Here is a 72,089-nt window from a genome sequence, read left to right on the forward strand (position 1 = left end):
CCATAGTCTGAGTGAGACCAGACAGAAGCCTAAGCCAGCAGGCGGTTCTTGCACACCCTGGTCATCTCCACTGAGGTCCCCTGGCCTGAGCAACAATGGGCAGAGGCCTAGCAAACTACTACGTTCTAGAAGGTGATTTCCTCACTTTCTGGTGGACTGAACTGAGGCCTCAGGGCCCCAGTGTCTGAAGGCAGTGTCCCCAAAGCCCTGCCAAAGGCAGATAGTACCTACGTTATCCGGACGGAACCTTGGGTGAAGATCACGGGCAACAGCCTCTGCTTGCCCAGTGGGGAGCACAGGGTGTGGAGCAAATTGCCCCAGAGCTGAAACCAGGTCACCTGCCTGACTGAGGGAAGGGTTCTCTGATCCCAATATGTGAGGGGTCTCGAAGTATAGACACTTTCCAACGAACTATTCTCAATAACCTGTGAATGACACCAGATACTACCTCCCAATGTCAGAAACAGCAAAATGACTAAAGGCCAGTGAAAAAAACACAAACAACAAATGCCAAAATAATATGGCATCTCCAGAACTCAGTTATCCCAAAGAATTAAACCCTGGGAATTCAAACACAACTGAAGCACAAGAAAATGACCTCAAATCCATAGTAATGAAGATGATAATGGAGCAAATGAATAAACTCTGTAAACAAATAGAGAAATATGCAGCCAAACAGCTTGAGGACCTTAGAGAGACCATGACAGAAGCATATAGAGAGGAAATGAAAAAATCACTGGAAGAAATTCAGGAAAATACTAACAATCAGGTGACAGAAACCAATAAAATGGTTCAAGATCTGAAGATGAAAATGGAAACAAGGATAAAAGCACAGACAGAAGAAAGCTGGAACAGGAGAACTTAGATTAAAAAACAGAAAATGCATAGGTATGATTTGCTGACAGACTTCAAGAGATGGAGGAAAGAATCCCAGGTATAGAAGATACAATAGAAGAGTTTGCTGCAACCATCAAAGAAAATGTAAATCTGAAATATTCCCGACACAAAACATCTAAGAAATCAAGGACACCATGAAAATACAAAGGCTAAGGATAATAGGAATCGAGGAAAGAGGAGATGCCTAGCTCCAAGGCCCAGAAAATATTTTCAACAAAATCATAGGAGAAAATTCCCCCAATTTAAAGAAAAAGATGTACATAAACATAAAAGAGGCCTACAGAACACCAAATAGGACAGACCAGAAAAGAAAATCCTCCTACCACAAAATAATCAAAATATGAAATTTACAGAAGAAAAATATTAAGATCAGCAAGGGAAAAAGGACAAGTAACATATAATGGCAAACCTATCAGAATTACATCCAACTTCTCAGCGGAGAACATAAAAGGCAGAAGGGCCTGGGCAGAGTCCTGCAAACACTAAGAGACCAAAGATGCCAGTCCAAGTTACTATACCCAGTGAAATTTTCAATTACCGTAGGTGGAGAAAACAAAATATTCCATGACAAAAACAAATTCAAACAGTACCTATCCACAAATATAGCCATACAGAAGTTATTAGAAGGAAAATTCCAGCCCAAAGTCACAAACTACAACCAGGGTAACACAGGAAATAGATAACTTCCCTGTATCAAAACATAACCAGACAAACATCAAAAATCAAGGGAATTGGCAGTCACCAGACATTAATATCTCTCAATATTAATGGTCTCAATTCTCAATAAAAACATACAGACTAATAGGGTGGATACATAAACAAGACCCAATATTCTTCTGCATTCAAGAAACACATCTTAGCCACAATGATAGACATTGTGAGTAAAAGGCTGGGAGAAGGTATTCCAAGCAAACAGAATATCTAATAAAATAGACTTTAAGCCAAAATTAATAAAAGGAGATGAAGAAGAGCACTTCATACTCATCAAATAAAATTTCAACCAAGATGACATCATACATCTGAACATCTATGCTCCCAATACCAGGGTACCCACATTTGTAAATGAAATATTAATAAAGCTTAAACCACACATTGACCATGAAATATTAATAATAGGAGACTTCTACACCCACTTTCAACCAAAGGATAGGTCAGCAAAACAGAAGCTAAACTTAGAAATAGTAATACTATCCAATGTAATGAATCAAATGGATCTAACAGATATCTACAGAACTTTTCACTCAAACACAAAAGACTATCCCTTCTTCTCAGCACCTCATGGAACCTTCTTCAAAATTGAGCATATAATAGGTCACATAGAAAGTATCAAAAGATACAAAAAAGATTGATATAATAACTTGTATACTATCAGACCCACTGTGGAATAATGCTGGACTTCAACAACAACAGAAATAACAAAAAGCCTAAACACACATGGAAACTGAACAACTCTCTACTCAATCACAACTGGGTCAAGGAGAAATAGATAAGCAAATTAAGGACTTCCTACAATTCAATGAAAATGAAGGTACAACATACCCAGATTTACAGCACACACTGAAGTAGTGTTAAGGGAAGAGTTCATAACACTAAGTACTTTCATAAAGAGTTTGGAAACATGTCATCTAGACAACTTATTGACACATCTGGAAGCCCTGGAAAAAAGAAGCAGAAATCCCAAAGAAAAGTAGATGGCTAGAAATAGTCAAACTCAGGCCTGAAATCAATAAATTAGAAACAATGAGAATGATTCAAAGAATTAACAAAAGCAAAAGCTGTTTCTTTGAGAAAACCAACAAGGTAGACAAACTGTTAGCCTAACTAACTAGAAGGCAGAGAGATACTATACAAATCAACACAATCAGAAATGGAAAGGGAGACATAACAAGAAACACTGAAAAATATAAAGAATCACTAGGTCCTACGTCAAAAGCTTATAAACCACAAAATTTGAGAATCTAAAGGAAATAGACAATTTTCTTAATGAATTCCACTTGCCAAAGTTGAATCAATATCAGATAAAGAAGTTAAATAGTCCTATTTCTCCTACAGATATAGAAGCAGTCATTAAAAGTCTCCCACCTACAGAAAGCACAGAGTGAATTGGTTTCAGTGCAGAATTCTACCAAATCATCAAAGAAGAGCTAATACCAATACTCTTGAAACTACTCCACAAAATAGAAATGGATGGAACATTACCCAGTTCCTTCTATGATGCCACAATCACATTGATACCTAAACCTCACAAAGACCCAACAAAAAAAGAGAATATCAGACCAATTTCTCTTATGAACATTGATGCAAATATAATCAATAAAATCTTCACAAACCTAATACAAGAACACATTAAAAATATTGTTCACCATAGTGAAGTAGGCTTCATCCCAGACATGCAGGATTGGTTCAATATATAGAAATCCATCAATGTAATCCACCATATAAACAAACTAAAAGAAAAAAACCCACATGATCATCTCCTTAGAGGCCAAAATAAAAAAGTATTTGACAAAACCAAACACCCCATTCATGTTTAAAGTCTTGGAAAGACCACGGATTCAAGGCACGTACCTAAACATAATAAAGGCTATATGGAGCAAGCCAATAGCCAACATCAAATTAAATGGAGAGAAACTCAAGGGAATTCCACTAAAATCAGGAACTAGACAAGGCTGCCTACTCTCTCTATATCTCTTCAACATACTACTTGCTGTTCTAGCCAAATCAATAAGATAAGAAAAGGAGATCAAGGGGATCCACTTTGGAAAGGAGGAAGTCAAGTTATCCCTATCCACAGATAGTATGATAGTGTATATAACTGACATTCAAAATTGCACCAGAGAACTCCTATAGTTGATAAACACCTTCAGCAATATGGCTGGATACAAAATCAACTAAAAAGTCATTAGCCCTGCTATATAAAAATTACAATCATGCTGAGAATGAAATGAGTGAGCCTATGCCCATCACAATAGCAACAAGTAATAGAAAGTATCTAAGTGTAAGTCTAACCAACCCAGTGAAAGTCTTCTATGAAAACAACTTCTAGTCTCTGAATAAGGAAGTTGAAGGTGATATCAGAAGGTGGAAAGATCTCCCATGTTCATGGATTGGGAGAATTAACATAGTAAAAATGGTCATCTTACCAAGCGATTTACAGATTCAATACAATCTCTACCAAAATACATACACAATTTTTAAAGACCTTGAAAGATTAATTCTCAATTTCATATGGGAAAACAAGAATGCAAAGTAGCTAAAACAATACTGTACAATAAAAGATCCTCCAGAGGATTTTTCATACCTGATCTCAAGCTGTATAGAGCAACAGTATAGATCAACTAGTATAGAGCAACAGTAATTGAAACAGCATGGTACAGAAATAGCAATAGGCTGGTTGATCAATGGAATCATATCGAAGACCCAGAAGTAAATCCACACACTTATGGATATTTGATTTTTGACAAAGAAGCCAAATCTATGCAATGGAAAAAGGATATCATCTTCAACAAATGCTTCTGGTCCAACTGGATGTCTACATGTAGAAAAATTCAAGTAGATCCATATTTATCAACATGTACCAAACTCAAGTCCAATTGGATTAAAGACCTCAACATAAAACCAGAGACACTGAATCTGTTAGAAGAAAAAGTGGGAAAGAACCTGAAATTCATAAAAGGTCAACAACTAATAAATGGGACCTCATGAGGCTGAGAATATTCCGTAAGGCAAAAGATGCTGTCAAGAGAACAAAGCTGCAGCCTACAGACTATGAAAAGATCTTCACAAACCCTACTCCTGACAAAGAGTGAATTTCCAAAATATATAAACAGCTCAAGAAATTAAGCACCACCAAACCAAAAAACCCAATTAAGAAATGAGGTTCAAAGCTAAGCAGAATTCTCAACAGAGGAATATTGAATTGCTGAGAAACACTAAAAGAAATGCTCATCGTCCTTAGTCATCAGAGAAATGCAAATCAAAATGACTCTGAGATTCCATCTTACACCCATCAGAATGGCTAAGATGAAAAACTCAAGTGACAGCACATGTTAGCAAGAATGTGGCGCAAGAGGAACAGTCATTCATGGCTGGTGGGAGTGCAAACTTGTACAACCACTTTGGAAATCAATATGGAACTTTCTCAGACAACTGGGAATAGGGCTACCTCAAGACTCAGCTATTCCACTCCTTGGAGTATACCCAAAAGGTGCTCCACCATACCACAAGTACATATGCTCAACCATCTTCACAGCAGCATTATTTGTAACAGCCAGAATCTAGAAACAACCTAGATGTCCCTCAGTCGAAGACTAGATAAAGAAACTGGTACGTTTACACTATGCGATACTACTCAGCTATTAAAAACAAGAAAATCTTGAAATTTGCAGAAAACTGGATTAAAGTAGAAATGATCATCCTGAGTGAGTTAGCCAAGACCCAGAAAGATACAGTTAGTATATACTCACTTAGAATTGGACCTTAGCCAAACATGGATGTTCTCTGAGAGGGTTCACAAAAGAAGGGATTGAGACAAATGCTTGGACTTCCTATTGGATATCTAGGTGAGAGTAATATGGGATGATGGAGAAATAGAAGGACCCAGAGGGACCTGGAACCTTACAAGAAGACAATCAAATCTGAACCTAGGGGGACCCACAGAAACTACTCTACCAACCAAGGATAATGCATGCAGTAAACCTAGATCCTCCTATTCAGATCTAGCCAGTGATCAGCTCATTCTCCATGGCTATGTTGGGAGTGGGGACTGCCTCTGACATGAACTCTGGTGCCCCTATTTGACCACTATCCCTTTGTCATGAGGCCTGGTAGTGCTCAAAGCAAGAGTAAGCATGCTACCAGCATGAGACCTGATTGGCTGTGACCATATATTCAGTCAGGAGGTCCCCTTCTGTCTCAGGCCTACAGAAGGGGAACAGGGTGAAAAAGGGAGGAGGAATCTGGAAGATATAATTGATAGGATAACAATGGAGATGTAATCTGAATAAATTATGTAAATAAGAATAATATAATAGTGTTTTCTAAATCCCTACATTATTAATCGCAAAACATTTCAGAATGCTATTATTCTAAAAATTAGTAATTTTCTTTTGAATAAAAAAAAATAAGCAGTTAAATAAAATGGTTCTGTTTCTGTTCAAATATGACAACTAGGCTGCATTCCTATACACACTTATTATCATATATTGCTACCAAATTTTCTTTAAGAATTAGAATTTTAGAACTATGAGTTCAGTTACTTATTCATTAGACTAAAACATTAAGTAATAAAAAAAATCAATGAATTAATTTATCATTGATTTAGTGCACATTTGCCATTCTTTGTTTAGATTTTTCTAATAGAAGGGTCCATTATCTATCCATGAATTACACAATGCATAATTTTTAAGGTAGTAAGCACAATGCATTTTGATTAATTTATGTCTGCATGAATTACAACTTGGACAACGTCCAAATTAAACCATATAATATGAGAAATTACTTAGCAAGAGTCAAGTTGACAAAATATAGTTAATTATAACCTATCATAATATTACATTATATTTTCTTTCAGAACCAATGAGCTAATTGGAAGTACAGGACCCTATACATTAGCCCTAATCACAAAAGTCAGAGCTTTAAAACAGATATCATATATACAGTGGAATTTTTATCCTGTTTTATAAAATTTCATACCTATATATATATGCCCTGACTAACTGATGATAAGTCTAATGCTTACATGAAAGAGATTAAAATATCATCTTGAGAAATATCATTTCACTTCTTAACATTTGGTGAAAGTAACATTTTCCTGAAAACTTTGTAGATATTTTCATAGATTCTGTAAGTATAACTAAAACTTATAAGAGAAAAGAAAACCAAGTGTGTCCCACAGGCTAGACTTTTAGAGGCTTCAAAAGCACAAGAATTGTTTCTTGAAACATGAGGTTGAAATCAAAGGTGACAGGAAAGAGATACTCAATAATGTCCTCTTTCTTATTTTTTTCTCATTCAATGGAGTGGAAAGAGCACAATTCCTAGCAAGAAATATTTGGCTTCTGAAATACTTTTCTTTTAAATTAATATCCTAATTCTGGATTGTTCTTAATCTTAATACTATATATCTGAACACACACACACACACACATACACACACACACACACACACACACACACACACACACATATATATATGTGTGTGTGTAAGGTATATATGTGTATATACACATATATTTTATCATATGTGTGTGTGTTGTGTGAAATTTCCTTAAAACTATAAAGTGATTTTATCTATGTTTTCATTTTTTCACTTTTATTTTACTAGAATCAACCATGATCACATATATACAAAAATAAACATTTTAATTTTTTTGGAAGAAAAAAAAGAGAACAAACCAAGTGTCTTACCCAACTTTGATGCCTATAAACCACAACAATGACCAGACTGGCATGGTGCCAGGGAAGTAGGGAAGCTCATTTTTTTTTTACAGTACCTAGCCCTCTTTAATTAGACTTAAGACTTGCTATAAAAGAAGGGAAGCAGGAATGTTAGTGGAATCCTACCTAAATCCTCCGTGAAGTCACAGTTGTTGTAGAGAAATTTAAGTCCTAATTCACTAAAAGAGCAGAAGCTCTAATAACAACTTATAACCATTTGTCCCTAGATCCACAGGTAAGTGTGGTCTTCTCTCCTCATCAAGGGAACTTCCCTTTGCCATAAATTGATACCACTACAGAAGACCACACTAACCAAATTGCAGAGTTGTGGAGCCCAGTCCCCATAGACACATCTACAGTACAACTCCTGCACATAAGGGTCACAGAACATTGCAGAATGGAGTAGGAGGGAGCAGGAAGAGTTTAAAAGACAGAAGATCAGGGAGTTTGCTGTGAGATTGGGTCTCTTAGAGATATCAGAAGGTATACCTGAAAAATCACAACAACATGTTTGCCCAAATGTGGGCTGAACAAAGAGAACATGTCAAAGTAGATGAAGAAAAGCCTAGGAGGCATTATCTCTACACAAAGAAGTTAGGCAACTGAAACAAGCTGGAGAAGTGGGCTTCCTCAGAGAAAAGCACATCAATTGGGTATCCAGTGACAAACGGTCAGCACTGAAAACATACATACAAGTAACATTATGCAAGCAGAACAGATTATATTCAGGAATATATACATATAATAGACTATATGATGCATAATGTGTAATATGCATTATGTAATATACATTTCAACATATACCATCTGACATAATGTATTATGTATGTAACATAATACACAACACATATAACATATAATGTAATATATATGCATGTAATAACAAAAAAAGATCATTGATTTAAAGAGAGGGAGGAGTAGGGAGAGGTATGTGAAAAGGATTTAAGAACAGACACTAATGGAGATTGATTTACATTCAGAATTGTAGACACACCAAGATAGGAAAGATGCTTTTTTCAAGGCTGTCAAATACAATAGCCAAAACACTAAGAATGTAACATTTATATAATTCCTGATTGTGTATGGTTCTTCTTGCTATAGGTAGTATATATGTGTAATAATATAAATGTATATATAAAAAATAAAAATGTTTAATTAATTTACAGAAATGGACATGAAAGAAAAATGTAACTATGTTATAATCTCAAATTTCATATATTTTATATTAAAATTTATATTTTTATTATTATTTTTTAATTTTGTATAATGTGTTTTGATCATATTTACATATGCTTTCCAATTCTTCCCAGACAACCTCCTCTTCCTATCTACCTAATTTTGAGTCTTTTGTTTTCCCATATAAAACAACTTTTTAAATTATTGATTAATATTCATTGAGAAAATATATAAATACTTGAAAACATAAAGGAGAAAATAAAACAATGTGAAATACCTCCATATGGAAACCAGCACTGTTGGAAAGTCTGCATTACCAGGCTTTTCAAAAGTCTGTGGACCAGTGGACCAATGCACCTATAAACTCATAGACTGTGGTTTGGGCCAGATGGAGTCTTAGCACGAAGAAAGGAAGTGGTCTCAAGACTCCCATCTCTAACAAAAAAGCTAAATCAAACTAATAAACCACTTGTAAATGAAAATTTAATTTTCTCCACTCAAGTCTCTGAAACTGTGAGTCAAAAACACCTTTTCATATTATAGTAATATAGAAATATACCAAGTATTTTGTCTTGGTCTCAGAAAGTTAATTATCAAAAGTCCCTTTAAATATCTTCTTAAAATTCTTAGTAAAGTAACTAAGTTATATTTATATTAATTTTTATATTATAGTGTTATAGTAACCTCATAAATTAATATGTGTGAATATCTAAAGGTTCTACAATCTTTATATTTACAGTTTATTATTTATGGAGCTACAAGGCTACTGTGATTTATACCTGTCTCTGAACAGTGTCAGTTACAACACTGGAATAGGAGTTGCTGAATCATACTGTAGGAGGACACTCTTCATAAAACCCAAATGATTCTATGAGGGAACCTCGGCTTAGAAAATTGTGTGCTCTGATTCCCATTTCGATATATTATGGATATCAAACTGTATTTTGTTAACTGTATGCAGTAGGATACAAGTTCTATTTTGTAATTCCATATGGATATTTGATTGTCATAGCACTATTAATTGTAAAGAACCTCCTTTGCTAACTTCTCTGGAATATTAATTTGACTTAAACAAGTATCTAAATAGGCATGACGCTTGACTGTTTTTCATATTATAATAGTGTGAGCCTTGTAGTTCCTCAATCACTGGGGCTTCTTAGACGAGTGCCAGCATATGCTCCCTCTCTCTTGGGAATAATGGCTTAATTTGGCCACTTGTATTTCCATACAAATTTTGCAATCACATGTACTTAGTTTTACTTTTTATTAATATACTTTCCCATATATCTATGTTTAAATTTTTTATGCTTTTTCTTTTATTGATTTTTTTTCCACCTATGTGGAAGATAAATTGCTTTTCTAGGTATAATCTGTGTTAAGTTCTGTGTTTAATACATTGACTGCCTATCCTTAAGCCAGCACACAATACTTGTAAGATTTACATGTGCTCTAAGTACTCTAGAATCATTATTATTCAGCTGATTTTGACTGTGTCTAATACTGCACATTTTCAGACATGTTTGATTATGCTCAAACTAAATTTATTTTTAGATAATTTGGTATTTCAACAATGTTGGTTTTTCTCAACATGTACATGTATCTGTAGTTATCTGTACTTTAAATTAGACTAAAATGTTTTCAGCAATAGCTTTCAGTTGTTACTGTAGCTTCACAAATTTGAGTTCACTTTCTTTTAAGACATGTTATGTTACACATGGAAAACTATAAATTTAATCATAGCTCATAGTATAGAAATGATATATTTGATTTGTATTGCCTTTGTACACTCAGACCTTACTAAATTCATTAATTGATGTAAGTTGAGGGTTCATTAATACCTTAGAATTCTCTATAGATATCATCATGCCATTTGTGAATGCTTCCTTTGTACATGGTAACTCTTTGCTCTTTTCACTGTTCATACTTCCATTTATAGTGTCTCCAATACATTGTTACTTAGAATGAGTGAAAACCAGGATCACCACTCTATTTGTGATGTTAGTTTTTTTTTTTTTTTTAAAAAAGAACATTCAGCATGCATATTCAGTGTAATGTATAGATAAGATTTCAGGACTTTCTATGAAATATTTGCATACTGTGTTGGTGAGTTTTATCATAAATGAGTGTTGTATTTTTATGTGTGTCGATACTATATTCATAAAATGAGTGGTGCATGAGAGTTGTCTTTTTATTCTGTTTTCTGTAATTGTTTTATAAAATATTATTATGATTATTTAAATCGGTGATAGAATTTTCAAATAAAAATACCTTAGTCTGGTTTTGAAGGTTTGGGGATGACATATTGATAATGTGGAGCAAGGTGACTCACTGTTACTTTTAGGTGGCGGAAAGATATTAGGGTTCCTAATTGGAATATTCTTGGATTAGGAGAGCCTCATTTCTGCCACTCACATACCTTCTAATGATGCCATGGAAGTTTGGGGTGGTTTTGTTATTTCTAGACAGTGATGAGAACCTGTCTACTCATCCATGTTGATACTCCACAGTCAGGTGAAAGTTGAACACACCTTTATTGTTCTTGCTGATGGAGGTTGTGAGTCCTTCCTATGCTCTCTGATGACTCTGAGATGGGTCATGTCACTGGAAACAATAAAGGTCTGAGACCCTTGTCACTTGCCATAATACAGCTTCAGTGGGAAAGCAGGCTCTTAGCTGTCTGTTGCTTCAGACAGAAGTATAATCTTTCTGGAGTATTTTGCCTAAGTGACAAGTCTACTGTTCTGTTTTACTTTATCTTATACTAAGTTGTTACTGTCTTCTTTTATTAGTTAGAGAAACTAGATTTAGCTGGAATTTTTCTGTATTTATCTATTGGCTTTTCTAAGCATTCAGTTTTATCTAAGCATAATGATTAGAGAATTACAAATCTATGGAACTCATCACCATATTCATCAAAAAAATTGTTTGGAGAAACACTGAATTTTAGATAAAAATAAAATTAATTTTAAACATGTTTTCCATTCAAGTAAAAGTTTTATTAGTTATACTATGAAAGACATTCAACATTTTATTTTTCTTCTTAGTTCTGGGGATGGAAAGTCCTGGGCCTAGTATACACAATGCAATTACTTTTTCCAGTGAGCTAAGTTCCCAACCCAGTGTTTTGCTTGAAGCTATAAACCTCCCTTTCTTGATAGTATGCTAGATAAGACATTGATAGTTAAATCTGAACAGTGCATCATTTTTCCCCTGGAAGAGAGGGTAGACAATCTACTAAAATAATATCATCTTTGTATTTCTTGTTAATATGAATGGCTTTATAGGTTCTCAAAGCTACAAAATCTTACATTCATTATAGTGAGCTATTAAGCCAATTTAAATTGTGGTATAACCAAGGAGGAAATATAAGAAGGAAATATCTTCCCAGTGAGACTCTTCTGCAAGAACCCTTAAATGACTGTTCCAAGAATCATTTGGCAGTATGATAACACACTGTTCAAAGGAAGGGAAAGCAGAATGAATAATAACCACTGTTACTACTGCAAATATGGTAGCATAGCCTATACACTGTCCAGGAGACCATGTGTTAGGGACTGGCCTGAATATTTCACAGCTTAAATGAGATTTTGCTAGCTTGATAATTTTAGTCCAGACTTCTGCATCAGACAGCTGCTGCATTTCAGATGATGCCAAGCCGCATGAACGTGCCAATGTTTGGATTCGTTCGGACCTAGTAAATTCAACTGACTGTCCCTCTAATTGCGAAGATTTCTCATCTGGAACATATCTGTGAGAGGTCCAAAGAAGGAAGAGATGCTGATAAATCAGCTTTTCTACAAAGTTTTTATATTAAGTCAATATTCTATACTCAAGACTCTTTGTCATATTTATGTTTCAGATCTATTTATTTTCCCAACTGATAATCAAAAGCAAATCTCGATAGAGCTACAAGAAGATCAATATAGATCAAACTCACTCAAAAAGAAAAGAAAGTTGTTGCTTATGAAATGGTTCTGTTCCTCTAGGTGGTGCACAGCTCTCTGATAAACTATGTAAAATGTACACTTCTAATTGTATTATTTTCACTTATATTATTTTAATACTCTGAGCTGTATTAGGACATTTTAATGTTTATATAAAAATTTAACTTGAGCATATCCCTCCGTCTATCCTGCCACTTCCTTTCTCTCTGTTCCCTTAGTCTCTTCTGTTCCTCTAGAAAAATTCACTTCTACTTTCATTCCATCTGTACACAGATTAATTATGAATGTACACACTATCTAGAATCTACAAATCAGAAAAATATAACATTTTCCAGAGATCTGTTTAATTCATATTTAATATGAATATCTTTAATTGTATCCATCGTTAGCCAAATGACATATCTTCACTTGTTTTTAAATGACAACCGTTCTTGTCTACCATGCCACTGTGTGTATAAACCAGGTTTTCCTCATCTACTCTTCCATTACCAAATACCTCAGCTGGTTCTGTAATTTAACTCATAAACATAAACATTTATGTACAAGTACCTCTATGACATGATGATTTTGAGTCTTCAGGGTCATATGGTAGGCTCACTTGATGTCTTTGTATTGGAAGATACTTTGCATGCTACCAAAAGCACCAACCCAGGCACAGCTTGCTTGATATGCCTGAGCTATGGTGGCACAGAACTTGTGGGAATAGCTAACCAGTATCAGATTTGATTTGAGGCCCACTTCACAAGACACAACCCATTCCCAACACTGGGTAAGTAGGAACTGGAGACTGGAAAGCTCTAAAAAATAAGTATTAATTAAATGACTCCTAATAGTATTCAGCTCATAGATCAGTGCCTTACTGAGTCATCATCAACAAAGCTTCCACCTGAATCAGACAAAAACAGGTGCAAAGACACATAGCCAGACAATATGTGGGGAGGGAGAGAGAGACAAAAAGAAAAAGAGAGGAGAGAGAGAGAGAGAGAGAGAGAGAGAGAGAGAGAGAGAGAGAGAGAGAGTCCTTGGAGCACACAGCTATAGATGGAATGTCTCTATCAAATTCTTCCCCCTCATAGTTCAGGGAACCTCACAGAGTAGGGGCAGAGAAAGCGTAAGAGCCAGAAGGGATGGAGGACAACCAGAGAACAAGGTCTTCTGAATCAACTGAGCAAGGCTCATATTAATTCATAGAGACTAAAGTAGTAAGAACATGGGCTACAGGAGTCTGTACCAGTTCATTCATATACATTAGCTTATAACTCAGTATTTTGGGGACTCCTGAGTTTCTGAATGAATGGGTCTCTAATTCCTGTGCCTGCCTTTGGTGCACTTTTCCTTCTGTTGGCCTGCCTTGTCCAAACTCAATGCTATGGTTTTTGTTTTATCTTGCTATATTTTATTTTGTCATGTTTTGTTGTTATCTCTTAAAAGCCAGTTTATTTCTAGTGAGAGACAAAAAAGGAGTGGATCTGGAACAGCGGAAAAGTGGGGGCAATAAGGAGGAGTCCAAGGAGGGAAAACTATAATCAAGACATATTGTATGAGAAAAGGATCTATTTTTCAGTAATTGGAAAATTTAAATTTTCAATGATTTACTTTTATTAAAAACTAATAGGGAAGGGTAGGATGTAATTTCATCAACAGTATGTTGATACAAAGTAGCATTCTCATCTAGGTCATTTATAGATCTGTAGATCTGTTTCTGTGTAAAATTATCATTTTCTGCCATGTTTTTCTCACATAAAATGTTTGCTGATAACCTGATTTTATTTTGAAGTATAGACACTGTTATAATAAAAACTGTTTTGTGGTTAACTACTGTCAAAAAGAATAATTTAAAATCCAAATAGCTCACTTTTGCCAGCTTTTTGTCCAATTACTTATAGATCAGACAGAGGTAGTAAAGCAGTTAAGATACTTAGAGATGCTTTCTTAGAAACTATTTTTATGGTTTGTTTTGTTATTTTAAAATTTTTAACTGTTGGTACAATGTTAACATTTTTAATACAATATTTTGATTATCATTTAATGTACTTTTTCATATATTATGGCTAATATGCTTGTATGATACTGCATAGTCCTAAATATTGAGAGTTAATAACTACTTCATGCAATGTATAACCAGCTTAAACGTGAATTTTGAGAAAGGCTGCTCCTGTTGGTAGACACACACTTGTCTCACTTGGAACACTAAGATGAATTCTCTAGTAAGGTTATGTAACTTGATTACAGAACCTTATTTTCATCAGCGTTCAGTGTGAATTTTGAACCATCCATTTGCCAAGGAAAACACATGAGGCCTCTATTGTTAGCTTAGATGTTCTGTAATTATGTGCCCCAGATAATTGCCTACAGAAAAAGCAATCTATTAGTTCCAAGCATTTAAATTTTTACCACTAACTTAAATTATGTTGTTAACAAGCTACAGTATTGACCTACACAGTTTAGGTGTTCTGTATAATTATTAATAAAACATTTACTTGTTGTTTATTAAAATACAATGAAAATATATGCTAAATACAGTACAATGTTATCATTCTCCACTGCCCCCTGATTACAGAGTATAAACTGACATACATTTAAAGTTTCCACAACCTTAAAGCATAGCAGCAGACTGCTCAGCCTCCTGCAAGCATCATATCTTCAGTCTACACCTTTCAACTCAGATCCCTGATGAAATATCCCAACAAAGTCTGACATAATAACTGTAGTTAGGCTATTACACCAGGACCTATCAGCTGCCAGCCTTGACCTTTAGTATGTCTTTCTTTATTTGCCTCATCAAGCATAGCTTCTTAGCAGGATCAGGTTTTCCATATGATCCATCCTCCTCTGTGGGTGTTCTGGGCCTTTTAATGCTGGGTCTAATAAGACATCTATAATAGCTCAAGAGAAAACTAAGCCTCTTTTTATCACTTACATTTGGAGGGATTTTTAAATAGCACTTCTTGAATTGTTATGTGTTCTCTAAACAAATATTTCACCTTTATACTTATGCTTTTCCACTCTTAATATCTAAACATATATTGGAGTAGAGAGAAACACAGTTGACCATACATTTTTTTGAGTTAGCCACCTTGACAACATTAGTCCTGCCTGGCTACTATCTGAGTCATTTCTAGCTTCCACAGCAATTTCGTAGACAGCGGAAACAAGGCTCTTGCTTCGACACTAAAAACTATATTTATATCTCTGAATTTTCCCTGTAGTCTGATGAACCGTGAGTGCAAGAAGGGGAGAGCTGAATGGCTATTTCCTCATGTACTTAAAGCTCTATGGAACCTGGATATGCTAACACTTGTCTCAGAACTGAATGAAGTCATTATGAGCTTAGATCATTTTTGCAGTATTAATGCATCTCCTAATCAAGTCAGGGATTAGATAAACCTTCATTGCCTTTGTTGGCCTTATGGGCTGGTGTTTTCCCCAGGAAAACAAATTTTTTAACTAGGAGAACAATAGCAGCCAGGCAGAGCATCAGATGCAAGGTTACAAGCTTCAGAGTTGGGAATTCATTCTAGCCTCAGTTAGAAGGGCACTACTGAAGAAGGCCGTCCACCTTGTATGTGAAGGGGACTGCAGAACACAGATTCTGCAGTACTATGTTTCCAGTTTCTCCCCAGCTGCTGCACTTGCCTCACTGACCTCCAGTTTGTTATAATCTCCTAATTATTTGTGAGACCAACTGATTTACTTTCCCCTCTTTTGCTTAACATTCAGCCTAAAGCTTTGAATTATGTGGAGGAGCTTTGATCCTGAACTCCCTCTTAACGGTTACAGGATGGCATTTCTGTGTGTGTGTCTGGCCTTGTGACCAAATTTGTAGTGGCAGACACCACAGCAGCATGTAGTAGTATCTTGATGAATGTTTACTGATGATTCTGGATTCAGTACCAGTAATAAGTTACATTTTTTATTACAGAATTTCACTGTTCTACATCTGTTTCTCATCCATTTCTGTCACACTAAATCACTGAGCCACATTCCTCTAGGCTTTGGTTAAACCACATCCTGATTATAAATTAGACATCTTTGGAAAATTGTGTTAAACTTTTTCATGATAATAGTCATCTGGGGATGGAGAGGAGGAAGAATTGTGTTGCTGATGTTATGTGACGGTGATTACAGCTTTGTCAATACAAATCCAAGTTAGGTAGCTGGAAATGTCATACTCAGTTGGTAGAAAATACTGAGCCAGCACTGCACATAGCTAAAGGCTTTCCTAGACCTAGTTAAGTACCAAAAAAAATGTTGGATTGGAAGAATTGTAGAAATATGAATTAAATATTTTCTATTTCCAATTGAATATATGGAAAGTTATCCTATTCATGTTTTCAAATAGAAATGGCACATTTCTTCTTATAATAACTGATAATCAGTTAAAATGATCAAAAGTTAAATTTCAAAGAATACTATAGTTTGGAAAACACCAGAAGAGCTAATGAGAGTATCTGTAGTTACAAGCACACCTTAGCAACTGCCTCTGTTTATGCTATGATATTAAAACTATACCATTTACAGGACAGTGAAAGTCAGTCACCTCTATTCTCCCGACTCATGCTTTACACATGCTTTGAACATCTGTCCTTCTTACTCCAAGCCTAAACTCATATCAGTTAATAATATTATCCAGTATCAGGGTGGTATGCATTACTAATTCATCGCAAACTCTTTAGGGGTGAAGGTTTGATTCCTCCCTTGGCTCCATTGACTGGGATATCTATCCACAGTGGGACTGTTCAGTCAGATGCTCCCAAATAAACAGCATTGACTTCACCCATGAAATAAACCTCTTCCTATTTATGTGTCAAACCTTATAAATCATGAGGTCTAAGAATTCAAGGAAATATATGCTGAGTTGGGAGTCACAAACATTTTTCATTTCCATAAAGCTCTATTGAGATTTATCATTTCATTCTAGTGTTAATGTAGGCACAGTACAAAGCTGTGTCAATGGCATCTATGATTTTGCAGCTGTAGAAGAAATACTGACATTTCATTCACAATATAGTTATACTTGCTCTTTAGTTACTCTTACATCAATAGTGGCTTGAAATATCTTGGGGATTGTTACAGACACAAGACAACACAGTTTCTATACATACCCTTTTACTAATGTTATTAAACATTGGATGACTACTCATAGGCAGCTCTACCCACAGACACATTAAGTAGCTCACATTAAAGCTTCATGTGTTTGTAGAAGTGATTTAAATGTCTATGTTGTTTACCAGCATTTGCAGACTACAAATGCTTGATTAATTTGTAAAATGAGGGAAGAAAAAAATCAACCCATAGTCAATGCTATTTCATTAGCTAAGCCAAAAATGCACTATATGGATGGATGTGTTTGTCATAAAACTTTTGAACATTTTGTCAACTTTTTGATATGATAGAAAATTTCAATGGATAGAAATTTTCTGATGCTAGAAAGGAATAAATATGAAAAAATCAAGTTCAAATTACTCATCTGAAAACACTCAGGATCATTGTTAAACATATTTTTATTTATATTCTCTAATCTGCTAGTTTCTTGAGCTATGTTTTAGTAAGGGGTCAAATAAGTCTGTGATGACTGCATTATGTCATGACTTAAGAGATTGCCCACCTTGAAAACAGAGAATTGCCCTTTGCAGCCTTCAAAAACAAGAGGGTTTGGGAAATGATGAGAATAGATCATTGTACTCAAGGCCAGTTTGGCTTATAGACAAAAGAAATGTTCTTTGCCTAAATGAGACAAGTAAATTCAATTTTGAGGTGGAGTAGGAGTTTTTATGATCATTTATATTGATTACACATTTAGGAGTACTTATACTTGGAGATTCATTTTCAAGGAGTCTGTGCTATAATTATATCATGAATATTCCCAGTAAAAATTACTTATTCAAGCTGAGTCCTTTGAATGAACATAATGTTCTAAGAGACTATGCTATACTTTGTTTATGAGGCCATTGATTGTTTTCTATCTTGACTGGACAGCAAAGAATACAGAATACTTCCTAAGTAGATTTTGTCATACAATCTAGACATGATAGTCCTATATAGTTGTTATCTTGATAAGAAACTTTGCCATAAATAAACATAAGGCTAATCAATCTGAGACACTAAAATTTATCCTAGAAGAACATTCCAACTGTGCAGTATTTCTGTGACATAATTGCTTTCATAAGCTCAGAAATCTATTATGGACTGTTTTTTTTATAACACTGAACTATCATAAGTTTACATAAAAGATAAGCTGTTACCTATAAGTTTCTTATAAAACCCTGAAGACGAAGTTTAGGTTACCAAGAATTTCATTAAGACTTTTATTATATGTCATAGACAATAAATTAAACTTATTGAAAAATTTTAATTCTAGACTTAGTTTCTGCTGTACTAACTGGTCATGTTCACAAATTCTATAGCTTCACAAGAGAGTGCCAGGAACTGGGGACCAAGTGTTCAACACAGAGCCTAAAAGATATATTTTTCATGTGAATGATTAAGTGTAGGTTAAGTGACAATAATTTGCTCAATTAGTTCAATTTCACAATTAAGAGAATGCATGCTTATAAATCATAAATGCACTTGTCACCAGCCTGGAGTTTACATTTTAAGCCATATTTTTGCTTGTATTGCCCCCACAGACCTTAGAAACTAACAGGCTGTGGATATAGTCTGAATTTTAAAGACTGAATTTACAGTAATCCTTAATAGGTTGTACAAAAGATCTAACCAAATTTTTAGAATTTAAGGTGACTTTGAATTTTGGTTGGAGAAAATTGAATGTCTAATGAGCAAGATTCAGGAAGGAAATTAAAGAAACGATTATAATTTTAGATAGTTGAGATTTAGGTATCCATTAGACATGTAAGAAAAGATATAAAAGATACATGTGGTCATAATAGTTAGAGTGATTGGTACTGAAAGTCTGTCCTAAATGTCAGCATAACAGTTAAACTTAAGGCCAAATCAAAAGATAGAATGTGTTATCTTGAGTAGTCAGATTGAAAAACATGAACTCCAACCCTAAAACAAACTGTTCTAAAATTGAAGAGCAGATGTGGTAAAGTAGTGTTAGGAAAATAAAATGATAATAAATAATTATTAACTTAGTGAAAAAAATCCATAACGGTTCTTCTACTGAGGGACACTTAGGCTGTTTCCATGTTCTGGCTATTATGAATAAGGCTGCTATGAACATGGTTGAGCAAATTTTCATGTTGTGTGCTGAAGCATCTTCTGTGTATATTCCAAGGAGTGGAATAGCTGGGTCTTGAGGAAGCCCTATTCCCAGTTTTCTGAGATAGCAGCAGACAGATTTCCAAAGTGGCTGGACTAGTTTGCATTCCCACCAGCAATGAAGGAGTGTTCCTCTATCTCCACATCCTCGCCAATATGTGGTGTCACTTGAGTTTTTGATCTTAGCCATTCTGATGGCTTCTCAGACCCTACACATGTATGCTGGGCATGGATATAAATTCAGGCAGACATGCATATACATAAGAATAAAATAAACAAGCAAAATATAGGATGCATTAGAATATATTGTTGAGGAAAATGGAGGGGAAGGCCATTACATATATGATCAGGAATATCACAAGTCAGTATTAAATTGCTAGGGTATGTGAAATTGAAATTGTAAAGGTTCACAATGGAGAATTGATAAAGAGAAAGATTTAAAAATATTTGTATTTCATCATTAATTAAGATAAGTGGATGTTAGAAGACTGGAATAAAGGAAGAGGGGATAAAAGGACAGATTCTGGAGAAAGCAGTGAGAAAAGAGACACCTACAATACCTCTAGGGATCTCATAAGGATCATAAAGAGAAATCTAAAAGATGGCCACCAATTCTAATTCTATCTAGTCCCATTTAGAAGAAAATTAAAGTCTATTTATAGATCTTACATTTCTATACAAAAAATATGGGGAGTGAATTGCTTATGAGTCCCGGGCTTCTTTTGGTAGCAAACATAAACAGATATGGATGAGATGGTGGCACTATAACACTCTCTGAATACAAAATTATGGATGCCCAAGGAGAATGCTCTGTGGGAAAACTTGTGCTTTGTAAACCTGAGGACCTGAATCCGAATACTCAGGCCCCACTCTTAAAAACAGGTATAGAAGCTTGTATTTGTAGTCTTGGCGCTCCTATGATGATATTGGAGACAGAGAAAGGAGAATCCCCAATGATAGAGGGATGCCAGGCTACGCAGTCATAAACAGTACAACTCTATTTCAAGTGACGTGTTCGGCGAGAGCTGATACCTGAAGTCACCTCTGATCTCACAAGCTCTGTGAGATATACCTGCCCACATTCACAAATACGCATTCACAGGCATGTACATGTATGCATAATACACATAAATCATATACACAGAAAAATGAAAGTGTTTTTCTACTTGATTCCTTCTTGAGAAAGTTCTCAAATTGGAGAATGTAGGTGGCAATGGTCACTAAGGGTGATGTCATTAAAACATAGAAAAGTATATATTTCTCTTCAGTTTTGTAGAGAAGGATAGTTAATACTTCAGGAACGTCCTTGTTACAAGCATTAAAAGTCAAAGGTTAAATAATATAGCATATGTATCTTATAACTCACCAGGGTTTTGCAGTGGAGTTTAATGCATTAGCAGAATGTGATGAGGGTCTGTTATTGAGATTTCAAAGAAAACTCTGCATTTTAGATAAAAGTATTTTGTTCTATAGAAAAAAATAATAGATTTCTCAGGAAGGCGAAATCTGTTTCTCAGAAAGCAGGCTTAAAATCAGTTAGTAAAATTCCTGCTTTTCATTAATGTACTTTGCGGTGCAACTGAATATGTGGTGGTGATGGCAAGAGATAACAGGGGACCCATGAGGGTGGAGAAAAGGCAAAGCGAATTTATTATCTGAGGAATCATGAATTTCAGTTATATAGATTCGTTTCTGAAATTTTTCACACTAACATTAAAATAAGTACAGTAAATAGTATGTGATACTAAAATAATCTTTGCAAGAATAATTCCAGACAGTTTTCTCTGCAGTCTATGTCCTTGTGAACTACCTGACAAACTATGTTTCTCAAATATGCTCAGTGCTGTACCTATCTGCAGAAATGTTGTATAACTTGAATAGATCATGAGAGATGAGCTGTAGATGATCAGTCAACTGGATCTGTTTTTTTCCTTTATGAAACTAAGCCTATTATTCCAGAAGTAGGATTTCCATTTCCATTTTTGTTTTTCTGCCTGCAGGTCTGCAGTGCCCAGAATACAAGATGCTCAGCAGAGGAAAACGGCCTGTTTAGAGAAATTACATCATCCGTTCTAACTTTTATCAAGAGGTCATAACTCTGTTACACATAGAGTCCCAGCTTCTAAGGGAGACGTCTATGCTTGTCTTCTATCATCTTTACTAGAAAGTGTAAAAATTCTTTCCTAGGCAATTTTGTGACTTTATATTTATCCATATTTTATTAGTATTCATTTCTTCACAGATTTTCTGGAACCTAGGAATATTCAGTGAATATCCTTGTCACGCTTTTCTTCTACTTTGTTTTATTCATAGGGAATATATAAGTGATTTGAAATCACAATTAACATGGAGACAACTAGCAAATCTGCTTGGAGAAAGTAATTTCTTAATGATCTATGCTTCATTGTAAAACCAACAAAGCCAAATTTAATCTCTGGCCTACTAGAAGAAACTAACATTGATCAAGTGCTTCAGAAACAACTGAAATTTCTCACAGTTCTAAAAGCTGAGAAGTGCAAAATCAAAGCATACTGGCATCTTGTAAAGCCTCACTTCCTGTTACATAGTCCACAGTTTTCCAGGCATGTTTTTGTGTAGTAAAAGTGGCATAGAAGAAAAGGACAATAAGCCCATATAAGAAAGCTTTCACTTTATAACCCAAGATCTTTCAAAAGTTCTCCTTTCAATGCCATTATATTAAATGTAAGCATGTCACGGCATATACAATATGTACTGTATTACATAAAGCTATTTGTTACTCAAAAATCATTTAGGTTCATTTGGTAAACATCATAAAATCTGATGAGTATCTCCATTCTAGTTAATTAACTTTACCAAATATGAGACAATATGATCTGCCAAAAATGCACATCTCTTATGGAAAAATGTAAATACCACTACCAGGAAATCATTGTAAGAATATGGGAAAATAATAAATTTTCTAGATCATTTGTAATGTGTTACTGTCTTAAATTAGAAATTAACTTGAAGGACTATGTCAAAGACAACTGAAAAAAATATGTGATGTAAGCATCCAAACTGGAACATGATGAATAAATTCAATTGCTATGAAGAACATGTATTCAAGTAAGAAATTGTGATTGTAGAATATATTCAGTGATATAATTTTATTAATATGATTGCCCCTTAATTTTATGACTATACTGCACTTACGTAGATTGTCCATGTCTTTCGAAGGGATGTGCCTACTTATTCAGGAATAAAGTATCATAGTACCTATAGTCGATCCTGAAATAGTTATACAGAAATAGATGAAGATGCATAGATAGTTGATTGATAGATAGATGATAGAGTGGCAGAGAATGGCTCTAGGTAGTGACATATTTGCAAGTCATAAATCTAACTGGAGATTGAATCTGTACTTAGTCATCCTTCTTACAGATTTCCTGTTTATATTTTTTTGTATATTGGGTTAAAAATATGTATGTCATATACAGAAGAATGGATATTAGCAACAGGCAGATTGCTTCAGGCACATTGAGAACACTGTTGCCAGGTACAATAAATAGTGCATACCTACTTCCTAGAAATTAGAAGGCTGTTGCTGGAGGAATGTATTAGGCCAGCCTCTGTTACAGAGTGAGACCCTGTCTCATATAATGCAAGGCAAAGCAAGGCAAAACCTACTGAACCAAACAGCCAAAGAGGAGAAAGGGCTGAGAACCCAGTCTAAGACACACCAAAGAAGACAAAATGTTGATGAAATCTCCATAAACTTTTAAAAAATATTAGCAAAATATATTTTATTGAAAAATAATACTATATTCTTAGTAGTGGTATCAGGTAAACATATTTATATAAATGGTGAGAGGGTCATGAATGAATAATTTTAACTCCATTGAATTCCTTACATTTCTCAGCATAACTCTTAAGGCCTCATGCCTCCCTCAGTTCAAAGAGACTTTTGCTCACTCTAAACAAGCAAGTGAGTATGAATTCCACAGAGACAAGAATGTATTCTGATAAGAGTAAGAATAGATGAGTATTTTGATCTCAGCGTAGACACTAGTCCAAGCTGACAGCTTGTCTGTAGCTCCCTGTGTCCAGAGCACAAATCTTCCAGAGCCATGCCTAAACTTCTGACCCACAGAAAGTAAAAGATAAAGTGATGACAGCAACAGAAAGCTAGCGCAGCACACTAATATAACATGAAAGATACTTGTCTAAAAATTAGGTAAATGGAAGGTTTTAGAATGTTCTCATTACTTTTCTCTTTGCTATAATAAATTACTTCACAAAAGCAATGTAAAGAAGGGAAGTGAGTATAGTCTATCATGTTGGGGAAAGCATGCTTACAGGAGCAAGAAGTGGTGGCTCACATTACCCCAGAGGAAGTGGAGCACAGCTACAAAACCTCAGTCCTGTCACAGAGACCCACTTGCTCCACCATGACTCCATGCCACCACTACCCCCACAAGTTCTCAACCTTCCCAAAAGTGTCACCAGCTGAGGACCAAGTGTTCAAACACATGAGCCTATAGGTGACATTCAAACCACAGCAGAGGACTCTCCCTATCTGACTCTAATAGTTTCCATGAAGGTCCAGTAACCAGGAGAGTATAAGAGAGAGAGAAACAGAAGAAAGAGTTCCAAAATCATCTTCCAGAAATGAACTAACTTGGGTAGTTCCCTAGGTATTTCAGTAAGCACAAATAGGAGCTGAAAGACAACACAATGGCTATGACAAAGTAGACAGGGAAAAGCATACAGGGCCTCAACTCTACAAGAAGAAGTATAGACAACTGAGAAAAGCAGAGGGCAGGAGTGATGGGCTTTTCAATGGAAGAGTACACTATTGGTTGTTCAGTGCCGAACAGTTAGGCCTGAAAAATATTTACATATATAAATGTTATACAGACTGTGTAGATTATACTAAAGAATGCATATATTCTTAAATATATATTTAGATATTATATAATTAATAAATGTATAGCTTAAGTATAAATATTGATAAATATATGGAAATGAGATACAGATATATATGATATAAATATAGAGATTCACAAGTGCATAAGTTCATGAAATAAACATGACCAATTGGTGAATAAAGAAGCTATGAATTTGAAGTAAAGCAGGGAGTGGTATATGGAAGATTTTTGAGGGAGAAAAGAGGGAAATTAATTATAATCTAAAAAAAACTCAAGTAACAAAAGAATAACCAGCTTACAAACTTAGCAAACTGACAGACATTTCCCAAATAACCATTGTGTTTTATAAAAGGATTCTCTACATCATAACCCATAAAGTAAATGAATGGTGACTTCTTCATATAATTATAATTGTTAAAATTATTTTTTAAAAAATATCACTGGGTGATAAGATGTGGAATTTAAAATATTTTGATTTCACTAAACTTCCCTGGTAGAATTTCTTTCATTTTTGAGTTAACTTTAAATATTTAGAAACATTTCATTCTTTAAAAAATAGTATACCTAATATACCAAATAAGGTTTCTACAAACTTACATTCACACAGGGTTATATAGAATTGATTCAAGAATGTCAGTGAGTATTCTATCAATATCCAGGTAGTGTGGAACAAAAATAAGACTATATGGAAGATTTAGAAAGTGTATATAAAGCACAAGGTTTTACACTGAGACATTTTAGCTGTGCCACAGCAGTTCACACTGAAGTCATTGGTTTGCTGCCTCCACTTGATAGGTTCAGGCCAAGATATCTTCTAGATTCTCTCATCCCACAGACTGAAGTTTGAGCAAGTATGGCATTAGCTTTTTATTTTCTGTTTCCTATTTTCATTGTGTAGTGTGCAGGTGTATGCATATGTGCATGTGTGTATGTGAGTGCACATGCATGTGTGTGCACAGATGTGAAGCCTTGAGACAGATATTCTACACCTCATCCACTGACACATTTTCCACTTAAGCACAGAGACTGCTGCTATGACCATTCTTGATAGTCCCCTTTGATCTGGGCATTCCTCACTCTGGCTCCAGAGGCAAGAATTACAGGTAGGTAGTAGCATCCACTAAGCATTTATGTGTGGAACAAAAATAAGACTATATGGAAGATTTAGAAAGTATATATAAAGCACAAAGTTTTACACTGAGACATTTTAGCTGTGCCACAGCAGTTCACACTGAAGTCATTGGTTTGCTGCCTCCACTTGATAGGTTCAGGCCAAGATGTCTTCTAGATTCTCTCATCCCACAGACTGAAGTTTGAGCAAGTATGGCATTAGCTTTTTATTTTCTGTTTCCTATTTTCATTGTGTAGTGTGCAGGTGTATGCATATGTGCATGTGTGTATGTGAGTGCACATGCATGTGTGTGCACAGATGTGAAGCCTTGAGACTGATATTCTACACCTCATCCACTGACACATTTTCCACTTAAGCACAGAGACTGCTGCTATGACCATTCTTGATAGTCCCCTTTGATCTGGGCATTCCTCACTCTGGCTCCAGAGGCAAGAATTACAGGTAGGTAGTCGCATCCACCAAGCATTTATGTGGTCTCTAGAGAACCGTAATTTGAATCCTCAAACTTACATGGATCACCGTAGACTACCAACTCAACTGGATTTAGTTCTATTGTTTGTTTGTTCCATATGAAAGACATCATGTTTCCTTTTGGATTTCTATCTCTATGTACAAACATAAGAATTTGTATTGTTGATTCTTTCCTCAAATTCCCTTCCATGTTTTCTTGTCCTTCAGGCCTTAGAGATAAGAAATAGACACACAAATGACAACAGAATGGAGCTCATCCAGCGTTCATAGTTTAAAGACCAGTTCTCACATTAAATCACAAATTATGTGTTATTACACAAACAAATTTTTAGAACCTTGACTTAATCTAGGCTCCACAATTTTATTTTCCAAGTATATGACCAAGGAAAGAAATTATATTATCATTAATAGCTCTAAGATACTGTATAATATCTGTTGACAATCTATAAAACCCAATGATGGACAGAAAATTATGCATGTACTTTCAGGGTCACAATATGAGATAATATCAAAAATCAGTAAAAGGAAAAGTTCTCATACTCAATGAAGATGTAAATATTAATTCTAGATGGGCATAGTGCCACATGCCTTAACTTTTAGCACCCAGGAGGCCAACGCAGTGAAATCATGAGTCAGTCTGGGGGATATTCTAAACCTATCTAAAACAAACAAAAATAAAAATAAACGTAAAAATTGTTTTCAGGTTAATCTCTATTGCATTGATTTACATGTTTGCTTGACTGTTTATCTGGGAATGGTTATGTGTACCACAATGTGCATGTGGAAGCCAGAGCACAGCTTGTACTCTGTCTTAGTTAGGGTTCTATGGCTGGGAAGAGACAACATGACCTTGGCAACACTTATAAAGAAAAACATTTAATTGGGGCTGCCTTACAGTTTCAGAGATATGGTCCATTATCATCATTGGGGGAAACATAGTGATGTTCAGGTAGATATGATGCTGGACAAGGAGCTGAAAGTTATACATCTTGATCCAAAGATAGCAGAAGAAGACTGTATTACACTGGCCAAACTTGAGCATATATGAGACCTCAAAGCCTGTCTGCATGGTCACACACTTCTTCCAACAAGGCCACACCTACTCCAACAAGGCCACACACCAAATAGTGCCACTTCTTCTGGGCCAACCATTCACACTCCTATTCAAAGCACCATATCTCCCATTCAACAAGAGTAGTGTAAGGATTAAGGTCAGATTGTCAACCTTGACGGCAAGTACCTTAACTGACCAAAACATCTTGTTGGCTCTGTTTTATTAGAGATAGAAATGTATCAACATCCTTCTTTGTGTGTTCCTCAGAAACAATAAATTACTGAGACTTTAAATCAGTACCAGCATTGCTGTACAGCTATGGGAGCATTGGGCTGTAGGGAAAATAATTTGGGATCAAATGACGGATGAATGTGGACTGTAGCTTCTCTATATATTCTGCTGATATCATTATTTTTATTTTCTTTTTTTTATTATTATTATTATTATTATTATTATTATTATTATTATTATTAATTTATTCTTGCTACATCCCTTGTATCCTCCCATTCTTCCCTCCCATTTTCCCCTTATTCCCCTCCCTTATGACTGTTCCTGAGGGGGATTACCTCCCCCTGTATATGCTCATAGGGTATCAAGTCTCTTCTTGGTAAACTGCTGTCCTTCCTCTGAGTGCCACCAGGTCTCCCCCTCCAGGGGACATGGTCAAAAGTGAGGCACCGGGATAAATGACAAAGTCATATACCACTCTCCACTCAACTGTGGAGAATGTTCTGACCATTGGCTAGATCTGGGGTAGGAATTTAAAGTTAACCGCCTGTATTGTCCTTGGCTGGTGCCTTAGTTTGAGCGGGACCCCTGGGCCCAAATCTGCCTATCATAATGTTCTACTTGTAGGTTTCTAGGACCCTCTGGATCCTTCTCTTGTTTGGTTTCTATGTATGTGTAGGTTTTTTGTTATTTCTGTTGTTGTTGAATTGCAGCCTAAAAGCATGGTAATCTGATAGGATACAAGGTATTATTTCAATCTTCTTGTATCTATTGAGGCTTTCTTTGTGACCTACAATGTGATCAATTTTAAAGAAGGTTCCATGGAGTGCAGAGAAGAAGGTATATTCTTTCTTGTTTGGGTGAAAGGTTCTATAGATATCTGTTAGATCCATTTGACCCATGGCATTGGTTAATGATGTTGCTTCTCGGCTTAGTTTCTGTTTCCATGAATTATCCTTCAGTGAGAGTGGGGTGTTGAAGTCTCCCACTATTATTGTGTGGGGATCGATGTGTGGTTTAAGCTTTTTTAGCAGATCTTTTACAAATGTGGGTGCCCTTGTATTGGGAGCATAGGTGTTCAGAATTGTGATGTCATCTTGGTTGACTTTACCTTTGATGAGTATGAAGTATCCTTCCTCATCCCTTTTGATTAATTTTGGTTGAAAGTCTATTTTGTTCGATATTAAAATGGCTACGCCTGCTTGCTTCTTGTGACCATTTGCTTGGAATATTTTTTCCAACCTTTTACCCTGAGGTAATGCCTATCGTTATGGGTGAGATGTGTTTCTTGAATGCAGAAGAATGTTGGATCTTGTTTATGCACCCATTCAGTTAGTCTGTGTCTTTTTATTGGAGAATTGAGACCGAGACCATTGATGTTGAGAGATATTAATGACCAGTGACTGTTAAGAGTCTTAATTTTGATGTTGTCTCCAGTCAAGCATTTGTGTAGTTGTGTTTTTGCCATGGGATAGTTATCTATGTCCTGAGTAGTTTTGGCTGTAGCTTGACCCTTTGGGATGGAGTTTTCCTTCTAGTACCTTCAGTAAAGCTGGATTTGTGGATAGGTACTGTTTGAATTTGTTTTTGTCATGGAATATTTTGTTTTCTCCATCAATGGTTATTGATAATTTTGCTAGGTAGAGTAGTCTGGCCTGGCATCTGTGTTCTCTTAGGGTTTGCAGGATCTCTGTCCAGGCCCTTCTGGCTTTTATGGTCTCTGCTGAGAAGTCGGGTGTAATTCTGATAGGTTTACCATTAAATGTTATTTGGCCCTTTTCCCTTGCAGCTTTTAATATTTTTTCTTTGTTCTGCATGTTTTGTGTTTTGATTATTATGTGTCGGGCAGTTTTTCTTTTCTGGTCAATTCTATTTGGTGTTCTGTAGGCCTCTTGTATGTTTATAGGCATTTCTTTCTTTAGATTGGGGAAATTTTCTTCTATGATTTTGTTGAGAATTGTTTCTCGCCCTGGAGTCTGATGTCTTCTCTTTCTTCAATGCCTATTATCCTCAAATTTCTTCTTTTCATGGTGTCCTTAATTTCTTTGATGTTTTGTGTCAGGAGTTTTCCAGATTTGGCATTTTCTTTAATGGTTGCTTCAAGATCTGTGATTGTATCTTCTAGACCAGAGATTTGTTCTTCCATCTCTTGGATTCTGTTAGAAAAGCTCACCTCTGTGTTGCTTGCCTTCTCTGAGGTCTCATGTTCTTGTTTTTCTTCTGTCTCTGTGTTTATCATTGAATCAATTTTCATTTTCAGATCTTGAACTGATTTTTTGATTTCTCTCATTTGATTGTTTGTATATTCCTGAGTTTCTTCCATTGCCTCTTTATAGGTCTTCAGAACCGTTTTATTTATTTCTTTCATCTGGTTGTTTGCATTTTCCTGCAATTTTTCCAGTTCCACTCTATGTGCTTCTTTTATGTCTCTCACCTGTTTGGCTGCATCTTCCTGCATTTGATTACGAATTTTATTTGTTTCCTCCATTATCATCCTCATTACTAAGAATTTGAGATCATCTTCTTGTATTTCCATTGTATTTGATTTTTCTGGATTGTTTTCTTTGGGATAGCTGGAAACTGGAGACGCCATGTTGTTTTGGGTTTTTTTGCATATGCTTTTTCGTTGTCCTTTAGACATCTTGCCATCTTTGTTTTTGTTGGGTAGCTTCCAGAGTTGGGTGGAGTAAGTCCGATGATAGATTCATTTGTTTTCTCATGATTTTCCTAGGCTGGAAGCTTTGATACTTCACTGGTGTGGATGGCCGGAGGTTAGCCCTGTCATTTTGGACTCTCACAGCCAGTGATCCTCAACTCCCCTGTGCTGTGGGTCCTGCAATTGTTCTGGGTCTCTGAATGCACGTTGGGTCAGGCCAAGGTATCCACAGCCTTCTGTGTCCCCTGCCAAGTCCAGCCAGGGACACTGGGCCGGAACAATGGGCTGAGCTCAGCTAGATTCTCAGGGCCTGAACCATCTGCTGAGCACAGCTAGGAATTCTGGGCCCAAACTGCACACAGGGTCCAGCCAGAATTTTTGGGCTGGGACTGTGCATCAAGCTCAGCTAGGGGCTTTTGGTCCAAAGTGCGTGCTGTGGTCAGTTATTGACTCAGGGTCCGAACCATCCGCCAAGCTCAGCCAGGAATTCTGGATTCAAACTGCACACTGTGTCCAACCAGAGTCTTAGAGGCGGGACTGTGCCAAAAGCTCAGCTAGAGTCTCTGGGCCCAATCTGTCTGCCAAGCACAGTTAGGGACTCTGGCCCCAAACTGCACGCCGAGCTCCACCCAAGTCTCCGGGGCAGAATTGTTCACCGAGCTCAGCCAGGGACTCTGGACTCACACTGCACACTGAGTTCAGCCTGGGACTCCGGGCCTAAACTGCATGGGTAGACCAGCCAGAGTCTTAGGGCCGCTGAGCCTGTGTGCACAGCTCAACTAGAGTCTCTGGGCCCAATCTGCCCAGCAAGTCCAGCTAGGGCCTCTGGGCTGAATCTGCAATTGACTGGTAAGTTCCCTAGTAAAGGAGGGACAAGGCAGAATGCATATGTCAGAGCAAAGCACGACCCACAACCCAAATAAGGACTTGTTTACCAGGAGCTAGTGCCTCGGGCAGAATTGCTTGCTTAGTTGAGCCAGCGTCTCCACGGCACTGCACACTGAGCTGAACCTGGGACTCTGGGGTCGAACTGTCCGCCGAGTCCAGTCTGGGTCCCAAGGCACCACGTGCCCCAAATCCTGCCCAGAGTCCCCTCTCCCGCAGCAACTCCCACCGGCCACCACACCAATCGCCTCCACCAGAAGGCTCTGAGCTGCAAACCTCAGCCACCGCCACTGCTGATGCTGGTGCCTCTGGAGCCGCTGGTGCTGCTGCTGCCTCTGCCGCTGCTGCTCCAATCCAAGAAAATCCATGCTCCTCCCATGTGCAGGGGCACGCAGGTCCTCCGCACCCTGGTCCCTCCAAACCATGGAGCGCTCCTACTGCCGTGGTGTGGGGCCTCGGTGTTCCTGGCTCAGAAATCTGTGCAATTCCCTGAATTATTCACTGGAGCCTCCAAACACGGTCCACACTGCTTGCTGCCATCTTGGATCTCTCAAATCTTGATTTCTTAACTGTTGATTATTATTTTTATTTTCAATGATAGGCACAAAATAAACCTTAAGTAATTATAAACATTAGGACATGAAGGATGGAACTCTATACTGGAGTAATACAAAATGAATGTCACAAGCTAAGAAAAATAATAAGTGAACTTAGAGACAACAAGTTAGTTTTGCAACTTATGGAACCAACTATTGAGGAACTTAGAATGTAAATATAAGAACAATATGTCCAGAATGATGAAGCTTGATACAGGAGTAAGTTTAAGGGATTACATAATCACATAGGATTTCATCAAACTAGACTTTTACAAGTTGGTTGTCAGGAGAGTTTAACTTGGTATAAAAGTTAGAAAACAAAGATAAGTTCCAGTATTTCCTGTTCACACAGGACTGAAGCCTGAAACACAGAAATAATAGGGCTAGTCCCAAAACTTTGGTCTAAGACCTTATATACTCCATACTGTATATAAAAGCCTAGTTACAAAATTAGCGGAGGTGACCATTATTTACATAATGGAATAATAAGATGAGGTGTATGTGTAAAATGTAGCATTGTTTAGTTATAAAGAAGAATAAAGTCATTTGCAGGAAAATGGATGGAACTGGAGATCAACACATTAAGCAAAATACATCAAACTCTGAAAGAAAAATATTAAAGTTTTGTTCTCAAAGGTATATGGATTTTATATATAAAGTCATTAAAATAGAAAAAGATCCTTTGAAAACAGGAACTATGAACATGGCTAAGGGTCATTGTGACTAAAGTACACTGTGTGCTTGTGAACCTATCATAATAAAATCCATTATTTGATTCAATTAGCATATACTATTAATAAGATTTTTGTGCAAAAAGTCTAGCTAAAACATTGTAATTAAGGTAATTAAAATTCCCCTTTATCTTTAATGCATAACCAAAAAATGTCTTTGGCTTTTGAAACCTTCTTACTAACAGATGAATGGCCAAAGCATCTGAGCATCCAATTACTGAGCTAGACTATAAATATACTAAAGTAGACATCAAGATGAATATTCACTGCACATTTTCTATGGGTTTTAAGTTAACATTTTTACATAAGTCAAAATCCTTTTATACTATAGTCTAATTAAAAACTAATACTGTACTTAATACATTTGTTCCTAAAAAGACAAAGCTTTATTTCTATTTTAACTCCTCCCTCATCAAAACTTAATTGAATCCTAGAGTGTACTTACCATGTCAAGAGGACACCACAAGAGTCCCTGAACTCAACCAATGGCTAGTTATAGAAGTGAAAGCCAACTGAGAAGAATAGAATAAGTTTATGTACATGAAATCACATTCCAATTTGGTTTTAAATGGTTTTAACAATAGATTAAAAACTGACCATCTTGCAAATATTAGTTGGAATATTTCAATAACTTTTGACATTAGACATGCAGGTTTCTATGTATCAGAACTACTACCTGAATCTTTCTCTGTCTCTGTCTCTCTGTCTCTGTCTCTCTGTCTCTGTCTCTCTCTCCTTCTCTCTCTCCTTTTACTGAAAGTAGGCTTTTGCTCATGAAATATATAGCAATCACAGTTTCCCCTCCATCTAATCTTCAGTTCTTCCCCACTGCTCTCCTTTCTGGACCCACCACATTTCTATCTTTCCTTATAAAACAAACAGACTTCTGAAAGACAAAAATAAAATAATAAAATAATGAGATAAAAAAGAAATAAAGACATGGTATTACACAAAACAAACACACAGAAAAAAAGTACCCGAAACAAGACACACAAAACAGAAACTCACTCATAAACTCAGGAATCCTATAACACCACTAAACTGGAAATCTGTCTGTCTGTCTGTCTATTAAAAATATATTAATAATAAAAGAACTTCTGGAGGTATCACCATCCCTGATTTCAAGTGATATTACAGAATAATAGTAATAAAAAACTGCATGGTACTGTCATAAAAACAGACAAGTAGATCAATGGAATAGAATTGAAGACCCGGAAATAGACCTACACATCTATGGAGACTTAATTTTTTAAAAAGAAGCCAAAACCATACAATGAAAAAAAGATAGCATCTTCAAAAATAGTTCTGCTCCAACTGGATGTCTGCATGTTGAAGAATCCAAATAAATCCATATCTATCACCCTACCCAAAACTCAAGTCCATGTGGATCAAAGACTTCAGCATAAAACCAGATACACTAAATATATTAGAAAAGAAAGTGGGGAAGAGTCTTGAACTCACTGGCACAACTTCCTGAACAGAACACCAACAGCTCTTTTTTTTTTTTTTTTTTTTTTTTTTTTTTTGAGACAGGGTCTCTTTGTGTGCCCTTGGCTGTCCTGGACTCACTTTGTAGAGCAGGCTGACCTCTAACTCACCAACCTCTTGCCTCTGCCTCCCAAGTGCTGGGATTAAAGGTGTGCACCACCATGCCTGGCTTAAAGCCCCAACTCTTAAAGGTCCACTATCTCAACACTACCACATTTAGGACCAAACTGCCAATGCATAAACTATATCCAAGCTATATCTCCACTTCATTTTAGATTTTCTGAGTTTTTTTCCCATATGAAGTTGAGAATTGTTCTTTCAAGGTGTGTAAAGAATTGTGTTAGACCAGCCAAGGGCAATACAGGTGGTAAACTTTAAACCCCTACCCAGATCTAGCCAATGGACAGAGCATTCTCCACAGTTGAGTGGAGAGTGGGGTATGACTTTCACACAAACTCTGGTGCCTCATATTTGACTATGTCCCCTGGAAGGGGAGACCTGGTGGCACTCAGAGGAAGGACAGCAGGCTACCAAGAAGAGACTTGATACCCTATGAGCATATACAGGGGGAGGAGGTCCCCCTCAGTCACAGTCATAGGGGAGGGGAATAATGGGAAAATGGGAGGAAGGGAAGAATGGAATGATACAAGGGATGGGATAAACATTGAGGTGTAACAAGAATAAATTAATAAAAAATTTAAAAATATATATATTAATAAAATAAATAAAAATAATATTGTACATTTTTTGAACAGGGGAGAAAACCCTTACACTACATTGTGAAAAAAGGAACCTCAAAATACTAAATTGAGTTCATTTTCTATTGACCATCTACTCCTGGGTGTACAGGCTACCCCACTTTTTTGTCTTTTAAAAAACTTTTGTTATATTTGCTAATTTTTAAATTCACTTTTCAGCCTGACCACAGCACCCTCTCTTCTTTCCTCCCAGTCCCATCTTTATACCCCTCCCCATCCCTCCATCCCCTTATCCTCAGGCTACAATTGAGAATAGTTTGTCTTCCAAGTTAGACTCCCTTGGAGAAAATTAAATTTCATGTGCAAGTGGTTATCAATTGGCAATATCTTCTGGGTTAGACATGGTATCATGTGTTCACTTTAAAATTCTAGAGCTCAGCTGGTGCCATAGTTTGAGGAGGACCCCAGGACCCAGATCCACCCATCATAATGTTCTTCTTGTAGGTTTCCAGGACTCTCTAAATCTGTCTGTTTCCCCATTCTCCCATGCTTCTCTCACCTAAAGTCCCAAAAGGATGTCCTCCCCTATGACCCACTTTCCTTGTAAGTAAAGTCTTTCATGGGACATACCCCTTGGGCTAGTGTCTCAATATAAGTGAGTATATACCATTTGTCTCTTTTTGCTTCTGGGTGAACTCATTCATTATGATCATTTGTAGTTCAATTCATTTGTCCACAAATTTCAGGAATTCCTTGTTTTTAATAGATGAACAGTATCCCATAGTGTAAATGTACCACAGCTTCTTTATCCATTCTTATACTGAAGGACACTTAGGCTGTTTCCATGTTCTGGCTATTATGAATAAGGCTGCTATGAACATGGATGAGTATATGTCCTTGTGTGGTAGATCATCTTCTGGGTATGTTTCAAGGAGTGGAATAGCTGGGTCTTGAGGAAGCCCTATTCCCATTTTTCTGAGAAAGTGCCAGATAGCTTTCCGAAGTGGTTGTACTAGTTTGCATTCCCACCAGCAATGAAGGAGTGTTCCTCTCTCTCCACATCCTCACCAACCTATGGTGTCACTTGAGTTTTTTATCTTAGCCATTCTGATGGGTGTAAGATGGAATCTCAGTGTCGTTTTGATTTACATTTCTCTGATGACTAACGAGACTGAGCATTTCTTTAAGTGTTTCTCAGCCACTTGATATTACTCTGTTGAGAATTCTCTGTTTAGTTTTGAGCCCCATTTCTCAATTGGATTATTTGGTTTAGTGGTGTGTAATTTCTTGAGTTCTTTATAAAGTTTGGATATTAGACCTTTGTCAGATGAAGGGTTGGTGACACTCTTTTCCCAGTCTGTAGGCTGTCGCTTTGTTCTCTTGACAGTGTCTCCTGCCTTACAGAAGCTTCTCAGCCTCATGAGATCCCATTTATTAATTGTTGACCTTAAAGCCTGGGCTGTTGGTGTTCTTTTCAGGAGGTTGTCTCCTGTGCCAATGTGTTCCAGGCTCATCCCCACTTTTTCTTTCAAATCCTTACACATATCTAGCTGATGTACAGGACATTCTCCACCGTTGAGTGGAGAGTGAGGTCTGACTTTCATAAAAACTCTAGTGCCCCATTTCTGACCACGTCCCCTTGATGGGGAGGCCTGGTGGCACTCAGAGGAAGGATAACAGATCACCAAGAAGAGACTCGATACTATATGAGCATATACAATAGGAGGAGGTCTGCCTCAGTCACAGAAATAGGGGAAGGGAGTAGGGGGTAAGTGGGAGGGAGAAAGGGAAAATGGGAGGATACAAGGGATGGGTTAACAATTGAGATATAATATGAATAAATTAATAAAAAAAAAGAATAGTAATAAGAAATAGATACGAGATGGCGATGAGCAGTGTGGACCGTGTTTGGAGGCTCCAGTGAACAATTCAGGGAATTGCACAGATTTCTGAGTCAGGAACACTGAAGTCCCCACACCATGGCATCGGGAGCACTCCACGGTTTGGAGGGACCAGGGTGCGGAGGACCTGCATGCCCCTGCACATGGGAGGAGCACGGATTTTCTCAGATCGAAGCAGCAGCAGCAGATGCAGCAGCAGCACCAGTGGCACCAGCGGCACCAGTAATAAGACAACAGAAGGAGATCCAGGGTATCCAAATGGGAAAGGAGGAAGTCAAATTATCCCTATTTGCAGATGATATGATAGTGTACATAAGTGACCCTCAAAATTCCACCAGAGAACTCCTACACTGATAAACACCTTCAGCAAATTGGCTGGATACAAAATTAACTCAAAAAAGTCTGTAGCCTTCCTATACACAAATGGCAAGCTTGCAGAGGAAGAAATTAGGAAAACCACACCCTTCACATTAGCCACAAGCAATATAAAATATTTAGGAGTTACTCTAACTAAGCAAGTGAAGGACTTGTTTGAAAAAAATTTCAAAACTCTGAAGAAAGAGATTGAAGATGACCTGAGAAGATGGCATGATCTTCCTTGTTCATGGATCGGGAGAATTAACATAGTAAAAATGGCCATCCTACCAAAAGCAATCAACAGATACAATGCAATCCCTATCAAATTACCTACACAATTTTTGAAAGACATTGAAAGTTCAATTCTGAACTTCATATGGAAAAACAAAACACCCAGAATAGCTAAAACAATCTTGTACAATAAAACGTGCTCAGGAGGAATCTCCATACCTGATCTCAAACTGTACTATAAAGCAATAGTAATTAAAACAGCATGGTACAGGCACAGCAACAGGCTAGTTGATCAGTGGAATCGAATCGAAGACCCAGATATGAATCCACACACATATGGTCACTTGATTTTTGACAAAGAAGCCAAATCCATTCAATGGAAAAAGGATAGCATCTTCAACAAATGGTGCTGGTCTAACTGGATGTCTACGTGTAAAAAAAATGCAACTGGACCCATATTTGTCACCTTGCACAAAACTCAACTCCAAGTGGATTAAAGACCTCAACATAAAACCAGAGACACTAAGTCACTTAGAAAAAAAAGTGGGGAAGAGCCTGGAACATATTGGCACAGGAGACAACTTCCTGAACAGAACACCAATGGCCCAGGCCTTAATGTCAACCATTAATAAATGGGACTTCATGAGGCTGAGAAGCTTCTATAAGGCAGGAGACACTGTCAAGAGAACAAAGCGACAGTGTACAGACTGGGAAAAGAGCGTCACCAACCCTACATCTGACAAAGGTCTAATATCCAAAATATATAAAGAACTCAAGAAATTAAACACCACCAAACCAAATAACCCAATTGAGAAATGAGGCTTGGAAGTAAACAGAGAATTCTCAACAGAGGAATATCAAATGGCTGAGAAACACTTAAAGAAATGTTCAACCTCCTTAATCATCAGGGAAATGCAAATCAAAACAACTCTGAGATTCCATCTTACACCCATCAGAATGGGCAAGATCAAAAACTCAAGCGACACCACATGCTGGTGAGGATGTGGGGAGAGAGGAACATTCCTTCATTGCTGATGGGAATGCAAACTAGTCCAGCCACTTTGGAAATCTATCTGGTGCTATCTCAGAAAACTGGGAATAGGGCTTCCTCAAGACCCAGCTATTCCACTCCTTGGAATATACACAGAAGATGCTTTAGCACACAACAAGAAAATTTGCTCAACCCTGTTCATAGCAGCCTTATTCATAATAGCCAGAACATGGAAACAGCCTAAGTGTCTCTCAGTAAAAGAGTGGATAAAGAAACTGTGGTACATATACACTATGGAATACTACTCTGCTATTAAAAACAAGGAATTCCTGAAATTTGTGGATAAATGGATTAAGCTAGAAACGATCATAATGAGTGAGTTAACCCAGAAGCAGAAAGACTCAAATGGTATATACTCACTTATATCTGCATACTAGCCCAAGGGGCATGTCCCACAAAAGCCTTCACTTACCAGGAAACTGGGACAGAGGGGAGGACATCCTATTGGGACTCTAAATGAGAGAAGCATGGGAGAATAGCAAAGTAGAAGGATCCAGAGGGTCGTAGAAACCTACAAGTAGAACATTATGATAAGCAGATTTGGGCCCAGGGGTCCCACTCAAACTAAGGCACTAGCCAAGGACAATACATGCGGTAAACTTTAAACCCCTTCCCCAGATCTAGCCAATGGTCAGAACATTCTCCACAGTTGAGTGGAGAGTGGAATATGACTTTCTCACGTACTCTCGTGCCTCACATTTGACCATGTCCCCTGGAGGGGGAAACCTGGTGGCACTCAGAGGAAAGACAACAGATTACCAAGAAGAGACTTGATACCCTATGAGCATATACATGGGGTGAAGGTCCCCCTCAGGAACAGTCATAGGGGAGGGGAGTAAGGGGAAAATGGGAGGGAGGGAAGAATGAGAGGATACAAGGGATGGGATAACCATTGAGATGTAACAAGAATAAATTGATAAAAAAAATATGTATAAGTAAAGAAAAATAATTAAAAAATAAAGTTCTAGAGCTCTGTCTGGTGCAGACATGTGGCGGGACTCTGAATGTTGCTTCAGTTTCTTTGAGTTCATGTGAGATCTGACCATGCTGGTTTAGAAGGTGTTATTTTCCTTATATACTTAATCTCGTATTTCTGACTCAAGTGAAGAAGGGTTTTATGGTGATAACCCACTTTGGGCTGAATATTCTAATGTATCTCAATCTCTGCATAAATTTTGGCTGTGGATTTCTGTATTGATCCCATCTGATGCAGAAGGAAGCTTCTCTAATGGTGGCTGAAAAAAACACTCATCTACGAGTATAGTGCAATGCAATTAGATAACATTTTATTGTTGTTATTATTTTCAACAGTCATATTGGTTTTACCATAGAAACTTGGACTGTATAGTCTCAGGTTCTTGGTTATCCAGGCAATATTGGATATGGTTTCCATTTCATAGAGTGGATCTTGGGTCAAAGCACATATTGGTTGTTACTACCACAAGCTTTGTGCCATCACTGCCCTAGCATACCTTCAGGCGGGAAAACATTATAGATCAAAGGCTGGGTTGGTATTTACCTTACCTTGATACAGAGTACCTTCTTGTATCAAATATGCTAGCCTGTAGGGGTAAAGTCTCAAAATTGGTACCAACTCAACTTCAATGAGTTATGTAGATGTTGTGTTCAACAATAAGTCACTGTCATCAGTTTGTAGAGAACAATCTACATTCTTAGCAGCAGCCTGGGTTATTTAGGGTTTTCCATGGGACCCCTTGAGCTAATAACTTAATTAGATGTAGCCCAATCCCCATCTCAAAGATTCATTAGGTAATAAGACATAGCCTGTTGTGGCTGGATATAATTTGGCAGTTTCATATAGATTGCTTAATATATTTATATATTCTAGGAAGCTTCTAGTATATTATATTTCATTATTAACCTTTAAGTGCCCCTTAATTTTAGCCATCTCTTCCTGTATTCTGTCCTTTGTTCCCCTCTCCCGACTTGATCCACTCATTCAGGGGTTCCGGCCATAACTTTCTATTCTGTCTTTATTCCTTAGGAAGACCTTAATTTAAGGAGCTATTTTCTCTTCTAACCCATTATTCTATGTCTAACTTCTGTTGTTGTATGGACTGTAGCTTGGGTATCATTGATATAACAGGTAATATCCACAGATAAGCAAATACTTCCCATATTCATCTTTCTGCATTTGGGTTAGCTCATTCAGGATGATTTTCTGGTAGTTTAATCTATTTACTTGCAGCTTCCATGCTTTCAATTCATAAGGCCAGGTAATACTGGCCTTGTGGCCCATTGTGTAAATCTACCACACTTTTATTATAAATTATTCTATTGAGGAACATCTAAGCTATTTCCATCCTCTGGATATTATGAATAGAGCAGAATGCATATGGTTGAGTGCAGCTCAGTGATAGGAAGAAGCAACCTTTGGGTGTATTTCAAAGAGGGATACAGCTGAATATTTAGGTAATTGTCATCATCCTGAGGAACTGCCACACTTATTTCCAAAGTGGCTGCACCACTTTTCACTGCCTGCAACAGAAGATCATCTTCTCATTCTTCACCTCTAAGTCACGAGCTTTCACTCCTTTGTTTCATCTTATCCATTCTAGGAAGAATACGATGAAATTTCAAAATACTTCTGATTTGCATTTCCCTGATAATTAAGGATGTTGACGTTTTTACAGTTTTTCTTAGTTATTTCTGTTTGCTCTTACGAGAACATTTTTAGAACTGTACCTCATTTATAATAGTTTTTTTTTTATATCTAGGTTGTTTTGAGTTTTTTATATATTTTTTTGGATAGTAACCCTCTATTGGATGTGCAGTTGGTATAAATCTTTTCCCATTCTGTATGCTGTTGTTTTGTTCAAATGAAGCACCCTCTGTTCATTATACAGAAGCTTTTCTGTTTCATGTGGACTCGTTTATTAATTGTTTTCTTAGTGCCTGAGCTAACATTGTTCTGTTCGGAATGTCTTTTCCAGTGATAATGTTCAAAACTACTCCCCACTTTCTCTTCTACCAGGTTCATTATATCTTGTTTTATGTTGAGATCTTTGGTCATTGAAGTTGAGTTTTCTGTACAGTATGAATCCCTGTGGATTCTTCTACATGCTACCATCATTTGGGCAGCACCATTTGTTGAAGATACTGTCTTTTTTTAGTGTGTATTTATCCTTTATTATAAAAAAATAATCAAGTATCCATAAGTGTGTACATTTAAGTCTTAAGTATTCTATTCTATTGCATTGGCCTATGTGTCTGTTTTTCTGCCAATTTCTTGCTGTTTTTATAACTGTACCTTTGTAGTAAACTTTCAAATTCAGGATGGTCATACTGCTAGCAGGCCAACAGGTCTTTTCTTAGTCAGTATTGTTTCAATATTATTTAGTAATAATTTTATTATTATTGTTTTAGCTATCCTCTATTTTTGTAATTCTATATGAAGATTAATATTGTTTTGCCAAGATCCATAAAGAATTATGTTGTAATTTTGATGGGGATAGCATTGAATCTGTAGATTTCTTTTGGTAGGATGGCCATTTTTACTATGGTAATTCTACTGATCCTTGAGATCTTTCCATGTTCTCACATATTTTTTATTTTTTTTCTCAAATGTCTAAAATTTTTATTATATATGTTTTTCACTTGTTTTATTTGAGTTATCCCAAGATATTTTTATGTTATTTAAAGCTATGAAGAAATGGATACTGTAACTTTCTGAAAATTTCAAGCGACCTCCCAGGATGAGTGCAGGTTTTCCTGATGGTGATTTCTTTATCTAAAGGTCCCATTAGCGATGCCATGCTTGGGTTTGCACACAGATGTGCTGTCTGGCCTAGAGGCAAGGAACCGTGCCAGGAAAGTTAAGCATGTCTTCACTCAGTCCGGGCTGAAATGAGGTCTGCAGAAAGCAGGAGATGCACAGATGGAACAAGCATCAAAGATCTCTGATCCTTTTGCAATTTTGGTTATTTGGAGTTGTGTGCCATCCTTGTCTTCCTAGTAATAAAATTATTTTTTACCAAAAAAAAAAAATGAAAGAAAGAAAGAAAAAAGAAAAGAAATGTATTGTTTCCCTGATTTCTTTCCCAGCCCATTTGTCATTTGTATATAGGCCAGGAACTGATTTTTGTGAGTTAATATTGTAATTCACATACTTTGTGAAACTTTCTCTCAGCTGTAGATGTTTCCTGGTGGAAACTTTTAGGGTCATTGATGTGTACTATCACATCACACACATCATCTGTAAGTAAAGTTTCTTTGACTTCTTCCCTTCCAATTTGTATCGCTTTGTCACAGCTGTCAGATAGCTCTATCTAGGACTTCAAGTACTATATTGAATAAGTATGGAGGTAATGGACAGTCTTGTCCTGCTCTTGATTTTAGTGGAGTTTCTTTTAGTTTTTCTCTATTTAGTTGATGCAGTCTGTGGGCTTTCTGTATACTGATTTTACTATTATTGAGCTAAATGAATTATATCTCTAATTTTTCCAGAAATTTTATTATGAAGGGGTGCTGTATTTTGACAATGGCTCTTTGTGAATGTAATGAAATGATCATGTGTTTTTGTCTTTCAGCCTGTTTATATGATCTATTACATATATTGATTTATGTATGCTGAACCATCCCTGCATCTCTACAATGAAGCCTACTGGATAATGATAGATGATCTTTTGAATGTGTTCTTAGATTGATTTACAAGTGTTTTATTGAGAAATTTTGGGTCTATATTTATAAGGATGTTTGGTTTGTAGTTCTTTCTTTGTTGGACCATTATGGCCTTATAAAAATTAATTGGACAGTGTTCCTTCTCAATTTATTTTGTGTAATAATAGGATGGCTATTGGCATTAACTGTTCTTTGAAAGTTTGGTACTATTTTGTGCTGAAACCACCTGGCCTTGGACTTTTTGTTCTTGTTGTTGAAAGACTTTTTTTTTACTATTTTTTTTATTAATTTATTCTTATCACATCTCAATGGTTATCCTATCCCTTGTAACCTCCCATTCTTCCCTCCCTCCCATTTTCCCCTTACTCCCCTCCCCTATTACTGTGCCTGAGAGGGACTTCCTCCCCCTTTATATGCTCATAGGGTATCAAATCTCTTCTTGGTAGCCTGCTATCCTTCCTCTGAGTGCCACCAGGTCTCCTCCTCCAGGGGACATGGTCAAATATGAGGCACAAGAGTACATGTGAAAGTCATACCCCACTTTCCACTCAACTGTGGAGAATGTCCTGTCCATTGGCTTGATCTGGGTAGGGGTTTGAAAGACTTTTAATGACTGCTTTTATTTCATTAGAATGGATATGTAAGTTTAAATTGTTTATCTGATTCTTATTTAACTTTGGCAAATGATATATATCAAACGATTATCTTCTTCTTTTAGGTTTTCCAGTTTGGTGGAGTACAGGTTGGTAACGTATGTCCTTATGGTTCCTTGAATTCCTTCAGGGCCTATTGTTATGTTCTCCTGTTCATTTTAAATTTTGCTAATTTGCATATTCTTTCTCCACTTTTTAGTTAATTTGGATATGGTTTGTCAATCTTATTGGTTTTTTTCAATAATTAATAACTTGATTTATTGTTTCTTTGCATTTCCCCCATGGGGGGCGTTGGCTCTGAGTTTGTTTGTTTCTATCTAGTCCTTATAGATGTCATTTCTTCTTTTTGTTCTAGAATTTTCATATGGGCTGTTACTATGCTAGTATGATATTTTTTCAAGTTCCTTTTTATGTAAATATTTAGTTCTTTGAATTTGTCTTTTTATAACCACTGTGCTACATAAGTTTGGGTATGTGGCGCATTAATTTCCTTTCAATTATAGAGTCTTTAATTTCCTTCTTAATTTGTATCTTGACCAATTTTTCATTTATTAGTAAACTGTTCAGTTTCCATGGATTTGTAAGATTTTTGTTGTTTCTGTTGTTGTTGATATCTTCCTTTAATAAGTAGTGGTCAGATGAAATGTAGGGTGGCATTTTAATTTCCTTGTATCTGTTGAGACTTGCTTGGAGTCTGATTAGGTCGTCAGTTTTAGAGAAAGTTCCAAAAGGCCCTGAAAAGAAGATATATTATTTTGTGTTTGGATGAAATATTATATAAATACAGAGCAGGTTCGTTTTGTTTATAATGTCAGTTATATCCAGAATTTTCCTGTTTAAATTTTGTCTGAATGACTTAGCTATTGATGAGAGTGGAATATTGACATCTCCCACTATCAGTGTTGTAAGGGTCGTCAATGTATGATTTTTGGCTGTTGTAGTGTGTCTTTTTTGCACTTGGTATACTTTGGATTTGGTGCATATATGTTAAGAATTTATTATCTTCCTGGTGTTATTTGTCCTTTGGTGAGTATGCAGTGCCCTTTCCTATTTCTTCTGATTAGTTGTGGTGCAAAGTCTATTTTTATCAAGTATTAAAATGGCTTCACCACCTTGTACCTTAGATTTCTTTATTTGTAATTGGTAGGGAATTGTTTAATTTTTCTTTTTTCTGGAGAAAAAAATTATTCTTTCTGAGATCTAAAATCTGAACAAAACATTGAACATTAGAAAAAATGCACATAGAATTTTCCTTTCTTCCAATATTTTAACAATCTAACAAGAAAACACACACATACACACACACCAAAATATGACCCTTGAACAGTGCTATCCAGTCTGCTGGCAGTTACATGGTTCAGATTCCATGATCTACTGTGGTACAGCCTGCACACTTTGGTAAAGCTACAAGTTATAAAAGGAAGAAAAAAATAACCAATAAAAACAAAGCATGAAAACATCTTCCTGGGCACATGCTGTAACAATAAAAGAAATTCCCTGAAACCATTCTTTCCATTAAAACAAAACAAATATAAAACAAAAAAACAGAAACTCTCAGTTATTGAGTTAAAAACAAGATGGATTGGGGAGGCCTGGTGGCACTCAGAGAAAAGATAAGCAGGCTACCAAGATGAGACTTGACAGCCTATGACCATATAGTGGGGGAGTAAGTCCTCCTTGGTCATAGACCTAGGAGAGGGGCATAGGGTGAAAGAAGGAAGAAGGGAGGAACAGATGGATACAAGTGAGGGGAAAATAATTTAGATGTAATCTGAATAAATTAATTAAATAAAAAACAAAATAAGATAAAAACAAGATGAGAACTGGTAGTACCCTTCTAGCCTCAGCATGCAGTACCACTCTGGTGCAGGAGGGATGCAGATGAGTTGTGGCTGCAGGCAGTACAGGTGGAAGGACATGTCACACATGTCACATAGCACCTACTTCTTGGTAGCCTCACGCCTGCCACACACATGGGCAGGCATACTTGTGCCACGGTTTGTTCTTGTCATCGTTGCAGTACTGACAGGACAGGCTGCTCTCCCTGTGTTCTGGAATGCAGGAGGGGGTTGTGAGGGGCTCCCTTCATTAGAGAGTGCAATCCTGAAGACTTCATCCGTTAACATGACCCAGCAGCCCTAGAGCTGACTCTGCCATACAGCTCATGTGTGGTCCTGGTCTGGCGCTTCCTACAGATCTTAACATCATATCAGAAGCCACTTTTCCTGGGATAGTAGTCCACACTGCAGTTGGCCATTGCCACCTGGCCCACCTCCAGGTCCTTCCATGGGATCACAGTTCGATCATGAGCTTTGGCTTTGACAACCTCCACTCCATGTTCTGGGTAGTCATCGTATTTGATGTGGTACATGATGTCATCCTCCAGGATCAAAATGGTCCTGGAGAGCCATTTTGCCTGCAGGGCTCTTCCTGAGACAAGGCTGTCTTCTGTACCTGGACAACCTGAGCTTCAAACCACGCACCCAAAGTGTTGTCACACATATTCACGTATTCATTAACCTTGTACAGCCCCAGGTCCGTGTCTTCCCACGCAACCTTGTCATCCCCCTTGGCAGCCCCTACACCATTTATGGACGACTTGTCTGACTCTGTCTAACCCACACCGTAGCCAGAGTCAGAGTCTGAGAGCTCCAAGTCCCGTTCCTTCGTACTGAGAGGCAGTGGCAGACTCTGGCGCACCAGCAGTTGGATTGTGTCATTGGGGCACAGGACATAATCGAAGAGTGTGTGACCATCCTCCATCTTTTTGCACCTGTAAAAAAAGTCTCTGTAGCTGAAGAGCCATGTAAATTAGCTCCTCAATCTCTTTCCTCAGCTCCTGCCCATTGGTCATCCTGGACACAGTCCAAGGTGTGGGTGTGGGTCTCCTTTCCATCCACGGCGCGAACCTGGATCCACATGAAGTTGCTATGCTGAGTCCTACACGCAGCTGATTGCTCTGAGCACCCCCGGGACACCTCCAGGGACATGTTTTCAGTGTGTTTGACATACTGTCATAGGAAATCCTCAGTAGATATTTCCTAAACAAATGACTTAGCTTTAAAATAAAGTAGAATTAGGAGTACCAGGAGGAGAGAACACTTTTTTAAAATGCCTGCTTCTTACTCTCCAAGTTTTCATATTATCAAGAAACAGAAAATATTGGCCAAACCCAGTATGATTATGACATTTATACAGTAAGCTGCCATTGAATGATTAGGCAGGATAACAGATAGGAAAATACAAACCAGTAGCACTCATAATCCGTGCTTTAGCTCTCTGTAACCAGAGTTTGGGTGTATTTCAGGCTTGTTATAGCCTACGGCTTTCAGATATACTCATCTCTGAGCTCTCCAGAGCTTCATACCTTGATTTGACAAGCTATCTTCTTCTAAATTGCCAACATAAACCCTGTTGTTTAGCTATTATTTATCTAATGATCCATTAAAACATTTCTGTCACAGTAATAGGCGATGTGCCATATAATAGATATATTCTGAGAGTGCCCTTGGAAATTTAGAAATTCAGATAGTAACAATTCAAGTACATGTCAAAGACAATAATCAAAAGAGTGAGTTGTTAAGACAGGAAATCAAATTTAATCTGTCCATCCAGCTGTAAGGACAAAAGATGGTGTCATAAAAAAAAAAAAAAAGAAAGAAAGAAAAGAAAAGAACAGAGTCACAGTCACCCTAGATTTGTCAAGAACCCAAATGCCAAATCATCTGGGAGCTTCTGGAACTAAATCCAAACTCATTACTTACCTATACATTACTCTTAGAGTTTTGATCAAAGTTTTGATTCATCTTTTTCTGAATTCCTGACTGAAGTGGTAGGAATATTTTTAAAGGATATGCCCCTGAGGCACAAAGTTTTAGACCGGAGAGTAGATATAAAACAGAAATTCTTAAAACAGAAGCAGTATAACACAAGAGGAATATTGAGACAAACAGCCAACACCCTTAGCTTGAGGTTAAAACAATTTAAATTAAATGAGATAAGAGTCAAATGTATCTACACACATTGTCAGCAAGTAAAATTAATGAACATGTTGAAATGGCCCAAGAATATTGGTTACTCATGATTCAATAAGGGAAGGAAAAAAAGAAGGTTTAACTATTGAGGAGCATATCAAAACAAAGAAAAGAAATGAAATCTCAAAAAGGAAAAAGAAAGTTCAATTGGAGAGAAAAATTTCTGGGTAGAGTGTTCGCACTCCGGAAGTATGTACTGTCACAACCATCTCAGCTAACTATAACTGAACAGACTTTTCTCTATTCCTTCCTAAGTCTTAAGTGTCAGAGGTCAGTATCTTTTAATTCCCTCTCTCAGAAATGGAAATTTCAACTACAAAACAATTCAAATTGTGTTCATATGCCTATTTTTCGCAGCTTTGTGTCTAGTACAGGCAAGTCTTTTCCTGTCCATTCTTTCTATATCACTTTGAACATATTTTTAGAAGAGGTTTATTCAGTTCTCCTGTATTCACAAATATTCCCTGCAGCTGATGACATGGAAGATACAAAAGTAGTGCTATAAGGTTTTGAGATAAAATCTTTAACATAGAAAATAAATCTTTAAGAGAGTTGTCACTGCTTTCTGATGAGCTGGTTGGGGACCTGGGCAGCCCAACTGTACAACAAGAAGGGAGGTCACACACTGACTTTTCTGTTTATCAGGCCATGTGTTGAATTTCTATTCTTCTGTCTTCCAGATTTATGGTTGATGGTCTTCTCTTCTCTCACCTCTGTGCTCAGGGTGTGAAATGTTTTCTTATTGATCAAAATAGCATATTATTTTGACTCTGGAAAGCAGATGAGACTCAAGATTTAGAAAAGCTGAAACAAAACTTAAGGCAATCCTCCTCCAAAAGTAGATATGAAAAATAATATGACAACAATAAGATGTTACCAGATAGCTGCAGACCTAGCTGGAGATAGAGAACAAAAAGGTTAATATCACACTCATCCTTACATAGTGGTGGAGGGAGAGACCTGTTGGCATCAGGGATCATGGAAGATGGATGGCCAGTCCTATCCATCAACCTACTCACACCTCTCTTTGTCATCAAGAGTTGGAAAGTTGACTTTGAAAGAATAATCTCCATGCATATAAGACGTGTAAATGATAGGATCTACCACTATTTAATTATTCATGCATCTGCAGCTTATGATGGTAAACCAATCACTGAGAGACTATGGGCAGCTAATAAGTGACAGAGAGAGGTGACAAGGTCTTCACTTGAGTAGTCACTGATAAGTTGTTCATGTTCTAATAAATTGCCTCCTAATGCCACTAATGCCAATGCAAACAACCACGTTAAACATACTGAGTCAAAACACAAGACACCCAAGGGTTTCAGTGGGAGAAAAAAGAGTTGATGCTTCAAAATCAGCATATGAATTTTTCAAGGAATAAAAGAGAATAACATATAACTCATAGATCATACCATGTATATTTTACAAACATTTATTTTTAATCATATTACAAATAAATGTTTATTTATATTACTGTACAATGAGTGAAAATATTAATAATCATGTATCTTTTCATATATGTGGATGTTTCTTATTCTTTTAGGTTTTATTTTCTAAATCTAACTTTCATTGATTTTTACTAATATAAATATAACTTTCATATTATAAAGGTTGGTAAAATTCAGTGTGAAAAATTTTTAGAATAAAGAAAGAAACTGTGTCAATACTGGTCAAATATTAAAAGGAGAGACTAATAATAAATTTTTATAACAAACAGAAAAAAAGGAAAAAATTATAGAAAAATAATCTAAAACATAATCTTTGTGTTTGTGTATATGTGTATTTACATGTTTGTTTCCGTGTGTGAGTGTGTATGTGTGTGCATGTACATGCACATGTATGAGTAAGCTAGTGAGCAAGAGAGTGAAAGAGAGAGGATTGGTGAAGCATGCATGTAATCAAAGTATATCAGAGGTGAAAAGAGGGAGAATCCAAAAACATCATCCTACACTATAAAATGATTTTCAGATCAATCTAAGACACAGAAGATCCCATTTCAAACAGAGGAACACATCACTTCAAAAGATAATGACATTATCAACAGAGATTACACCATAGGATTAGGACATATATGAAAGGAAAACATGACAACAATATCCTAAGGATGTGAATGGAAAATTGAAGTAGTAATGTCAAGACTTAAATGTTACATGAATTGTGTTGATATCACTAAAAGTGTGCTATGGGCTCTGATAGAATTAGCTATTCCCCCAAACAAGAAATTATATGACAATGTGAATATTAAAATAAATAAAAAGATGTGACACATATAAAATTATGAAATAAAGTCAATCATGGTGGCACATGCCTGTAATCCCAGCACTCAGGGAGACAGAGGCAGGTGGATCGCTAAACTTTAGGCCAGTCTGGTTTACAAAGTGAGTCCAAGGACAGCTAAGGCTACACAGAAAAACCTTGTCTCCAATTTAAAAAAAAAAGAAAAAGAGCTACAAACATCACAGAAAACAGATAGCAACTAAGTAATAAAATGATAGGCTTAACAAAACAATGATTAAAACCCATATAAAAAAGCAGTGTTTGCCATACTAACTATAAAAAAAGGTCTAACTATATGTTTTATAAAAAATAATATACTTTCAAATACAAAGAGAAAAATATATAAAGTATAGGATAAATCAAATACATAAATACATATTATAATACGCATCCTTAGGATAAGGACTATTACCAGAAATAAGCAATGTCAACTACAATGGCAACTGGTTCATAGCAGAACAATGGCTCTATAAGAAAATATAGATATATTTCAATCTGATTTCAATATCCATTTTTTAATGATTGAGAGAGAAGATTTGGTGGATACTCAGTGGCTAGCATTTGCTATGCAAAATGAGGATCAGTGCTCATACGTCTTGAACCCATGTAAATCACTAGGGGAAGTGAAGTGCACCTCCAACTCTATTATTGGTATCACCAGAAATAGGCCAAGCATCTCCCTGTCAGCCAGTGCAGATTAAGTGGGAAGCTCCAGGTTCGATAAGAAACCCTGCCTCATTAAATAAGGTGAAGAGTAATGGAGTAGACCCAGTATCAAATCTGGCTTCGATATACACAAACAAGTGCTCATGTCTATTCACCATACACACAAAATATTTATAATTAGTATCAGTAATAAATTATGCAACAAGTAGGGAGAAAAATTAACAATAGCATAATAAAACAGTTGACAGTGTCATAGTCTTGCACCACTGCCCTGGAGAGCCACTGAGGGCAGGCAATGTATGGCATATTCAGAATCCCTACAAGGAAAAACTGAGAAGCTATGCAACTTGAAACCTAAGTTATAACAGAGTCTCCATGATGTTGAAAATCCCAGGGACATCAGTAATGTTAAGAAGGTTGTTGACTAGATTGCCGAATTACAGAAAGTCTTTCTTGTGTGTTACAGGCATTTGGTGATACCAATTTCCCCTGTATAAATACTTTAATGGTGTTTCACACAAATGGCTGTAAATATGCTTTCATTTGTATTTCTTGCATGAATGTGTGTGTGTGTGTGTGTGTGTGTGTGTGTGTTATATTGAATGGTTCTATTTCACATTTTGCTTTCTGTCATTATAAACCTGATTCAGACCAGTTAAGAGTAGCCATACCACAGCAAAAAATACTACTCAGTCTTAGAATTTCATACACCAAATAAATTAGACCATTACCTTTAAATTCAGATCCATTGTAGATCTCAGAACTTAGCAGAATACATCCAGGATCCTTGTCAGAACACTAAAGGCATGTTCCCTAGCCCAGTTCTTGACAGAATCCTGGTTCTCCTCTGAGCACCCTTGAGCTGCGCCTCCAACATTCAATTTCTCCTTAGCATTTCTGTTTCCTATGGTGCTCTCTTTGCAATATTCAAAGGACTTTTCTAGCCCAAAGTTCCAAATTCTTCCACATCCTCTCAGAAAAACAATTCTAAAGGTATAACATCGATACAGTCATGTTTATAATACCAATTACTCCACTGTTGGTGCCATTTTCTATAGTTGTGACTTGTATCATTGCTGTAAAGAATAAAGGATGAATTGACTGGGTTCATTCTGACTTGGAGTTCTTGGGCACAGTTTATTAAAGCGGGCCACACCTGGCAGGAGGAGCCTAAGGGTTGCTCTCCACATTGTATCTATAATCAGGAACCAAAGAATGCAGCATGCTTATGTTAACCTTGCTTTCTCCCTTTTATTAAGTCTGGGACCCCAGCCTATGGCATGGTACTTTCCATATTGAGTGGCTCATCACATCTCAATTAAACTAATCAAGATAATCCCATACAGTTATGGCAAAACAATAGGCTAACTTAAACATTCACTCAAAAGTACGAACAGATTTTTATTTCTTATGTGACTGGAGATCATATCAAGTTGATAACAATATATTGACTTTAATTATCTATTCTTATAATTATTATTAACTATCATAATACATTAACAATGACTTGCACATGATATTTAGAACAACTTTACTTACATTTAGTAAGATGGAAGAAAACAAAATATTAACAGTAAAGGAATCAGTAAATAATTCCGGGATACCTACGCGGAAAAGTAGTACTAAATAATAGAAGGAATAAACTACTTCCATGTATCAGCAATATGGATGATTTCCACAACAAGAGGGATGATTCTCTCTGAGTAAAGAGGACCAAAATGAGTACTGCATGATTCCATTTACATAAAATACAAAAAATACAAACCAATCTATAATGAAAAGTGGAGAATAAGTTCCTTCCTAATGAATGGGTCAGGAAATGAGAGCTGAAGAAAGACCAGGGAAACTTTAGGAAGGAAGTGTTTTGCATCTTGAGTTTGATCATTTCTTTTTTTTAATTTTTATTTTTTACATATACATTTATATTTTTCCACATATAAACAATAAACTAACTATAGCAAAAATAACCATGACACAATAAGGAATTATATAAATGTTTCATTCTTAGTGTTTTGGCTATTTGTATTTGACAGCCTTGAAGAAAACATCTTTCCTATCTTGATGCATCTAAAATTCTGAATGTAAATCAATCTCCAACACATCTTGTCATTATCAATTTAAAACATCTATATAGATCTAAAATATCATTTATTAAGCATAAAAATACATTAAAACCTATCAAACTGTATACCCTACAAAGAGAATTTATGGTTTAAATACATATTAATTATATTCTGAAGTCAGTGCATTTACACCATATTCTATCCCAGGGACTCCAATGAGAAGACAATTGGTGTACATTCCTTGCTTCTTCTCAAAGCCACTGGATGCTTCTCAATGGCAGTAGAATGGGTATCTTGAAACATAGAGTTGTAGAAAAGAGTGATATGGCTTCAGATACCACCAAAGAAGAAATACCATGTGTTTAAAAATAGTATGCTAGGCAGGTTTTCAACTAACAATACAGAGTTTTAATTAGTGTACAAGCTTCAAAAATTACCTATGAATAAGTAAAATGCAACAGCAACAAATGGAAGAAAATTATAGTAGTGGACACAGTATCCTAAAATGCAGATGTCTGCCTAGGGAAAAAATAATAAAGCCTTGAGTATAACCATCACGATAATAATATGCACATTAAAAAAGGAATATTTTCACTGAAGAAGTACATTTTTAGAGGCTTCCATCAATATTCTTTCATATTCTTATGTAGATTTGAAACCTTTCATGATGGGGAATATATTCTGAAGTGGGAACTTCATCTTTCCTTGTTTACAACTTAATTAGAAACTTTACATTTTCTGTATCACTTAAAATTGATCATTGAATCAAAGAGTAACTGAATCTCTTGTGTCTATTTAAGAGTTACTTCATATTGTAATAGAGTTGATTAGCTGATTTTATATATATATATATATATATATATATATATATATATATATATATATATATATTCAGAATACTGTTGAGCATTAAAGATATACCAAATGCTAAAACATATACTGAAGATTTGAAGTCATATACAGTCTAAGATTTGTGGAACAAAAACATCTGCTATCTAGGAAGAAGTTAGAAGTTAATTAGAAAAAAAAAGACATGACAATAGCTATGGTAAAATGAATGAACAATGTACTTAGGAAACACATCCAGGTACTACAATGAGCTAATAAGTGGGCACAAAGATCATGAAGTGAGGTTGAAACATTTAAGAGCAGAATAGAAGTTGTAGCACCTGCAAAGGCCAAGAACTGAGTCAACACTATTTTTTAGCATTAAAATATTACTGACCTTCTATTAATTTTTGTGTATTGCTTACTGATACACTGCTGAATCAATGAAACTGAACTTCTAACAAAATATAATGCTGAGTACTTGACCACTCAGCCAAGTGTTCGTTCCCTGACAAATCAATAGACAATATATCTGAGAGTGGACATGTGACTGAACAGTATTGGGCAGAGAAAGAGCCTGGGCAGGAGAGAAATGAGGAATAACTACCAATGATTATATAGATTTTTTAGATGAAAAAGTAGTCTCCAGATTTGATTATGATGATGGTGTACAAATCTATTAGTAAGCTAAAACCACTGAAGTTTATGCTTTAAATGCATGAATTACATGATATGAGAATTGTATCTCCAATGTGCGTTTGAAGATATTGTGTCATTTTTATTTAAGCTGATCTACAGATTCACATTTATTGCATGCATAGATATGCACTAGAGGTTAGTGCATACGGCATTCTGAAATCTTTTATCTACTGCTCCTTTTAATAAGAATGTAACTTTCTGATGCCATCTTCTGATGTACATGCAGACAAAGTACCCATATATGTAAAATAAATAAATTTTAAAAAATATATTTATTAAAAAAAAAGAATGTAATAATAGTCCCTTCAAAGAAGTCTTGAATTCTGGGCTTTTTAAATATATTTTATTAATTTATTCATATTACATCTCAATTGTTATCCCATCCCTTGTATCCTCCCATTCCTCCCTCCCTCCATTTTCCCCTTACTCCCCTCCCCTATGACTGTGACTAGGGGGACCTCTGAATTCTGGGCTTTAAAGTTTTTTTTAAATCCTTGATTTGCTCCCAATTGTCATGTGTGTGTGTGTGTGTGTGTGTGTGTGTGTGTGTGTTTTATGTGTATGGGAACACATGTGTATATACAGGTTACACATTATGAAGGACGAGCGTGGATGTCGTATTATGCTCCTCACTCACTTCATTGAGAAGAAGTCCTGCTGTTGAACTCAGACCATTCTCACACAGCTTGCTCCAGGAATCCCCTGACTCTGCTGCCAAGTGGAAAGGTTACAGGAAGCATTTGTGTGGGTTCTAGGGATCGGAATTCTAGTGCCCTTGCTTGCTGTTTGTGCATCAACCAATTTATGTGATGAGCCTTCTTCCGAGATTGACACTATCAATTTCTTTAGATCAATTTAATATTCATTGACTTCAGCATTATCATCTGCATTGAAACACGAGCTCAAATACTCTGACATTGAAGAACCAAACACGAGTGCTGCATATGTTTGTGTCAATCTCACACAAGATAGAGTCATTTGGGGAAAGGGCTCTCAATTGAGAAAATATTTGCATAAGTTTGCCTTTAGGTAAGTATATAGTGCATTTTCCCTTTAATGACTGGTATGAGGGGACCCAGCCCCTTGTGTGTAGTGTGACCCCCGGGCTTCTGGTTCTGAGAGCCATGAGACAGTGAGCTGAGCAGTGGCAGCGTTTCCTCATGGCTTCTGCTTCTGTTCTGCCACCTAGTTCCTGTCTTAAATTCCTTCCCTGGTTTGTTCTGTGATCAACTATTACCTAGAAGTTAAGAAGAAATGAACTCTTTCTTTCCCAAGCTCCTTCTGGTCATGCCATGTTAGCATCTCAGAAAGCAGTAAGATCATAAACTATATAGAAGGCATTACTAGGAACACGCTAAGCCCAGCTATGATAGACAGAAGCCTGAACATCTTTTCCTAGGAAGAAGCCTGATGAGTTTGCTGCTTTGCAAGGACATTCAGAAACTTATTTAAAGCAAGTGAAGTTCCACAGTGTCTGAAATAATATAGAACAAGAATATAAAGTAGATTTTGTACCTTCCAAAGGGCAGTAAGGAAACCTGTTAGAAAGTGCTGTGTTGTGGTTATGCACCTGGTATAAAAGCCACAAACAACACTATGTGATAACCAGATGCAGTGATGCCAAAATCTGTCCTTTCACTCTTCCCATTACATTTTCTGGTGGCATGGCTGTGTGCCCCATACCCTAGATTCCTTCACTACAGGGATGCTGTAAAAGAACGTGTAGTTCTGCAACTAGAGTAATAATTTTTATAAGGTGTCAAAATTTTAACTCACATAACAAAGTAGGTATTTAAATAAAAATAGAATTCCTTTATCTGTTTTCTATTCAACCCATAATGGTATACATATTCCAACTCACTTCTTAGGGAAGAGATAACTTAAATGCCCAGTGACATTTACATTTGTAATAACTTAAATTTTGTTTTAATGATATAATATCAGATTTCAGATTTTCTATGATTGGCTCATTTTCTAGGGTAACTCTTTTATTCCATTGCCTTTGAAGCAAGGTCCAGGACTAAGATATAGAGAATAGAGAGTGCATTTACTTGTTCACTGAAGAGTGATTTAGTTAGTTAGTTAGTCATTTACTTATTTGCTGAAGAGTACCTGGGCTCTCTTTGCAGTGTTCTTTGGTGTTTAATATGTCTTATGGATGCTCTCTAAACTCAAGATTTTTACATTAGTCTCACTAATTTGTCATTTTACTAAGCTTTCTGGTCAGCATAATAAACTAAAGTTTCCAAAACAAAACATAAATCAAGCTTTATCTCACTATGGAATCTTCCCGATAATGTAAGTGCCCCAAACACCCAGTTTCTCAAACCAAACCCTGTGCCCCCATTTCCCATGTGAAGCGATTTAAAACAAACACTTGAGTTAGCCTAACACCCGCCAGCGCTTTCCTCTCTGCTCTGTTGTTCTTGCCATGATTCATTATTCCTGCCCACATGATATTGTATCTCTTTCCTTTCATCTTTCTTTTCTTCTTCTTTCATTCCTTCCTCTCCCACCTTTCTGTTTCTGATGTGCTGTCACCTTGTTCAAGCTGGCTTCAAACTCACTAAGCAGTTGACACTGACCTTGAACTCTTGACCTTCCTTACTTTACCTTCCACATATATCACTTTCCCCCTTTACCAGCCTTAATGGAAAAAGGAAATATTTGTCTTATTTTGTTTTCATCCTGTCTATAGCACTAGAGTTCACTGAATGGAATTAAGGTTATTGAACTAATGTATAATACATTTTATATGTATTCAATTGTGTTTAAAATGTGTTTTTCAAGTTACATAATTCTCCTAATCAATGGCATGTTGTGGTTTTAATAAACAAAAACTACAGCTGAGGTGTGGCTCTTGGCAGATTACTCAGGCTCCATGATGGCCCTATTTCCAAGAGCATATGGATTGATTGAGTGGCATAACAGATGCTATGCCGGAAAAGATGCTTCAATAACTCAGCAGAGCTAGTAAGAAGGACCGAGATTGAAATCTCACCGACCACTGCCAATAAGACTGTAGCAGTAGCATTTTAAAGCCCTTGTGAACATGTTTGTCTTATAGGTTCAGAAAGTTGAGATAACCTACATTTGCTTTAAAATGTATAACTTCTAAGCAGGCTACCAAGATGAGACTTGATAGCCTATGACCATATAGTGGGGGAGAAGGTCCCCCTTGGTCACAGACCTAGGGAAGGGGAGTAGGGTGAAAGCAGAAGGGAGGGAGGAACGGGAAGATACAAGTGATGGGATAACAATTGAGTTGTAATCTGAATAAATTAAGAAAAAATAGTAGTCCCAAAAAATAAACAAAGAAATAAAATGTATAACTTCTATACATAAACCAGTATCTTCTATGAAGTTTGAATGTTCTGTAACCATGCCAATAGGTTTTCTTCTGCCCGGAACACTGAAAAATTGGAGATTCTGAACATTCTGTCCTTTCTGTGGCACAAAGAGTGTATTGCTTCAGAAGAGTGCTATTCAAAACTTTTGCTTATCTTGAGTCCTAATAAAATTTAATTTGCTTTCTGAGACTGTTACTAAGTTAAACATCTTGAATTCACTCCTGACGACTTGAATTTTTAAAAATCCCACTACACCCTATTTTGTATCATTGTAGTTATTATGAGTGTCAGCAGAGATTACTCAAAATTGAACCTGAGGGTTGAAAATTTATATTCAACTTTCAAATATACGAATGTCTCAAATTTATGCACTGAAAGAGAATTCAAGGAAGTCTGTCTCCCAGGAAGCTTTCTTAGGTAACAATTTTATGTTAAGTGATGAGGGAATATCTTCTCTTATTAAAAAATTCTTCAGAATTAATTTTCACAAGTCACTTTTTACCCTTACACCTTCTGCTGAAACTGTCTTCAAGAATAATAAATGTGTTAAAATTCAAACTAGCTGATAATGTGAAAATGGACAGCTGTAATTTCCAACTTCTACATTTACAGTCAGTGTGCATTCAACCATGTTATCTAACCAAGCTGAGTCTCTGTTTGTTCGATTTTAAATAAAAAATACTCATAATTACTCAGCAGTAATTATGAGGCTTAAAGGAGATAAATCAAATAAAGGTCTTAACTGACAGCTTGGTACTCTGTTCCCAACAAATGATTCCTATTTATGACTGTATTGATAGGTGCGTCTTATCTTTATTTGTTTTAGTGTTTCTGCCTGTGTTCAGGGAAGGGTGTGCCCTAATCCATGGGACTTACAGGAATTATCAAAGCTCGAGAGAAAAGACTTCCCATAGGCAGAGGATGGGGAGAAGGGAACTTCTGACTGTACCTCAAATTAAGAAGTTCATATGGGAGGCAGAAACAGGCAGATCGCTGTGAGTTTGAGGCCAGCCTGGTCTACAAAGTGAGCCCAGGACAGCCAAGGTTGCACAGAGAAACCCTGTCTTGAAAAACAAAAAACAAACAAAAAAAAAAAAGAGAGAAGAAAAAGAGAAGTTCATATGGATGGTCATTGTTCACTGTGATTATTGTCCTTTCATGGACATGTTTGAAATAGCAGATGTGAGTCAGAGCCTGAAATCATGCAGGGACTAAAGCTTCATCCTCATTTGTCATATTAATTCCAGTAACAATTTGGTACATTCAACACAGTGGGTTGTTGTTGTTGTTGTTGTTGTTGCTGCTGTTGTTGTTGTTGTTGTTTCATTTTTGGAGAGTGTTGTTTGACTTTTTTGTTTTTTGTTTCGTTTTGTTTTTGTTTTTTGAGACAGGGTTTCTCTGTGTATCCTTGGCTGTCCTAGACTTACTTTGTAAACCAGGCTAGCCTCGAACACACAGCAATCTGCCTGCCTCTGCCTCCTGAGTGCTGGGATTAAAGACCTGCACCACCACGCCTGGCCCTTTAACACAGAGTTTTAAAAAGAGAAAATAGGGCTGGCAAAATGACTTAGCAAGTCAGGAGCTTGACACCAAGGCTAGTTGTCTGAGTTATCTCCAAAACATGAGAATCTCCTCCCATATGTTGTCCTCTGACTGCCACATCCATCATGACCCATGTGTACACTCCTCCACACAAACAGAAATAATTAAATGTAAAAAATATTTAAAGATGAGATAGTCAATTTTTTTAATCACAAAAAGCATTCAGTGAATAGCTTTGTCATTGCACATTAAGCCTCCTGAATTCCACCTGGAAAAGAATCTCACGGTACAAATCTTTCTGAAAAGAGAGAGACTCCAAATTGGGATGGAGCAGAAGGTAGTTCTAAGTATAACCTTCATGTTCTGTAGACGTGCAGCCATACTCTCCTGAAGAACCCAGACATGTAGTGTGACCACTGCTTAATATCACTGGGACTTGCAGGAGCTATTTTTTTAACTGACAGACACTGATACAGTTTCAGATCAATTTTGAACACCCCATTCCTCTCCTGTGTGGTGGAACTTCTCAGTTTTATTAATAAAAAGAAAAATCAATTTTAATTTTGAAATTAAACTTGAAGAAAACAACAAGCCTCAAAACACTAACCAAAACATTTGGCTTGGAGTTTGCTCACAGACCTGCATCAGACATACCATGAAAAAGCTATTTTTCAACCAAAGCAGAGCGAGAACAAATACCATTTCAATGAAATCTGATAGTGAAGGGTCTAAGATCAGAGTCACAGGCTCTGTGAGTGAAGTAGAACTGACTTCAGGTCTTGGCTGGTTGAACTCTGACTGCTTACACAATGGCTAAGCTTTCTTTAGTAGCAATAGGTTGAAAATCCCTTCCTGTGACAGCAATAAAGTTGTTAAGATTATAGTACTGTGCCTAGCATACAGCAAAGACTGAGAAAGGCCAGTCATCCAATATATTAAGTGCCTGGTGAATCAATGTTAATCGATAAATTCCCAATAAAATTAGTACACAGATGGATATTTCTATTTTCATTTCAAAGACCTTTTCAATGATGGGTGAACAATCTGTGAAAAACATTTTCAATGTTTATAAAATAATACAGTGATAATGTCCTTAGGTATTTATTTGTATATGTTGCAATAAGGAATGACATTAAGGTCCTGATTTATTTTGCAGGTTCAGTGTCTTTTCCTTTGTTTCAAAGCTCTGTTTAATCAATCTTCCTAAAGAGCACTTACCATATGCTTACTCTGTTGTTCAAAATTCTACCAATTTCCATTTACTCACTGAATAGTGTCCAACTTCTTATCTTGATTTTCAAAGCCATTCTTAAATCTTTCCCTAATCAGTGCCTCAAATATTATCACTCACTCATTTCACTTATGAGACTTATGCCCCAGTCAAACAAAATTAGTTCACAAGTTCCTCTCATTTATTTGACTTTATAGTTCTCATATCCTTCACAAGCCATCATGAGATTTGTGCTTCTCCACACTGGTGGACTCTGTGTTCATCCATTTTGGTTTGGGATCCTTGAAATCTTAATTTTTCATTATCATTTTGAAAATGGGTTTTGATCTTTTAAAGATTACTGATTCACAAATGACTGTACTGTAAAATACTGCAACCACATCACCAAAGAACTATAAAACTAGCACTATTTTAGAGGAAACATCTTGGTATCACCTCCAATGTAATAATGCTGATGACTCCTTCATCTGCAACAGAGTTAATCCAAACTTAACCTACACCATTTCTACCTGAATATGCAGATACGAAAGTCCCTAAAGCATCGTGTAGCCCAGTATGGCAGGACTAAAAATTTTGAGAACTATATTTTTAACTATATTTTTATCATTTCTCCTCTTCCCTCCAACTCCTTCTATGACCTCCACATTCCTGCTAAACATATGGCCTCATTCACATCACAGAAAATTGGGTAGAAAGAGGATAAGAATCAAAGAACCAAAATGTCTACTGTTAAAAAATGTCTTCTATATAAGACAGGAAGGTCACACCTGCAGGAACTCAACAATGTATTTGTCTAAGAAGATCTGAACAGAAACAAACCCCAGTTGACATGACATCATATACTGGTAAAACTTATAAGACATTACCTACATGAATAAAGAGCTTTGGAAATTAATGTATCTAGTAAAGAAAGAATCCTTCTTGACCAGGGATAAGACCCCTAATTTTTTATTCAATACAAGTGGATGGCCTTAAATCTATAGTTCATTTGTCCGTTTTTAAATGTAGAATCACTAGACATTTTAATGTTGAGTAATTTGTGGTCTCTACATATTTTAAATATTGACCACTTGTTGTTTGAATAATTTGTTAATATTTTCTTCTATACTTTAGGCTGTCTCATCAGTCTTTGCTGTAAGGGAAATTTTTTATTGTAATACCATTTTCTACTTTTGCTTTTGTTTTCTGTGGTTGTTGGATCATATTGTCCTCATTGGAATGATATGAGATACTGTGTTCTAGCTGACTCTAATTTGCTCTTTTTCCTTAGTTGAAAATGGACTTATATATTTCATCCCTGCTCGTGGGCAATTAGATGAAAGCATCATATTGCAGGCCTCTTGGAAGCTGGAGTGACAAATGAGATTTAAACATTATTGATGTCTATAGCATAGGCTGTTGCCTTAAAGAGAAAAAAGAAGGAGGTATTCTCTATCATCCTGCTATTACTACCTTGAAAAAAAGAAATACTTGTACCCCCAAAATCAAAGATTCACGTTAAAAATGTTATAACAAGAACCTTGAAGTGTTCTGTTCTTATCAAAACCCAGAATGGTGCGCTAAAAGCTTTGTTCTGCTTCCTCTCAACTTGACACATGCGGAAAAAAAAAATAGTTTACACGTTCTCTGTCACTATTATTTTCTCTATTGACCTCTACAGAAGTCACAAAGTCATCCTGACAAACAGAAAGCATTAGAGTGTTCTCATTCTGTAAGAATGCTACATGTATGTATATACGTGTGTAACTTTACAAAATCTATAAATCATTTCAAACTAATGTTTTAAGATTTTTAGCTATTTTCTTTTATTGTAAGTTTATAGCATTAGCATGGATTCTAGAAAGCTGGGAGAGGGAGCTGAGCTACCAGTTAGGGGGAGACTATAGTAATGACTCAATATGAAAATAGCCACATTGGAAAGGAATCTGTCACTCATATAATAAGAATGCTGATTGGGAGAAAGAGAATTGAGTATGTTCTGAGCTCACCCCTAAGGCTCACTGAGTACAGGAAATGGGAGAAGGAAAGTACAAAGGCGTATTCAATGTTGACACTTATATAACAATGGGAAATGATTTTTACTGAAGAGAAGAAAAATTTAGAAGGTTATTGGAAAAGCATGTGGGCACTGGGAAGTCGAGAGACTCTTGACAATATCACATTAGACATAATTGTGTGACTAATGGTATTAAGAAGACTTTCAACAACATGGTTAGCTCCAAGACTCAACTGTAATAGATAAAGAAGAGAAAGATGTTAAAAGAGTGCTGGCAGCAATTACAGATGTATTTTTTGAAGAACTATTATCAAGTGATTTGTTCTCTTACTGAACAAATTGCTCTGCATGCACAAGTCTCAATAATATTGTTAGTCGCAACTTATAACACAAGTGCTTGAAATCTGGAGAAGAATAAATGTAGCTGTCAACATATGAAAGAAAGAATCCTGGTCATTTCATTCCCTTTGAAAGACTGGGGATAATGAGGTTACACATTATCTCATTTGAACTATGTCAATAGCTACCCAACTTATCTCCCTGTACAGGGCCTTGGCAATACAATTCAGTCATCTAAGCTATGAGTGAGTGGTCTTTAAGAAAACCAAAATCTCTATCTACTTACATTTTTCATAAGAAAATAAAATAGGATTTTTAGTATGGCCTGAAACCTTACAGAGCATATCCTGTATAGGGCTAATACAGGCAAGTTTTCAGCTAATGCCTAAAGTTCTCTTAAGGCATCTTGATGTTGCACTGTGCAGATGCTCTTTGCTCAGTGCAGAGAATGTTTCATGGTGTCCTTGGCAAATGTCTACATATCTTTGGACTTAGGACACACACACACACACACACACACACACACACACAAACACACACACACACACACACACAAAAGATTACCTTGGTTATACTTCTTTTGTACCCTACATTTTTTATTAACTTAAGATATTTTGTTTTGGATCAATTTTGACTATTTAGTTTACCTCATGCATTTATAAATTAGATATCTTAAAACGAGTAGCTACAGCATGTCTTTCACACAGCACTGTTAGGTGCCACAGGAATTTTCTGGGCAGACTCATGCACTACTTTTATCAGTGAAGCACCAGGGCCTAGCTAACACTGTCTTCTTTTAAATTGTGGGTTAGAATTGAAATGACAGATTTTGCTTAGAGTATATATAATAAGTCCTCATCGTTTGATATTTGAGTATTGTCCTGATCTAGTATCTCAGGTAACAAAGAAACAAAAATTCAATACTCCTCTTATCGAATATTAAGAGGCCCACTATTGTCATAGATTTTATTAAGCCTCAAAATTTCAGCTGTGCCCTAACACCTCACCACACAGGTAGGAGATGAACTGAGAAGTCTGAGGTTCTCATGTCTTGTGTTCAAGGAATCTTGTCTCTTTATTTCACATTACAAAAGGGTTATGGTTAGAACCCATAATCTTTCAGGCCTTAGATCAATTTTTTGAAAAATTTATCTTAATTCTTTGTGTATTGCCATTTGTTGAAGTCTCTTTTAACTGAAGGAACATGGAAAGCTTAAAAATGACCCAACAAAAATTATCCAAAGCTAAAGAAAAAATTTCATGTCATTAAAATGAAAATGAGGAGAGCCATGAGGCTGTTCCTTACCAGGCGCATCCCTGCCCTGAATGTGTGACACTTTTTGTAAAATCTGAGTTCAGGAAATTGGAAACTCTCCCAGGACTGTTGAACTCCTCAGAGTTGACACTAACTTTTTTTTTTTCTTAATCACACACTTCATGATTAGTATGACTCCACTGCATTCCTGGTTCCCATGGTTTGCTAATGCTTTAATAACTGGGGAAATGACATACATGTGTAACAGAGGGACACTAATGGAGAGTCCAAGCCAATACAGACAAAAAAGATTTTTAATGGTTTTTCAGCCTCAGTCCACCTCAACTAGAGGAATTGTTTTACATCCTATAAACACCTTTTAAATCCATTTTCCCCTAAAGTCATCATATTTTATTCCTTTGTGGAATCATCAGCTTCCATTAAATTAAGGAAGTGGGTATCTCTTTCTATACATTTTGCCACCTACAGTTCCACTCTCATGGCATATGTAACACAGAATTTTAAACTACCAGGGTACCACAGAGAGCAGGATCACCGTATTTGTCAGTGTTCGCTATGATAAATTCTGTTTTAGGTGATGGACAGAGGACATCCTGTGCTTTTGGTATTTGTTTATTTTTTTTCTTATTTTTCTCAGCTGGTATTGGGAGAGAAGCTATAGGAAGTCAGTCGAGATCCCCCTGTGAGTGAAACCTTTACAGTACAGAATGCACTGACCTAAAACATGGACAAAGAAAAGGCAGTGGGAGAGAGGAAAAAAGGAAACAAGACAAGGACACATGCACTAAAATGAGAGTCCTACTACATTTAATCCCCAGGGCTGGAAACAATTTAAATGCTGTCCTTTTCACCATTTTCTCATATGGAGCAGTCCTCTTTACCTGAATACCTGCAGTTAGAGTTTAATTCCTAACTTTCCTCAGAAAACAAAAAACAAAAACAAACAAAAAATAAAAAACAATCAAAAAACAACAACAAAAAATACCTACTAGCAAATGAATTCTATCTAATCTTTGACAACAATGAAATTGTAGTTTTGCTTTTCCACACTGAATTTGTGGATATGGAAAACTTTAACTCAGAAATGGGAGAATAGTAACAATCTTATAAAGTCATTATGTGCTGAGCAGTAGCCTGCATTCTACTGATGAAATCATAAGAAAATAAATAAATTCATGGAACAGATGAAGAGGAATGGCTAACTTAACTTGCACGTCCTTAAGACAGATAAAGAGGTTAAGACCCACTATTTCCTATTTTAAAATGCCAGCCTTATGAAAGGTCTAACCTCAGCTATTCACTTTTTGATATGAGCTGGCAACACTGCTTTGGCTGTGTCTCCAGAGCTGCGAGGGCGATGCTGCTGCCTGTGCCTAATTAATGCACTTCTCTGTTGGACTTCTGTCCAATCCTCGACAATGCCAACAGTGATAACAGACTTTTACAGTCTAATGAGCTAGCAAAGACTGGAAACCCAAGTCTCCAGCAGCAATGTTAAAGCCAATCTGCTTGTGTGGGGGAAGTAAAGGTCCTGAGTCATTCACTCTATTCATTAAAAATGTCTTTCTGTATTAGTAAGAAAATGTTCTTATCAGTGTGCAGCTGTTTATATCAGTATGCTTTTTTCATTTTTAAAATTGCTAATTGTGTTGACAAGCCACATTGAGGAGGAACAAATAAGTTTTAATCTTCTTTTTATTACAGAGAGAAACTGATGGTTCTAAATCAAATATTTCTGTCAGCTTTTAGGAGATAAATATAAATAGTGCATATTTAAGGTACAGAATGTTATGTTTTGATATGATTTTACATTGCAAAATAATTGCCACAGTCAAGCTAATGAACATTTCAATCACTTCATATACTCAGCTATTGTCTCTAGCTCCACATGAGAAGAATTCTGTTTCTAGAATGCCTCTGGCAAATTCTTTTGTGTACATTCATGCAATAAGTAAGCTGAAGTCTACTGTTATTCACACTTGGATGTAGGCATTCATAAGAGGAGAAAAGGATGCTGACTGTGCTTACGTCCATGATAAAATGAGTACTGTTGTAGTGAAATCCCTGTTTACTATTAGATGGTATCACATTTCTACTGAAAAAAAAAAAAGAAATCATTGCTAAAGCGCACATCAAGCAATGCATTGTAAATTAATCATTTTTTTTTCCATCCTGTTATAATTCTTTACTACTTAACGAATTGAGATACAGATTACCAGGCTCTATAATTTGTGCACATGACATTCAAGAGACAGTGACTACACTAATTAGCAATTTTGTTCATCAGCAACAATCAATAAGAACACACTGCCAGGATACTTCTGTACAAAGTTATGAGGGTTTTTGTTTTCTGAGTCATTTCCCCTGAGCCAGCGTCTATCGACAGAGTCTGTCTCCTTGTATTAGTGACAGGAGGAAATAATTAACTGCAAGTTGTCACTTGTGATCGGATGATCCATGAAGTAGCAACACACTAAGTGGGGCAGAAGAAATCCAGGCTCTTCTTCCTACATGCGCTCGAATAGAGTTAGGAATGATCTGCTGAACATTTCCACTTCTCATTTTCCAAGTTTCTGTGGATGAAATTTTATAATAACCTCATTTTTAAAAGATCCTTCAGAGACATTTTTTATTCTAAACAACATATTCCCTAAGAAATACACTACTCCGGTATCTAAGTGTTCTGAAACTATGGAAAATCTGTGTAATTGTATATAGATGAAATATTAATAATTGCTAAATGTTAGATTGCCTAATTGGGAAAATAAATTTGTACATGTAAAAGTATTAGTTATTTGTCTCCTTGTTCACTGAGAAAGTATTTCAAAAGTGCTCTCTTTCTGCCAAAAATACTTAAAAATAGTTGAATAAGTGAAGATGAAGATATAATTCTTCTCAAAGTTTTCCTAGTTTAGAGGAAAATTGATGCATAAGATTGAAAAACTATTGTGTGTTCTATTGTATGATCATTGTTATAGAGATAAAAACCAGTAGGCACAAGATCAGGGTTAGTCAACATGAGTCAAGAACTCTGTCTCTCAATCTCTCTCTCTCTCTCTCTCTCTCTCTCTCTCTCTCTCTCTCTCTCTCTCTCTCTCTCTCTCTCTCACTCTCTTTTCTAGGAAGATGCTTGTGTTGTGCAGCCTTAAAGAATGTGATAATAGCACTGTTGAGTCACCTGAAGGCACAGAATATATGGAGATGGGTAAAATATGACAGCTGCTATGAATATAATTGCAGGAAAGGACTGCTGTCTCAGCCATTTAGGCTAGGATAAAAAGTACTATGAACTGACTTTGTGAGGAGCATCTATTTCTGACAGGTCTTGAGGCAGGGCATCCAAGAGGGAGATCTGTTGTCTGATAGGGACCTCTTCCTCATAGTACCTCTTTGATGTTTCTTCTCCAGATGGAAGGGATAAAGGAGATTCCTGAGTCTCTTTTTGTAAATGAACTGACCCCCTTCCTAAGAATTCTGAGCATTGGTTTTATAATCTAACCAAAGGCATCTTCATGGCACAACCTTGGAGTGTAGAATTTAAAAATATGAACCTATGAACTAGGCACAAACATTTTAAAAATATTTTTAAAACAGGCATAAAATAGCAGCTGCAAAGACTATTCCATCTGAAGTTGTACCACCTTTGGGAAGCAGAAGACAATTTGGAAAGAAAGGTAGAAAATGATAAAGTGGGAGCAGAGGCCATAAGCTGAAAATCCAGGAACAAGTTGTTTTTTGAAGGCTCACAAATATTGGAGACAGAAAAACAGGTACAAAATGTGAAGCAGGAACTGAGTAACTGTTGCCTCCTTATCTATAACACAAATGAAGACATGAATGTATTTCTAACTATAGATGAAAATAATGAGTGGGCAGTCTGTACCTTTGAAATCTTATAGAAGACCAGAAATGCTAAGTGCAAGATGAATCTTCCAGTTAAAAAGCATGTATGTGCAAATGAAGGGGTGGAGTAGAAATGAAACTGGAACTTAGAGAAAAGGTGTGATTTAAGTATGCCCTGGATATTAAGGTCATAAGAGGTCCATCACATTGGCTGTTGTGATCTCCCCTACCAAAAGGCATTAAGTAGAGCTTTGTCCATTTTCATGAACATCTAAGGTGTTCATTTAGAGAAAGTTAAACAGAAAATATATTCTCAGTTATTTACCTATAGAACTGGACCAGAATATTGAAGAAAATGACTAGGATCTATCTGTTTCAATTTGTTTTCCAAAATAATATAATGTTATGGATAGTTACAGGAACCTACACAAGACTACACCTGTCAACACTCCAGTGTGGATGGGAGAAAGCCTTACCAGGCCTTGTTCCTAGCTGAGCAGTGACCGGCAGTAGAAGGATGCTGAGGGAGAAAGAGTCAGGTTTTAGTTTTAGGGATTTGTCCCCTGACAAGTTGGCCAGGCCAACCCTACACTCATGAGCACGTGGGAAACACTAACTGGACACAGCAGAGATGAGAATGTAAATTTGAGAAGGAGTTGTATGGGGAACACAGAAGAAATTACAGGGTAAGGGAGGGGAATATAATTAAAATACATTTTACTTATGAACAAAAGTTCTTGTGATAATAAATAAAAAATATAAAAATATGATACTCTCAGATGATTCAAAGCAGAAGGTGGTTCTGAGGTCTTCCTGACGAGTAGCGTGAAGAATGCTAAGTCTCATGCACATAAAAATCATGTCTTACAACAAACAATAAATCATTCCTTATTAATCCTACTTAGGCGCGAGAAAACTGATGCCTGCGGTCTTGCTCAAGGTCTTAAAGCTAATAAATAGAAATAATAACTCTGATTGATTGTGGTATTTCGTTCTGTGCATTGGTTCATTCTGTATCAAGGAATGACTAGGATGACCCATAGGAAGTATTTTTCTTAGTAAAGAATACATTACGTTGTGGAGGAAGTGGGGAAGATCAATGGACCACAGTGTACCCACAACAACTGGGTCACCACTTGTGCTGACAGTCCCTACCTCACCTCTCCTCCTTCTCATCTTCTCTGACATATCTGATAGTGCTAAGAAGCAGCAGTGTCCTGGGGAACATTGCTTCAAACCTTTAAACAGTCCCCTACTATTTTTATCTTTTACTTCTCATCTCTTTTTCTCTTCCTTCTCTTGCCTGAAGCGAGCAGCCAATGCTCACAGGATTCTGGCCAAGTTAGAGCCAAAGATGACAGAGCAAAATGAGGTGATAAGATGACGGGTTACTGAGAGATGAACAGCAAGGGGAAAATGAGTGCTGTCTAAATTTAGAGCCATATTGCAATAAATTCAAGGACTTAACTGTTTTCAAAGTCACCATAAAATGAAGATATAAAATACTTGCTTGTGTTGTACTTCAGTTTTAACTCCTTTTGCTTACATTAATCCTTTGCAAGTAAAACACAGTTTCTCACTGCTGGTAACTTGCTAACAATTAGGCTTCTTAACTAATAGTCAGAAATCTCATGCAAAATAAGACACATTATAAGTTCCTTTAATTTTTTATTTCATTTATTTATTTACTTTTTGTTTTATCATGATTTTGGTCAGGGGACAAACTAAAGGAGTAGTTTCTTTTCCTTTCGCTGCATCTGCTCAGACTGCTGTAACAGAGTATCAGAAAGGTAGAATAAAATGAATTTTATGTATTCTGGTACCTAAGAAGTCCAAAGTGGTTGTACCAGCAGAATCCGTGTCTAGTGGTGCCCTGATTTCTAATGCTGTTTTCTCTTTGAAATCTCAAATACAAGAATGACTAGAGCGCACTGTAGAGATTTATTCATAGGACAGGGAGACCACTCCTGAGAGACACACTCTTACAGCCCAAAGCCCCACTCCAAATCCATCAATACTGAGATTTATTATTTTAAAATGACTACTATAAGGTTGTAGACATTCTGCCTAAAAGAACCACTGGGAACTAGCACTAGTTGAGAAAGTTAGTGTAGTTAGTGATAAGACTTTGACCTAGCTTCATGGTAAGATACCACAAGATGTTCATTAATTACAAAGAGAAAACCAGAAACTTTTCATACTGCACCTTTACCAAGTGATCAAAATTATTGACAATAAGACAAAACAGCATACTTAACTGCTTGATGGCCATTCTGGGAGCAAAATTATACTTCTTTGATATCATTAAAAAAAGAAAACAGAAAAAAAAGAGTAATCTGGAAACAGCAGTTAAACACCAAGAAACATTTACTGTAAAACACATCTGTGATTTTTGGTTGTAAGCCTAGCCTTTAATGACGGAGCCATCGTTGTTTAGGGGTTAAGATGATTTTAAGTTGGATATATCTTTTAAGTTGATAATCATGAGATATGATAGATATTGATTTACATTCAGGATTTTAAATGCACAAAGATAGGAAAGATGTTTTCTTCAAGGCTGCCAAATACAAATAGCCAAAACACTAAGAATGTAACATTTATATAATTCCTGATTGATTGTGTCATGGTTCTTCTTTCTATATGCAGTTTATTGTATATATGTGTAATAACATAATAATATTTGTAATAATATAAATATGTACATAAAATATAAAAAATTTAAAAGAAATTAGAAATGAAAAAAACCACAATTGTGAATTCTTAAAAGCCAAGATATTGTCAAAGACTAGAATTGTTCCAGATTTAAACATACTAACAACCACAAATGTTGAATCAAAAAGAATTACCATTTTATATTTTCCTTTTATTATAAATAAAAATTCTCTCACATAATATATTCTGATTATTGTTTCTCCTCCCTCTACTCCTCCCCATCTCTCTTCCCGTCTGGCTCCACATTCTTTCTGTATCTCATTAGAAGACAAACAGGGTTCTATGTGATGATAATGAAATAAAATAACATAATAAAATAAAATATAATGAGATAAAACATCGGAATCGGACAAAAACAAACAGAAGGAAAAGAGTCTAAGAGAAGGTACAAGAAACAGAGACCCACTCATTCGCACACTCAGGAATCCCATAAAAATATTAAAGTATTCTGACTTGCCTTAGGCTAGGACCTCTGGCTGCAGTGCTGAAGTTAATGTCAAGGAGGTCACAGTATCCCAGGGCTGTGCAGATTGATGACAGTGGAGGTTAAAAGTAAAGTCGGGAATTCCTTGATTTTAATAGCTGAGTAGTATACCATAGTGTAAAGTACCACAGTCTCTTAGTCCATTCTTCTACTGAGGAACACTTAGGCTGTTTCCATGTTCTGGCTATTATGTATAAAGCAGCTGTGAACATGGTTGAGCATATGTCCCTGTTGTGTGGTAGGCATTTTCTGGGTATATTCAAAGGAGTGGGATTGCTGGGTCTTGAAGAAGCCCTATTCCCATTTTTCTGAGAAAGCGCCAGATAGCTTTCCAAAGTGGTTGTACTAGTTTGCATTCCCACCAGCAATGAAGGAGTGTTCCTCTCTCTTCACATCCTCGCCAACATGTGGTGTCATTTGAGTTTTTTATAGGAATTCCTGAAATTTGTGGACAAATGGATTGATCTAGAAATTATCATAATGAGTGAGTTCACCCAGAAGCAAAAAGAGACAAACAGTATATACTCACTTATATCAAAACACTAGTCCAAGGGAAACGTACCATGAAAAACTTTACTTACCAAGAAAGTGGGTCAGAGGAGAGGATATCCGATTGAGACTTTAGGCGAGAGTAGCATGGAAGAATAAGGAAATAGTAGGATCCACAGGGTCCTGGAAACCTACAAGAAGAACTTTATGACAGGCAGATCTGGGTCCTGGGTTCCTCCTCAAACTAAGGCACCAGCCAAGGAGAATATAGGCAGTAAACTTTGAACCCCTACCAGGACCTAGCCGGCGAACAGGATATTCTCCACCTTTTCTGACCATGTCCCCTGAATGGGGAGGCCTGGCAGCACTCAGAGGAAGTATAGCAAGTTACCAAGAAGAGACTCGATATTCTAACAGCATATATAGGGGGAGGAGGTCTCCCTCAATCACAGACATAAGGGAGGGGAGAAGGGGGGAAGTGGGAAGGAGGGAAGAATGGGAGGAAACAGTGGAAGGGCTAACAATCGAGATGTAATATGAATAAAATAATAAAATGTAAAAAAAAAAAAAAAGTAAAGTCAGGAGGGAGACCATGTGGGACAAGTAAAGACGTCCAGAGACTGTCTTGCCACTGCTGTGCTCGGGGCGAAGCATAGACACACAAAGACCCACCTGGCGCCGCCATGCCACATAGGCAGACTGTAGAGACCTCGAAGCCTGCTTGCAGCCATGTCACAATGTAGTGGACAGAGGAGGTCACCCAGAGGCCCCCCAGGCATGTGGTCGGCCTGCTGCTGGAGCCACTACAATGTGCAAGTGTGTGGTGCACAGATAAGAGAGAGAGAGAAGCAGAATAGTTTGAGCATTATGAAAAGAGATGGAACTGGAGATGCCAGGGTATAAAGGAACATCTGCT

General features: G+C 36.6%; 1 pseudogene; it reads right to left on the reverse strand.

The window, feature by feature from the left end:
* Nucleotides 1-11,847: 11,847 nt before the first annotated feature.
* LOC127194903 (E3 ubiquitin-protein ligase UHRF1-like) lies at nucleotides 11,848-46,262 on the reverse strand (annotated as a pseudogene).
* Nucleotides 46,263-72,089: the final 25,827 nt, after the last annotated feature.

Source organism: Acomys russatus, chromosome 10, assembly GCF_903995435.1.
Source record: "Acomys russatus chromosome 10, mAcoRus1.1, whole genome shotgun sequence".
NCBI lineage: Eukaryota > Metazoa > Chordata > Mammalia > Rodentia > Muridae > Acomys > Acomys russatus.